General features: G+C 39.7%; 3 protein-coding genes and 3 pseudogenes across 3 annotated transcripts; 5 read left to right on the top strand and 1 right to left on the bottom strand.

Moving 5' to 3' along the window:
- The first annotated feature begins 14220 nt into the window (after window positions 1–14220).
- LOC116131831 lies at window positions 14221–19052 on the top strand (annotated as a pseudogene).
- Window positions 19053–23559: 4507 nt separating this feature from the next.
- On the top strand, window positions 23560–27819 carry LOC116131830 (annotated as a pseudogene).
- A 6532-nt stretch (window positions 27820–34351) lies between these two features.
- On the top strand, window positions 34352–35876 carry LOC116131829 (annotated as a pseudogene).
- A 2308-nt stretch (window positions 35877–38184) lies between these two features.
- LOC116131842 (UDP-glycosyltransferase 76F1-like) lies at window positions 38185–39839 on the top strand. The gene is made up of 2 exons (XM_031417510.1): window positions 38185–38680; window positions 38811–39839. Exons 1-2 carry the CDS (start codon window positions 38185–38187, stop codon window positions 39710–39712), a joined length of 1398 nt encoding a protein of 465 aa, XP_031273370.1. The 3' UTR covers window positions 39713–39839.
- Window positions 39840–43924: 4085 nt separating this feature from the next.
- LOC116131848 (protein usf) lies at window positions 43925–47790 on the bottom strand. Its single transcript, XM_031417515.1, has 5 exons — window positions 47597–47790; window positions 47310–47452; window positions 47057–47186; window positions 45734–45925; window positions 43925–44424 (listed from the first exon to the last, which is right to left on the bottom strand). Exons 1-5 carry the CDS (start codon window positions 47753–47755, stop codon window positions 44218–44220), a joined length of 831 nt encoding a protein of 276 aa, XP_031273375.1. The 5' UTR covers window positions 47756–47790; the 3' UTR covers window positions 43925–44217.
- A 1683-nt stretch (window positions 47791–49473) lies between these two features.
- Window positions 49474–50985, top strand: LOC116131847 (putative pentatricopeptide repeat-containing protein At1g10330). Its single transcript, XM_031417514.1, has one exon. The coding sequence runs from the start codon at window positions 49564–49566 to the stop codon at window positions 50959–50961; it is 1398 nt and encodes a 465-aa protein (XP_031273374.1). The 5' UTR covers window positions 49474–49563; the 3' UTR covers window positions 50962–50985.
- The last annotated feature ends 21104 nt before the right edge of the window (window positions 50986–72089 follow it).

Genomic DNA, 72089 nt, shown 5'->3' with positions numbered 1-72089 from the left:
CTCAATGAGCAAAACGACCTCACTTTGAGAGGTCAAAACGACCTGAATGAGCTAAACGACCTCAACTTGAGAGGTCAAAACGGCTCAATGAGCAAAACGACCTTAACTTGAGAGGTCAAAACGAGCTCAATGAGCAAAACGACCTCAAATTGGGAGGTCAAAACGAGCTCAATGAGCAAAACGACCTCAACTTGGGAGGTCAAAACGAGCTAATGAGCAAAACGACCTCAACTGAGAGGTCAAAACGAGCTCAATGAGCAAAACGACCTCACTTTGAGGGTCAAAACGACCTGAACTTGAGAGGACAAAACGAGCTCAATGAGCAAAACGACCTCAAGAGAGGTCAAAACGAGCTCAAAAAGCAAAACGACCTCAATTTGAGAGGTCAAAACGAGCTCGACCTGAAAAGGTCATGACGAGCTCGACCTGAGAGATCAACGAGCTCGACCTAGGCACAAGAGATCAGCGATCTCAGCGTGTGATCAGCGATCTGAACACACGATTTGAAGCTAAAGATCGCGATCTAAAGCTGAGGATCAGGATGGCATGGGCGTGCGATCTGTGATTGGCACGCAATCGGAGAACTCGATGCGTGGATCGCGATCTGGCCAGCGATTGGAGAATTCTGATGCGCGATCGAAGAATTCTAACGGTGCGATCTACGATCTGGCCACGCGATCGGAGAACTCTGACGCGGGTTTGAGACCTGAGCACGCCATCAAGGAATCGGACGCAGGTTAGAGAATCGGACTGATGGGCCACCAAACTGTTGACGCTTGATTTCGGACGCCAACGACTCGCACGTGGGAAACGGAGAGTGACTCAGGAGACACACGTGTGGATCCATGAGATTTGAATATGGGGCTGAGATTATATATTTTGCAGAAAAATAAATAAAGATTGGCAAAAGGGGTTTTTATAGTGGTCGGATGCAACAAGCGACTCCTACATCCACTGTTATTTTATTTGATCTCTCCCTATTCTATGAATTTGCCGTAAGACATACAAAGATGAAGAAATACAGTGTTTTTTACAGAGAGAAAGAATTGAAGTTAAATCTCAGCCCAGCCTCCAGTCCCCTTCTTCGGGAAGAGAAAGCTTATTTTTCACATTTGCACTCAATGCAATGAGTGTTTTGCAAGCTGCCTTGACACATGGAAGGCTCTCGTCCATTCATTTCTTTGAAATGAGATAAAGTTGGTGAGAATACTTTGGAGATATGGGCTTGGCAGCTGGTACAAAGAGACATTAATTGTGCTGACATAGGCTTGACTTTTGAGGCATAACATACTAAGCTTTAAATATGAGTTTAAATTGACAACATTTATGATGGTAAGCTGTAAGTATGAGTTTAAGTTGATAACATTTAAGCTGTTAAACTTTAAGTATAGCCTCAATGCCACAAATTAATGAGTACTGGTTTTGAATTCTCCTCAAGGTGGTTTAATTTTAATAAATCCTTTAATTCATAACGACAGTATCACTATATTTGGGTCACATATGTGTTACTAATTAGGAAAAATTATTCTTTTGTATTTTATTTAGGGTAATCTTTTTCTAATATAGTACAAACGATAGAAGAGTGCAGTCAAAAGAAATCAGAGAACTCTTCTTCTCAATTTGAAGTCGTTGAGGTAATCTCTTTTTTATTAATTAGTAATATGATTGTAATTTTGTTTATGATATTATTTCTACCTTTTTTAAGTATTATTATATTCTAATTCTAACTCTACTGTGATTTCAATAAATTAGGTTAATAATAACCCAGAAATATAAGTTACAAGAAGTGCAGAAGAGGAATGGGAGCCTAAAGGACTTTGAAGTTGTAATTTGAAAGAGAGACTTGCGTGTTTGTAGTCTGGGCAATGTGTTTGGGCAGTTTGTGCAGCTTGTGTACTTCGCAATGATCCATATTGATACTCTTTTGTTTATACAATTCATTGATTCAATTTGTAACTTGAATTTCATTTCATAATCTAATTTTGGGGTGTATAATGCGTTCAGACTGCGGAAGAGTTGCTGCAACATCCTTTTCTTTCTATTGATGCTTGAGTTTTGGATGTACAGAAAAGAATAGTTTAGCCTGATTCACTTTATTAGTTAATTGATTCTTTTATCCATATTTGATGTATGGTGAATCAAAGATTCATCTGACAATTGGATTTTTATGTGAATGAAATACGGTTAATTCTTTCATCATCCCATGGTTTAGTAAACCATATGTCTCTGTGAATCTCTAAATCTGTGATGATCTTCTTTGTGTTATTTAGTCAAATTTCAAATGGAAGTTCTTTTCAGCTGTTATTTCTTTAGCACAATATTGTTGACTAATGACTATGCACTCTTGGATCATTATTGATTGTTTTACTTTCAAGTTGACCATACAATTCAATCCGAGGAATAAATATTGCAGTATTCAATGTTTATAATGAGAAAGATCAAAGACAAACACACAGAGAGTCAAGCATCCAAAATACTTTTCAGCTCATACAGTATTTTCTATATATCAATGCGGTATTTCTCTGAAACTGAACTGTATGTATAAATCTAACTCAACTCAGGACATACACAGCAAAATATATACGCTCACTATCGATTATGGAAGTACTTAACACTAACGGGCTTTCATAATTGTAACAATTATATCGTTGACAGAACAGTTCTCTAGTCTAATGGTAGATGACCTTTGAATGTAAGGCAAGAAAAGTTGCTGCAGGAGGTGGGGGCAGCACTTGACCATTAGCTGCACAAAGAAAAACATTAACTTCCAACACAGGCAGCAGGAGAATAAGATATAGTTTCATAGACAAAAAAAAAAAATCGAAGGTTTGAAAATTCTGAATTATGAATAAAGAGCTTTCATACGAGTTATGTTGAACCATGCCTCCAAATATAGCTATAATGATAGAAACTACCGTGAAATGCAGGTCTTACCAGGCGCTGCATATGTTGATTAATTTGCTGATATCCATAGGAATGTCAACTGCAGAGAAAAGGGAAGGGATCAACTTCACTGTACATGCTTTAAAGCTTCATTATATTTACATGCAGCAAAAGATGCACAGTATTGATTTCTCACTTGAATACTTGATTGAAAACAATAATAAGAATAATAGCAAGCATCACCTAATTTGTTGCATGTTACGTCAAGAGTGCGCACAGATCTCTCTAGATCAAGAACTTCATCTGGAAATATCTATTCAAGCAAAAGAGTAGATTAAGAATAGAACCAGAAAAGAAAAAAAAAATATAAGCAAGATCCAGATGAGTTATTCTTGATGTGTTTAATCTCTCCATTTGTTTTTTCTCATTCTATTCATGTAAGATATAAATTACAAAAACCCCATCCATCCACCCATGACCCGACCATCTACCTCTTAATTCAAACCCCAAAGGAAGCTATTGGTATAATGCTATAACAGATAAACAAATTATCCCATTCCTACACAAATCAATTGCACTACTTATTTCACAAAACTTTGTACGCAAATGGTGAACCTTACATAAATCACAATGTAGCCTAGACTCTACTTGCTGAAGTTAATGCACCCACAGATAAATGATCCACTTTCCCTTCCTCATTAGTTGATCACTGTGAACAAAATTAATCAGACACCAATCCCATGAAAGACAAATTTTATCTCCATGTAGCAAAAGAATTCATCTGAAATAAAAAAATAAAATAAAAAATAAAAAAACTCACTTATTAACAATATCCATAATAGTTTCTACATAGTATATTAAAGGTACTTTACTTTCGTCCAATTCCATTAACTTAATTCACATTCACTCCTAACACTAACAATTCTACACAAACTTTAAACTTGTTTTCTTAGACACTAAATCATTCGAAACATCTAGTCTATGAAGACTTACGATAAGTTCTTATCCACAATTCTCCTTTCAAATATTTCTTCTGGTGGGGAATTTAGAATCTATACCTAACTTTTTCAAAATTCAATAACTGCATTAATAATATATCTCTGATTAATTTAAAATTTAATTTCAATAAATATAAAATAGATGCTAGACATATAAATATTAAAGAGACTCAACTGCACTCTGTACTACAGGCTTAGATATGGCGGCAATTTTTTGCTGCAATATTGCGTGTAATAAGTTAGGTTTAAACCATTGAAAAAAAATAAAATGAAGTTGAAAAAAAATAAATAAAAACTGACTGTAAAAGAATAGTTCTGAGTATAGTACTTTCTCCATCTCCTTTGCTCGTGCAAAGCACATCCTTTGTAATGGGTGGTCCAAGAATACATCCTTTATTTATGATGCATCAATGCCAAAAACTATTTTATACTTGGATTATACATGACCAATACTTGTTTGCCTCAATGCAAAATCTAACATCACAGTTCAAAACAATAACCTGCCTACCCAAATCGTTACATCCATACCTTACAGGCTATGATGTTGGTTCCTTTATCTTGCCGGCGACCTCGTTTTGGTGGCGTTAGTAATGGATGGCGGCGAAATGTGGTGGTGCGAGCGTCGACTGCGGCTTCAATTGGATTGTGGTGGTTGTCGTTGTGATGGGGTTGGTAAACGATTAGAGGGGAGTTCAAATATGGTGGTGCAAAACATATAAATATTAAAGGGAGGTGATAGCGAGAAAGGTCGGCTTGGCTACGACGGCAAAATTGGATTGCGATGGTGGTGCGTGCGTGGAGTGTGACTGAAGCCGTTTTCTGTGGTGGCTAGGATCATGGTTGTCAAATCAGATATCGTATCGTATCGAAAACTTAATTTTTTGAATCGTGTATCGCTTATCGTATCGTATCGTAGGATACGTCTTTTTCAAAAAAAATTAATAAAATAATCAAAATTTAAAAAAAATTAATATCATTCTCAAGTTTAATTAAAGAATTTTGTGGTATTATTAACTTTAAATTATGGTATTACATAATTAAAATGAATCACAAAATTAAAAATTTATATTATTTTCTCTCAACCGTTCATATCATTTCCAAGATCAATAATATCTCCACTTATATTATTATTATCATGTAAAATGGATAACACGTATTCCTCTTCACTTTCTCCATGCAAAATAGGTAAATTTAGACAAGTTTTAGTGAATCGGGTTGGGTGACCCGGTTTCGACCCGAAATTTTTTTTGGGCCTTTGGCCCAAATTAATAAAGTCGTATCGATCTATATTGATATTTTTAAGGATACGAACGGATACGTATCGTATCATAAGATACATATCAACGTATCGAAAGGTTTAGGATACACTCTCTGATACGTATCGTTGGCGACCTGTATCGAATCGTATCGTATGATACGTATTGGGTATCGTAGGATACTAACAACCATGGCTAGGATATCTAAAATTGGAATTGGTTTGGGAAAATTTTAGGGTTTGCAAATCTGGGGGAAATGAAATTAGGGAGGTAGATTTGAATTTGGTAGGCTCGACTTTTGGTTAAACTCCGTAATTGATTTTTTTTTTTTTTTTGGATGGAGTGACATGGCAATGAGGTGCCACATCACTTGGGATAGAAAGTGGGTAAAGAGAGTCGGTATGTCTAGCATTACTCATATATAAAATAGATATAAAAATTGTAATTACTACTTTATTTAAATTTGAAAAATATGTTTTTCAATGACTATATATACCTTATGTCAATATTATTAAAATGAAACACCGTTAAACATCGATTACTTGTTTAGTAGATAAGTTCTCTTGTGAGTGTATAAGAAAGTTATGGGTTCAAACCCTAGTTAGTAAATGTATGTTTTATACGCAAATTATACGGTCAGACATATAATTGCGTATAAAACGCGAATAAATATATTTCATAAGGGGCTGCCGAATTATCTGCGTATAATTTGCAAATTTTTGAAAACAAAAATATTTTAATTAAACACCCCAAAACGACGTATTATACGGTCAGACATATAATTGCGTATAAAACGCGAATAAATATATTTCATAAGGGGCTGCCGAATTATCTGCGTATAATTTGCAAATTTTTGAAGACAAAAATATTTTAATTGAACACACCAAAACGACGTCGTTTTGGGGTGCGGTTTAACTCAAATTAATCAAAATCTATTTTCTCATTTTCCTCATTTCTTTAACGGAAAATACTAGAGGTACAAAGACTCTTACAGTGATGTGACAACTAGTTTCACATCAATCTTCTCTTTTTTTCACAAACTAATGGTGAGACAACTGTCACATCACTTTGTACAAAGACTCTTTATAGGAGTCTTTGTACATCTAGCATTTTTTATTCTTTGATAGCTCTCTTTGACGTCTTTGGTAGTTCACTCTTCTTCAAATCTTCAATAGTTCGATTCTCTTTAAAGTTGTTTTCTAGTTTTCTTCATCTCTTAAGTTTTGATCTCTTCTTCTCTTCTCTTTAGTCTTTCTTTTTAGCTCTCTTTTTCAAGCTTCAAGTCTAAGAGTAAGACTTCAAGATACACAGTTCTTCACTTCTCATTGAATCTCTTATATTGGTTGATTGCCTCTATTTGTGCTAGTGTCTGAGTAGTAATAAGGGGACTGATAGATTGATGGATTTGTTTGAAACATGTTTGATGAAATGCTTGTGAGAGCTCTTATTTTATCTTTTTTATGATTCTATTTTTGATTATATCTAAGTTGAGAACTCTAAAATTGAACCCTTCTTTGAAGTTTCCATTCGAAGAAAAACCAAATTTTAATCCTCGGTTTTGAGTCGTCAAGGCTGGGCATGAAAAAAGAATAAAAATAACCAAACTTCAAGTCTCTAAACTGTTACAGTTTCTTTAATTTGATATTTAATTAAATAATAGATTCTTTTATCCTAATTAGATGATGCAAAATGTTCTGAGTATGGGGTTCAAAATATAAGGCTGATCCGCATAAGTAAATTGAATGTTAAATTAAAAAACTATCCTATAATTTTGATAATAGGAAATTTTATGTGGGACGCTCATATTATGTATTTGAAATGCTATATTAATTTTAACCAGATGGTCCATGAAAAGTATTAAAACTAAGATTAATATTGTCATATTTTTCAGAACGTATTATTGACAATATATCATATTAAACTCATATATACCCGTACCATATTTTTCCCGCATCCGAATTTTATGGTCAAATATTTACAAACTTATTTTTCACCCTTTGCCGTATCATACCCGTAAAATTCCCGTACCTTTTTTTACCGTACCCGTTTCTTACTCCTCTTGTTTTCCTCTTCAAATCCCACCAAACCCCATCACTGGAGCTGCCCTTAGTCGCCAACAAAGCCCATAGTTTTTCCACATGATTTCCTTTTCCAGTCACGTTTTCTACCAGAAATCACCCCTACTTGCACCAATCGACTCCCCTTCACCTCCTTTTCAAAACTGATCAAAGAACATCTCTGTTGCACTTCTTGATCGACAGCCGACAGTGGCTTGGGTGAATGGCGATGTTTTTGTTAAAAACTAAGGGTGCGTTTGGTTCCCTATTTCTACCCATATTTCCAATCCTATTCCCCAAATATTGTTTGGCACATTATTTGAGAAATATTACTATATTTTTTAATTACTTTAGACCCCTTAAGTTTATTAATTTCATTAAATACCCCTAAAAAGGTTTAAAAATTAACAAAAACACCCCCACCGACCCATATTTGCCAGATTCTGGCAACCATCATCGGTGGTAGCCGGAATCTATCACAACGGCCTACACCATGGCTAGAACTGGCCTGTAATTTACCTTTTCTGGCCAGATATGGCCGTCGTTGATGACCAAAGAGGGACTTCTTTTTCCTTTTTCGGCCATCGACGGCTACATCTAGCCGTAGATCTGGCCAGATCCACGGTGGATCTCCCTTGAGGCAAAAAGGGTGGCTTATGTTTGTGAGGTCTCCACATGAAGAAGAGCATGCTTGTTGAAGTTTATCTACTTGTATTTCACTGATGAAGAGAAAGATCAACAAAGAAAACAGGAAATTTGAAAGAGCTGATGGTTCTTCCCTCTTCATGATTCCTTCTCTCCTGAGATTTGGATAAACAATAGTAATTGGAAGTTTGCCTGCATTATGGTTATGACAAAACTAGATGGACGACTTAAATACTTAGAAATTATCTTTTTCTATACGTTGTGTTTCATGTTAGTCAATGGTTAGAAATTTCTTCCAACAAAGACTTAACTTAAAAATGACCCACAGATCACAGTGGTCAAGACAACCAAATATAAAGTTAACTTTACCAAAAATAAATTTAAAAAAAAAAAAAAAAAGGTAATTGATAATTAATGAAAAGTTATAAATTAAACCATAAACAGTCAGATGTATAAGAAGGTCATGTATCACATATCCATCAAAGCTTACGTAACTTTAAATAGTATAAATCTCCATAATTTTCACATCGCAAATTGACATATTCCTGGTGTTAGATTGTTAGTTATATCCAGGATGAGAAGCTGTAAACTACTGCCAAAATAGTAAGAAACAGAAGTGTTGAAATTAAATAGACCAAATGAAAATCCAATAGCAAACCAAACATCCAACACAGCAGGTAAATCACAAGAATAAACAGATAATAAACTGGAAAATAAAAGACACAATGATTTATAGTGGTTCGGTAATCTTGCAAATTACCTACATCTGCTCTCCAGGGTAATAAGCAGATTTTACTATGAGAATAGAGAACCTTACAGAGATTTACACTCACCCTTTACACAGTGCACAAAACCCCTCTGTAAAACCCAAATCTCCTCACCTCTCATACACCACACGCAATAACCAAATATTAGTGACAAATTTATACAGAAAGTGTAACAGAAAGAATAATCCAACTAAGACCTACCACCACTGTTGATTCCATCAACGCTCTTCAGATTTCCAGTGCATCCAGCAATTCGTAACAAACTTTTTCTCTCTGTTAACCAAGAGAGAAAGCTCGAGAGAAACTGCAAATGAGCAAAACCTAATTCAGATTAGGTTTATTGAAGATTGGATATAACATAATTGCCCCTTAGCTTTTAGCATAATAACTTTGACTACCCAAGTTATATTTTGACTTCCACGTGGGCATAAATTAATTGCCACCTCACAACAAGAAGCCATAAACATTTTACCCAAATATATTTTAAAGTAATTTTGTTACTTTAGTCACAATCACTATAAGGTAGTCAAACTCCACATCTCCTGAAAGAAAAATTAGTTGTGACTACTTGTGAGTGATGAAATTTCTAATCAAATTGTCGTCTATTTTACTAAAAGTCTATAAAGAAGGCCATTGTGGTCCTAAAACTAGATACAAACAACATAACACGTCAGGCCCTATTAAACTTGCTCGCAGCAAGCCAGTTTTGAACGTTACTTAATATTCAATCCTAAAATTTCTAGACTTAACTGAACAGTGAACACAACAACACATATATTGTACGTTTCAAAATTCAAAATATATCCCAAATATATGAGAGATTATCACCTAAAATGAAAAGAAAAATGAAATTAAAATTGCAAGAAACTATAAAAAGACCCAAAAAAAAAAATTAATGTAATAAAATAATCAATCCAGAACTTAATCTGAATTTGGTTTCAGTTGCCATTACAAGGAGAAGAATGAACTTCATTTATACATAAACGTATTTCAAAGACATAATTCCTTTCAAATATTCACTAGTATATCAAATTTGTTGGATAATGCCTCTCATTTTGTTAAGAGGATGAGACGGTTATTCAGCCGTATGGCTAGCGTTTGTTATGTTAGTTATTTGCTAACTAACCTCGCTAAGATCACACAGTTGTGATAACCGTCAAATCTTCCCTTAGGCTCATGTATAAAGAATGTGGTCTGTACCTTCTATAAGTAACAGAAAAACAGAGAGAGACGTGAGAGTTAGGCTTTCAATATTGTAATTCTCAGATTAGTGATTGTATCAGACTTCATTATAGTGGACGAACTAGGGCCTTACAAACCCTGCCTTGGAGTAGGATTCTTGAGTTAAATCCGAACCAAGTAAACAACGTGTGCATTCTTCTTTTCTTTGTTATTCCCCCCTGTCTCTGTTTTGCTGGGTTCTTCTTGATAATCTTGATTGTGTTGAACTCTCTCTTGGAGGATTTCGGGTTTATATCCTCAACAGATTGGTATCAGAGCTCTAGGTTAATTGTTTCCTGAAGAGTAAGAGTTGTTCTACAAAAGGAAGAAGAGATTTCAGAAATGGGTGGTACGAAGGTTGAAGTTGAGAAATATGACGGGAAAATGGATTTTGTCCTTTGGAGACAGAAGATGAAGGCAATTCTTGTGCAACAGAAATGCCATCGTGCCCTCGGTGGAGAGAAGAACATGCCTCCAAGTTTGACTCAAATGGAAAAGGAAGATATGATGGAACTGGCGTACAGTACAATCATCTTGAACCTCTCTGATAACGTGATGAGAAAAGTCAGAAACAAAGACACAGCGGCTAAGGTCTGGCTTAAACTTGAATCTTTATATATGTCCTGATCAGTTCCTGAAATTGCATATATAAAGGAACAACTCTTCAGTTTTAGAATGAACTCTGCAAAATCTTTGGAAGATAATCTTGATTATTTTCAAAAATTGGTAATTGATCTTACTGACAGTGGTGAAGAACTGAGTGATAATACTAAGCCATTCTCGTGTTAAACTCCTTACCTGATTCTTATAAAGATGTCAAGAATGCTATTAAGTATGGCAGAGAAAATGTATCTCTAGATGATGTGATCGCTGCCCTTAGGATAAGAGATCTTGAGATTAAGACTGAAAGAAAGGGGAATGGAGATGGTCTCTATGTTAACGCAAGATCAGAAAAGAAGTATACCAAGAAGGGCAAGAACTGTCACAAAAACAAGCAAGAATCGCAATCTAACAAGAAATTGATCTGTTACTTTTGCAACAAAGAAGGTCATATCAGAAGATTTTGCAAATCAAGGCTCAAGAAACTGAAAGAAAATGGAGACTCAGAGGTCATTGCTGCTGTTGCAGAAAGTGAGCTTGCCACTACTCTAATGGTGTCCTCCATTGATGATCACAAAGAATGGATATTGGATTCAGCCTACACCTACCACATGACACCCAGAAGGGACTGGTTCTACACGTATAAGTCCCTGAATGGAGGTAAAGTGCTTATGGGAAATGACATGACATGTCAAGTTTCTGGTATCGGCTCAATCCAGTTCAGGATGTGGGATGGCAGTTTAAAGACCCTTCAGGAAGTGAGATATGTTCCAGACCTGAAAAGAAATCTGGTCTCCTTGAGTTTGCTCGATGCAAAGGGGTTAACATATGCTTCAGGTGGAGGTACCCTCAAGGTCTTCAAGGATAAAGAGATGGTGATGAAGGGGACTATGAAGCAGGGTCTGTACATTTTACAAGGAACTGTCCTAACTGGGAAAGCTGCCGTGACCACCATAGAACAAGATGAGATGACTACCTGGCATAGGAGAATAGGACATATCAGCTCAAAAGGTCTTCAAGAATTGTGCAAGCAAAGTCTGATTAAAGCAGAGAAAGTAAAAGATCTTGGCTTCTGTGAAAGCTGCACGTTTGGTAAAGCCCACAGACTCAAATTTCCTAATGCATCTTATAAATCCTGTGATGTGCTTGAATATGTCCACTCTGATTTATGGGGTTCACCCCAAATACCTCTGTCTTTATCCGAGAATCAATATTTCATTAGTTTCATTGATGACTTTACTAGAAAAGTCTGGATATTTTTTCTGAAACACAAAAGTGAAGCCCTTAGTAAATTCATTGAATGGAACAACTTAGTTGAAACTGAAACTGGAAAGAAAATTAAGACATTAAGGACTGATAATAGACTAGAATATTGTAATAAGGAATTTGATGACTTGTGTGTAGCTAATGGGATCACTAGACATAAGACTTGCACCTATACCCCTCAGCAAAATGGTATTGCTGAGAGAATGAACAGGACAATATTGGATAAAGTGAGATACATGTTAGTAGACTCTGGCTTGCCGAAAAGATTTTGGGCTGAAGCAGCAAACACTGCCTGTTATCTGATTAATAGGTCACTTAGTTCAGCTATAGGTTTCACAGCCCCTGAAGAAAAATGGTCTAGGAAATCCCCAAGTTATCAGCACCTAAAAATATTTGGTTGCACTGCCTTTGTTCACTCTAAGCAAGGAAAGTTAGATCCAAGAGCAAAAAGGTGCATTTTCTTAAGATATCCTCAAGGTGTCAAAGGGTACAAAGTGTGGATAATCTCTGAAAATAAAACCATAATAAGCAGAGATGTTACCTTCAATGAACTAGTACCGTATAAGACTAACATGCAGGAACCAAAAGAGAATACAACAGCCCTTACTCAGATTGAGGTGGAGTTGACTGAATTCGAAACACCCCTAAGAGAAGATGACCTTGAAAATGGAGGGAATGAAGAGGATACATCAGCAGACGTGAGTGACATTTAGCAACCGAAAGAAGCAGGTGGAGCTGTAGCAGAAGCAATGACATTATGAACTATCAGCTAGCCAGAGATCGAGTAAGAAGGGAAGTGATCAGACCTACCAGATATGCTCAAACCATAGCCCCCCCACATACCTTTGGCCATACAGAGCTGACAGCATATGCTTTGAACGTGGCTGACATCCTTGATATAGAAGAGCCAATAAACTATTTCGAAGCCCGCAAGAGCAAAGACTGGCTACACTTGAAAGTAGCCATGGATGATGAAATGAATTCTCTCACAAAAAATGAGACTTGGATTCTAGTGGAAAAGGAAGAGGATCAGAAACTCATTGGCTGCAAATGGATTTTCAAGAGAAAACCAGAAATTCCAGGGGGAGAGAAAGCCAGATTTAAAGCTAGAGTTGTGGCAAAAGGTTACTCCCAAGTGGAAGGAGTCGATTACCATGATGTGTTCTCACCGGTTGTTAAGCACACTTCAATAAGAATCATCCTTGCCATCACTGCCATAAAGGACCTGGAACTTGAACAACTTGACGTAAAAACTGCCTTCTTACATGGGAATCTGGAGGAGAAAATTCTTATGGCTCAACCAGAAGGCTTCATCAAGAAAGGGGAATAGAACAAGGTGTGTTTGTTGAAGAGGTCCCTCTATGGTCTGAAGCAGTCTCCCCGCCAATGGTACAAAAGGTTTGATGAATTCATGCTCAAACAAAGGTTCAAACGAAGCTACCATGACAGCTGCGTTTACTTCCAAAAGCTAGAGGATAACAACTACATCTATCTCCTACTGTATGTAGACGATATGCTCATTGCCTGTCATGATAAAACAGAGATCCAAGTGTTGAAAGAGAAGCTCAAATCTGAGTTCGAAATGAAGGATATGGGGAGAGCTAACAGGATCCTTGGGATTGATATCAAAAGGGACAGACCAAAGAAGGTCCTAACTCTATCTCAAAAGGGCTACGTTAGAAAAATAATTCAGGCCTTTGATATGGCAGAAGCCAAGCCTGTTACAACTCCATGGGTGCACACTTTAAGCTTGCTGCCAGTGATGAGTTTGCTGCGTCTGAAGAAGATGTGGATATGAAAGATATTCCTTATCAAAGCGCTGTGGGGAGCCTCATGTATGCAATGGTGTGTACCAGAGCTGATACTGCATATGGAGTCAGTTTGGTGAGTCGGTTCATGAGCAAACCAAAGAAGGCTCACTGGGAAGCTACTAAATGGATTCTAAGGTATCTGAAGGGCACCATTGACGTTGGTTTGAAGTACATTGGGTCAGACTACTCCAAGGTTGAAGTAGAAGGATATTGTGACTCAGACTATACAGGTGACTATACAGGTGACTTAACCAAAAGAAGATCCCTAATAGGCTATGTGTTCACGATTGGAGGAAATCTGGTGAGCTGGAAGTCTTCTCTTCAGCGCGTGGTTGCTCTCTCTACCACAGAAGCTGAGTACATAGCCATTACAGAAGCAGTGAAGGAAGCTCTCTGGTTGAAAGGAATAGTCAATGAACTAGGCTTGTAACAGGAGTGTATCTAGGTTCACTGCGATTCTCAAAGTGCCATTCACCTGACCAAAAACAGCATGTATCATGAAAGAACCAAACACATAGACGTCAAGCTGCATTTTATCAGGGACATAATTGAAAAAGGATTGGTGAAAATGAAAAAGATTTCTACGTTAACAAACCCAGCTGACATACTGACGAAAGGAGTTCCAACCAGCAAGCTTCACTCAGCTTTGGAATTCCTAGGAGTTTAGAAAACTTAGTGGTTTTGGAAGGGCATGCAGGGTACCTATTTAGTTCACCATGGAAAATAAGAGTCAAGGTGGAGATTGTTGGAGTATGCCTCTTATTTTGTTAAGAGGATGAGACAGTTATTCAGCTGCATGGCTAGCGTTTGTTACGTTAGTTATTTGCTAACTAACCTGGCTAAGATCACACAGCTGTGATAACCTCCATATCTTCCCTTTAGGCTCATGTATAAAGAAGGTGGACTGTACCTTCTGTATGTAACGAAAAATTAATCAGAGAGAGACGTGAGAGTTGGGCTTTCAATATTGTAATTCTCAGATTAGTGATTGTATCAGACTTCATTATAGTGGACGAACTAGGGCCTTACAAACCCTGCCTTGGAGTAGGATTCTTGAGTTAAATCCGAACCAAGTAAACAACGTGGACTTCCTTTTTTTCTTTGTTTTTCCTCCTATCTCTGTTTTGCTGTGTTCTTCTTGGTAATCTTGATTGTCTTGAACTTTCTCTTGGAGGATTTCTGGTTAATATCCTCAACACACTGCTTAACACAAAATGTGTAGAGCCTTTTCACGATTGCTTAACTAAGTTGTTGTCAGATGTTGAGGAGGAGCCAGTTGCTTGCCTGATCTCAGATGCCATATTTTCCTTCACTCAAGCTGTTGTTGAAAATCTCAAACTCCCCATGATGGTGTTAAGAACCAGTGGTGCTTCCTCCTTTGTTGTTTTTACCGCTTTTCCATTTCTAAGAGAAAGAGGGTATCTCCCCATTCAAGGTGCGTGTTCCATTTTTTTTTTAAATCTTTCTGATCAAGAATCAGTTTTCATCTGCATTTAGTGATCTCATTGATTGTATTGCCAAAACTGGCTCTCATGTGTGCTTGTTCGTTAATTTTCTTTCATCAGATTCTAAATTAGAAGAACCAGTGGTAGAGCTTCCACCTCTCAAGGTAAAAGACCTTCCAACGATCAACTCGCGATCTCCAGAAACAATTTATGAATTAATAAATGGCATGGTTGATGGAGCCAAGGCCTCTTCAGGAGTTATTTGGAATACATTTGAAGATTTTGAGCAATCAGCACTGGCAAATCTTGGCCAACAATTTTCAGTCCCTATGTTTCCAATAGGCCCATTTCACAAGTGCTTTCCAACCTCTTCAAGTAGCTTGTTGACACAAGATCAAAGCTGCATTTCTTGGCTAGAGAAACAATCACCCAAGTCAGTAATTTATGTGAGCTTTGGAAGTCTTGCTGCAATCAAAGAAAATGAATTTTTGGAAATAGCCTGGGGNGACAGAATTATGCAGTTGAAGGAGAAAGTGGATGTTTCTCTAAGGCAAGGAGGTTCTTCATATCAATCACTAGAGAGCTTGATTGGTTACATAGAATCATTCTAGTTTTTTCCAATCTTATCTTCATTGCTTCTCAAATAAGTTATTCAATGTAATAATCAACTTTATGTGATGATGATAACACCTTTAATAAAACTTCAATTTATTGTAAAGTCGTGAGATTGTGTGAGGTTGGATTTGGTTTTTTTGGGTTTGTGCTGAGAAACAAAAAAATCTAAATGGACCCAGGAGGCAGGTGGTGAGCGTGATATTAGTGGAGAGGTATTTTCCAATGTTGGTGTTTACTGTTTAGGAAAAGCCTATTTCCATTGAACCCACATATTAATTTTAATTCTAATTTTGGGGTTCCTATGTCAACCAATGCCTTTGACAAGATCTATGACAGCCCCCTCTCCCTTTTTCCTCTTGTGACTCCCCTTTTTTTCTTTTTTGACCACGCATCTCAATTAGTTCTTTTACCTTGAAGTAAATAATTAAATAAATCTCTTTAATAGCTATCTTATTAGTATATAAAGAGATTCGAACTCAAAAACTCATATTGAACTCTTTTGCTCTTTTACATCATGCCATCAACAGTAGTTTTTTGACTCATTTTTACTTTTTCTAATTCTAATTCCAATGTTTTTTCTGCCCATCAATCGGGTAACCCTTTGCTGGCAGTGATGGTGATTATAATTGCTAATTTGAAACATTGCTCTTGGGAGCGACTTTGAGATAACTTTCAAATAGTATTGGATTTATATTTAGAAAGCCACTTAATTTTTGGTTACGGAATTGAGAATTAATTTTTTTTGTTATATGTAGAATTCAATAATTTGTGTCACAGTAATTTGATCCTTTAATGAAACATTGAAAAGAAAAAATATTGGCTCTCTAGCTGCTGCTGCTGCTTCTTCTTATTCTTCTTATCAAGTTAGCAACTGATGATTACTTTTGCGATGGTCCAGCAAAGAATGTTCGTAATTACTTTTTTTTTTTTTTTTTACTTAGAGCGTTTGGACTAACTTGCGCTACAAATATTTTGATAACAACACCTCGTTTGTTGATAGATAATTTATTAAATAATATTAGGTCCACAATCAAATCTTATGATTTCTCTTACAATTATCTCACCGTTACCGTTCGTTATCGATTAGAATCCGTGGGAATCCTGCCGCTGATGTAATTTATGGCATAATTTCAGCACACTACGGAATCAACTACAGTAAAAAACTTTCTTTGACTTGACTTTCTTGACGGTAGATCTATTTGCATATCCTCTTACAGAGTTGTTCTTTTAGTCTGGCAGATCTGGACCACCTAGAGTTTGTCAATGGACAAATGTTTCTTTTCGTAGCAAATTTTAGGGAGAATAACATTTTCCCACCCAAGGTTTGGCAAAACAACCTTTCCCACCCACCAAGTTTCAAAAGAACACTTTTCTACCCTTTATTAGGTTTTGTTAGTGTTTTCTATTAATATTTGACTGAAACTATAAAAATATCCTTAAATAGTTTATTTCTTAATTAGTTTATTATAAATTAAGATTTAGTTAAGTCAAAGTCTTTATTCGATAATTTATTAGATCAAGTGTAAGGATACTTTTTTTTCTTTATTTATTTAATTAATTAAGAATATTGATTTTCTATGTTAATTAGTAAAAATGAAAAAAATTATAAATTTAGTAGATTATTAAATAATAGTGATGAGATATTGATAGCATTATAAATAAATAAATATTAAGGCTATTTAATTTTAAACAATTCTATAGCATTACTCTTAACTTTTTAGATAGGGTTAACTATTTTTTCTTTTTTGACTTTTTAATATTCGACTTTTTTGTCTAATTAAAAAATTTATAAAATCGAATATTTAAGAATATTTTTATATTTTTAATAAAATATTAACAAAAAATATAATAAAACATAACAAAAGGTGGGAAAGTATCGTTTTGTCAAACCTTGGTTGGGAAAATGTCGTTCTCTCCAAATTTATGAAGATTTCGTCTTTCCTTCTTTGATAACAATAATTTGATATACCCTTATAACATTTTTTAATCTATAAAAATGTGCAATGTACTTCAAATTAAATAATGGGAAAAATGAAATTAATCATTTTTTTTCATGTATATTGAATTATTAATCATGTGAGTATGTGACTGCCTCCTTTGAGTAGATATACCTTATCGTTAATGAAACAATATGTGGGTGGTCTTTAATTTAGCTTAAAAACATGAAAAAGCTTTAATTTTGTATTCCAANGTGTGAGGCATGCATAATACTATAGCTTATGCTAGCCAAAATTCATTGAAAGGCAAATTCTCAAATCATACAGTTGGGTAATCTTTTTAATATAAATCTAGCCCGTACTTAAAAAATACTATAAAAAGGTAATTATAAGAGATCTAGCTGAGGATTGTAATACATAACTATGAGTTGTTATTTGAAATTCTGAAAGTTACTAGTAAGAAAAAGATTTAAAAAAATTTGAAGCTTGTATTCGTCTGTACTGGTTTGTTTCGAGTCTTGAGTTAAGGATTAATGCTGGTTTGGATAATTTCATTGGAATGAGTTCATAAACTATTATTTTGATTTTGATTTTTAATTTAGGTTTACAAATTTTTTACCCCCACATTCACAACCAGAAGCACCAGTTCCAGAGTTTCATCCACTGAGAGTGAAAGGCATTCCTATGATTAGAACACGTATTCTGGAGAAGTTTAACATGATTTTTCAGATCAAGATGTCTTCAAGATTGATATGGAACTCCTTTCAGGACCTAGAACAAGATGCATTGACCGCTTAATAATAATATGTAATTAGAGTTGCTAAGGATGTATGGTTAAGATGTTATTTTGGATTAAAATATGTTTTATGTTAGGTACAACAATAGGTCTGCAATGTATAAACTTTGTTGTATCTTGTTGAATGCATATGAAATATACAAGTACTTCTTCTCTCTTATCTTTTTCCTTCCTTTTTCTCTCCCGTATAACCATCCTTGCATGCTCAAATAACCAACAAATTTTTGGAGATAGCTTGGGGACTAGCCAATAGCGGGGATTCTTTCTTGTGGGTAATTCGACCAGGATTTGTCCGTGGAGCAGAATGGCTTGAAGCCTTGCCAAAAGGGTTCCTAGAAATGCTAGACGGAAGAGGACATATAGTGAAATGGGCCCCCCAACAAGAAGTGCTTGCTCATCCTGTCACAGGAGGGCTCTGGACACACAATGGTTGGAATTCCACAATGGAAAGCATATGTGAAGAGGCAGCCTCTTTTTGGTGATCAATTGGTGAATGCAAGATACGTGAGTCATATTTGGAGAGTTGGGTTGCACTTAGAAAAGAGGCTGGAGAGAGGAGAGATAGAAAGAGCAATTAGAAAAGTAATCCTGGAGGCTGAGGGCCAGGAAATGAGAGACAAAATTATGCAGTTAAGGAGAAAGTGAACGTTTCTCTGAGGCAAGGCGGTTCTTCATATCAATCACTAGAGAGCTTGATTAGATACATAGATTCATTCTAGTTTTCCAATCTTCTCCTCATTGCTTCTCAAATTAAGTTACTGAGTTATTGAATGTAATTGTTAACCTTATGTGATGATGATAAAACCTTAAGAAAAACTTTAATTTATTGTTAAGTCGTCATATTGTGCAAGCGTTTGATTTGGTTTTACTGGGTTTGTGCTGAGAAACAGAAAATCCAAAAGGTGGCAGGAGGGAGGAAAGAAAGAGATATTAGCAAGTGGGTTTGAAGATTTTCAATTTTCACATTTAGTTATGATGTTACAAACAGTGGCGGCCAATCCATGACTTCTACATTTGATGTTTGCTTTTTCAATTTGTAGAGTAATCGACTTTTTCCCACCCAAGGTTTACCTTAATGACACTTTTTCACCCGAAAAGTTTCAAAAGACTACTTTTCCACTCAAAGTTTATATTTTGTTAATACCCAAAATATATTTCACTTTCTCAGTTGATATTTGGCGAGTTACTAAGAGATATGGTAAGAGGGGTTTTGTAGAGTGGAAGCTCATGAATCGAATGGTGGTGATCGATTGAATATTCATCGCTAAAATTAGCTGCAATCTGTTAATACTAGAAGACTGGAGGTCCAAAATCCTAACTTTACAGTGACTAGCAATCAGCAAGAAATTAAGTGTCGGAATGAAAGATATTTTGTAGATAGAAGACTGGAGGTTTAAATAGTAGTGACGGAGAAAATTTTTATTGTCGAAATTAGCTTTGAGTTGTAACATAATATTAAATTTGGGTAAAAAAGTGGTATTTTGAAACATTTTGATGAGAAAGTATTATTAAAGCAAACCTTGGGTGCGAAAAATCGTTTACTCTCAATTTTTATGGGTGTGGTCGAATATGGGTGGTGGGCTTGACATTAACGGATTGGGCTTTTGGTGTAGAGGGATTTTCCTATGGTGGCCATTCAAATTCAACCCACCACTTAATTGAAAATTACCAATTAAATTTAATCTGCATCGGCATGGAGTAATAGTCACTGCCTTTTGTTCTGCTAACTATTGAATTGTTCAATCTTGGCTAACTGATATAGCATGGTCCAGTGATGCAGATTGTACTATTACTCCTTTGGTCCCTGTGACAGAAACTGTAAATTGAAATGGATGAATCTGACATAATTGGCTGCATCGCTCATCAATTCATCCACCATCCTACATTAATTTCTGAAAGAAAGGAATACGCATTCTTCATCAATGGCGTTGAGAGTCCTTCAGTTGGGTTGTCAAATATAAATTGTCATCTCAGACTCATTTTACACGAGCTTAATTTTAACTATCTGTGGAGACATGCATTTAACATCAACTGCCGACCTCGCCAAGTTGGATTTGGAGAGTTATGGTTATTAAATATTAACCCACTCACTTTATTTTAGGTTTTCAATTTCTTCACCTAACTGATTCACAACCAGAAGCACCATTCCAGAGCTCCTCCAGTGAGAGTGAAAGACATTCTTGTGATTAGAACAAGTGACCTGGAGAGTTGATGTTGAACGTCTTGCGGATGAATTCATGGAGCGGGTTGAACGTCAAAAGTCTATATGTAAAGGCCAAAAGTCATAAACAAGCATGTCTCATTCAAATGACTATAACTTTTGATTTGGGAAGAGTTACGGGTACCGTTGGAAAGCTTATTTTGAGCCTGTCGACATGGCTACTTGCTTTAGCTGGTTGGAGATCGTTTTCGAGGTCAAAATCTACTGTTTTGGCTTGTTTCGGGGCTGTTTTAGTTATTTGCACGTTTTTTCCCATTTTATTTCTAGTTTTCTTGTTTTAATTAATGTAGTTTTTGTTTTCTTTTGTTATTAAGAGTCTTATTAGGATTGGTTATCACCTTATATAAACTTATTTTTCGTTTTGGAGACTATTCAATAAATTATTCAGATTTTACTTTAGATTTTAAGGCTTTAAGTTTCTAGATTGAGACTTGTTTATTAACCCTAAAGGTATAGTTGAGTGTTAGCCTTTTGTTATCATGCTAACTTGTTGCATCAAGAGTTTTATCAGTTGTCACTAGACATGGTTAGTCAGACCAAGATCTCTTCAGGATTGTTATGGAACTCCTTTTAGGCCTCAAACTGCAACATGACTTTCACTTTCCCATCCTAGTTTTCCCCGTAGGCCCAAAAAGTACATTCCAAATAGAGATATGATGCAAAACCAAAATAACAAACACACAAACCACAAATAGTATAAAAAAAAAGAAGTACACGAGATTTTACCCTAGTTCACTTAATTAATAAGCTACGTTCATCTGCCTTACTTCTCAATGAATGAATTTGTTCTATGATTGTTATCACTCATTAAAAGATAAAAGTGTTTTTATATACTAGGTTTAAAAAATTAAAACCTAGTATTACAAAGATTCATATTCCTAAGCTCAAACCTAATAAATAATTAATAACTTAAAAGAAATCTTTCGGTGGAACTGGAATACGTTTGCATAGCTCATTAATGTTGAAGTAGTCGACAACTTTAACATCTTCAACTAACTTACTGACACAAAGATCGGAGCTCCAATTCCTGGTTAGACAGACAAGCACCTAAATCAATAATTTATGTAAGCTTTGGAAGTATTGCTGCTATTAATGAGACTGAATTTTTGGAGATAGCTTTGGGATAAGCAAATAGCTGCTTACCATTCTTGTGGGGTGGTACGACCAGGACGAGTCCATGGATTGGAGTAAATCGAACCATTGCCAAAATCGTTCCTGGAAATGCTAAATGGAAGAGGACACGCTGTGAAATGGTCTCCCCAGCAAGAAGTGTGGGCTCATCCTGCCACCGGAGGGTTTTTGGCACGCAGTGGTTGGAATTCAACATTAGAGAGTATATGTGAAGGGGTCCTCATGATTTGCAAGCCTTATTATTGAAACTAAAAGCAAATAAGTTAAAGAAAAACATAAAATAATAACATAACATTCTTGGTTTGTTCCTTTTCAAGGAATTATGTCCAACATTTAAATAGAGCGATTTTATTGAATATAAAAAAAACTACAGAATACAAAGATGAATATTATCAACAGCTCACTCTTCTCTCTATTCTCATACTTTAGGTTTTTTACTATTACAAAAAAACATAATAGAAACCTAACTCTATTTGAACTTACTCAAATCTAACTCGATCTAGGCCCAAATATTGGTAAGCTAATTCTAAACCCAATTAGACATTAGGCTTACCATGAAGGGGATACTGCCCCTCACCCCCGCCCGCTCACCAGCGAGCCGTTGAATGAGTCATATAGACAGACAATCCATCAAAGCTAAGAGAAGTATACACCGTATTCAACACCGATAACCAAATGGGGAATGCAAGATATGTTAGTCATATTTGGAGGGTGTTCCGGTTGCACTTAGCGAAGAGGCCGGAGAGAGAGGAGATAGAAAGAGCTGTCAGAAGAGTAAATCCTGGAGTCTGAGGTTCAGGAAATGAGAAAGAAAATTATGTGCGTAAAGGAGAAAGTAGATCTTTGTATAAGACCAGGAGGTTCCTCCTATCAATTAATAGAGAGCTTGATTAGTTACATAAACACATTTTAGAACGTTTTCAAATCTCTGTTCTTCGATTCTCTAATAAATTATGAATTGTAAAAATTAACTTACTGTAGTACAAGATGGTCGAGACAGAAATTCGAGACAGAAATAAAACTTCAAAGTTCTTTCACCGCTAGTGCCTTCTGCTCTGCATACTATTAAATACGAGTTGTCCAATCTTGGCTAATTGTTAAGCCAAGTGATATTTTGCTGGAACAGTTCATTGTAGCTAAAAGAAGAGCTAAAAGGAGCAGCTAATTGGAGCCGAAAATAGTAGCTGGAAATAATAGCTGATTGAAACTGAAAGAAGTAGGTGATTAGAGCTGAAAACAATGCAGTTAAAGTCAGCTGTTTTAGTTAACTGCATTTTGTGTTTAGTTACAATTGTGTGGTGCTGCTGTAATCCTGATAAAAATCACTGTAACATTGGTGTAATAGTTGATGTAAACCTTTTGTATAAATTGCAGTTTTAAAGTAACGAAAACGTGTGAGTAAACACATAGCTCTTCAGCAATTTTCCTTTGTGTTCAACTTCTTCTTCTTTCCTTTACATCCCAGCTAAAACCAACACTAACTCTTTTTGTCCCTTGTGACAGAATTTGTGCAGTGAAATGGACCAATTTTGCCCGGTTATAAACTATGACATCATTGGCTTCATCACTCTCACTTCATCAACCTTCTGGTTTACTTCATCAATGCATATCATGTGTATTACGTTTAGTGATACAGACAATTTTTCCGTGGTCTCAGGATTATACACGCAACCTTCTGGTTTACCTGAGCATGAAGTATAGCTATCTACCTTCAATTTGTCGTATCTGTAAGTCTGGTTAGCTCTTTACAAAATCAAAAAAATTACTACATTAGGCAAGCTGTTTTATTTGTTAAGAACATTTGTTTCGTACAATCAAATTTATTATTACCTATAACATTTCTCACCGACATTCTCTTACTATTTATTATAGATGCCAGGGACCATCTTTGAAATAAAGTGAGAAACTGAGAAGGAAGTTAGGGAACAAGATTCCATGGAGAACCAAAGAGAGTCTCATATGCAACAAAGGAAGAAACGCCGTGTGGTACTCTTTCCACTGCCTTTGCAAGGTCACATAAACCCCATGCTTCAGCTTGCAAATATTCTCTATGACAAAGGCCTTTCCATAACCGTAATCCACACCAACTTCAACTCTCCAAACACTTGTAACTATCCTCACTTCGATTTCTGCTCAATCCCAGATGGCTTATTGGAAGGTGGAGCCTCTACCTCTGATGTCATAGCTCTTATTGAACTCCTGAATGTTAATTGTGTGGTGCCTTTTCGGGATTGCTTGGCTAAGTTGCTGTCAAATGTTGAGGAAGAGTCTATTGCTTGCTTAATCACAGATACCGTCTACCATTTCACCCAACCTGTAGCTGATAGCCTTAAACTTCCGTGGATAGTGCTACGAACTAGTAGTATCTCTTCCTTTCTTGCTTTTGCAGCCACTTCACTTCTACATGAAAAAGNGCTACACCATTCTGAGATGGTGTGCCAGGCAAGGTGTACTGAGCCACAATACCTTGCTCTTGAAGAAATTTAGCGAATGGACCAAGTGCTTGTCCTGTACCAGTGTATCTACCATAATATTCACCACCTCTATCAGATCTTATGATCTTAATTTGCTTTCCATTTTGTTTCTCTACTTCTGCTTTATATATTTTGAAAGCATCCAACGCTTCATCCTTGTGATAAAGCAAATAGAGATACATATATCGTCAGTAATCATCAATAAAGGTGATGAAATATTTCTGACCACTAGAGCTCATGTCAGGGCAACAAATATATGTGTGTATGATTTCTAAAAGTTCAGAACTCTTCTTGGCACCCTTCTTGGATTTGTTAGTCTGCTTTCCCTTAATGCAGTCTACACAAGTATCAAAATCAGTAAAGTCAAGAGTTTCAAGAACTCCAGCATTTACCAACCTTTTAATCCTATCAATGGAGATGTGTCCTAATCTCCTATGCCACAAAAAGAAGAGTTTTCATACATCAGTAAAGTCAAGAGTTTCAAGAACTCCAGCATTTACCAACCTTTTAATCCTATCAATGGAGATGTGTCCTAATCTCCTATGGCACAAAAAAGAAGAGTTTTCATACATAATAGTACGTTTCATACTAGTGTTATCATGTGAAGTCATTAGACTATTATTAATATTATCACTTAAATGAATTTTAAACAAACCATCAACCAAAGTACCATTTCCAACAATAGATGAGTTCTTAATTAAATTAAAAGAACTACCATAAAAGTTGAAAGAGTATNATAGAATCATTCTAGTTTTTTCCAATCTTCTCTTCATTTCTTCTCAAATAAGTTATCGAATGTTACAATGAACTTTAAAATTATGTTTCTTTGAAGTTTGTTCTAATAACTCATCGTAAGGTTGTGTGAGGGTAGGATTTGTTTCTACTGGGTTTGTGCTGAGAAACAGAAAACCTAATAGGGGGCAAGGAAGAGATTTGAACAAATGGGTTTGAAGTTTTTCAATTGTGATGTAACAAACACTGGTGTGGTGGCCATGGTTTTAATATTTGAAACTTGATGCGTGATTTTTAATTTTCAGTTGTGTTGAATGTTGGCGGTGGGCCCTGGGCGTGACATTAACTGATTGGGCTTTTGGTGGGGAGGGATTTTTCCTATGGACCTATGGTGGTCTTGAGCAAAAGCCCATTACAATCATGTGATTCCCACCAGTTAATTGAAAATCACTAGTCATGTGAATGTACCAATTAAATTTAATCTGCATTGGCATGGGGTTTCAGCTTTTGATCAGAGTAAAAGTAATTTTTCCATCCAAATAATGGCCTAACGACACTTTCTCACCCAAAATTTTTTAAAATAATGGCATAATAATTTCTATTAAATACAATGATATTACGAAAATACTATTTAATATTTGATTTAATTAAATTACCAATTTGCCTCCAATGTTTTAAATCAATGAATAGCTGTTGAGATTTCAAAGCTGTCGTTGCCAACTTTCTATCGGGTTTCTTCACCTTTTCAATTAACCTCACCTCCCTCCACCTTCCACTTCTATTCCCAGCTGATTTGCCCCTTTTTGGCCCTTTTTTCACTTTCCCATGAGTTTTTCCCCTCTCTCACAGCTATGGGAAAAATCCAAATCTAACTGGATTCCGATGCCATTGGACATCACCATCACCACCATTAGCTTCCCCCACTCATCCCTGACAAAACCCATCTATCTCCCAGCCTTGTCCGCGTCCATTTTGGCTGGATCTGAACCACCTCCCCGCCACTTGCATTTCCTTTTTTCTTTCTAAGGTAAACTTGGGTGGGACATGTGTCAACGCCCCCACCTACAATTATTCACACTTCAATTTTAAAATTTTGATTTTTGAAGCAAAATATTAATTGTCCATCTTGCTCTTACCTAGACTAACAGAATTGTGCTGTGGGCAATAAAATTGTATTTTAAAACGTTTTTGATAGACCATTATTTGGGTAAAAAAAAGTCTGTTTATTCTTTTGATTAAAACGTTTTTGATAGACCATTATTTGGGTAAAAAAAAGTCTGTTTATTCTTTTGATTAATCAATTAATATACTTTATAATATAGTTCCCAATCCAAGACATCGGATGCTGCAACCTATTGTTTAGCAGTTTTATATCTGATTAAAATAATTTTTTGCTCTAATCTTGAATCTAGAACACCCACGTGTTCATTTTATTGAAAAATCTAAAAGAAAAACCATTGGCTCTCTAGCTTTCTTCTTCTTGTACTTATCAACTCATGATTCCTTTAGTTTGTGATGCCCCGAGGAAGGAAAAGTTTTTAACTTTTAGTAACACTTTTTCGCATTGGTTACAAGTTATGGCTTAATAAAACAGCATAAACATAATACACACAACTTCAACTCTCCGAACCCTTCAAACTACCCACACTTCGCTTCCATTTTTTCCTGAAAATTATCTGAATCTGAAGCCTCCACAACTGATCTTGCTGTTCTTGTTCAACTGCTTAACACAAAATGTGTAGAGCCTTTCACGATTGCTTAACTAAGTTTGTCAGATGTTGAGGAGGAGCCAGTTGCTTGCCTGATCTCAGATGCCATTTTCCTTCACTAAAGCTGTTGCTGAAAATCTCAAACTCCCCATGATGGTGTTAAGAACGGTGGTGCTTCCTCTTTGTTGTTTTTACCGCTTTTCCATTTCTAAGAGAAAGAGGGTATCTACCCATTCAAGGTGTGTGTTCCATTTTTTTTAAAATCTTTCTTATCAATAATCAGTTTTCATCTGCATTTGTGATCTCATTGATTGTATTGCCAAAACTGGCTCTCATGTGTGCTTGTTCGTTAATGTTTCTTTATCAGATTCTAAATTAGAAGAACCAGTGGTAGAGCTTCCACCTCTCAAGGTAAAAGACCTTCCACGATCAACTCGCGATCCCAGAAACAATTTATGAATTAATAAATGGCATGGTTGATGGAGCCAGGCCTCTTCAGGAGTTATTTGGAATACATTTCAAGATCTTGAGCAATCAGCACTGGCAAATCTTGGCCAACAATTTTCAGTCCCTATGTTTCCATGGCCCATTTCACAAGTGCTTTCCAGCCTCTTCAAGTAGCTTGTTGACACAGATCAAAGCTGCATTTCTTGGCTAGAGAAACAATCACCCAAGTCAGTAATTTATGTGAGCTTTGGAAGTCTTGCTGCAATAAAAGAAAATGAATTTTTGGAAATAGCCTGGGGGCTAGCCAATAGCAAGCAACCATTTTGGGGGGTTGTCGACCCGGATTGACCAATGGTTCGGAGTGGCTTGAGCCATTACCAAGTGGGTTCCTGGAAATGATTGATGGAAGGGGACATATTGTGAAATGGGCTCCACAACAAGAGTGCTGGCCCACCCTGCGTTGGAGCATTTTGGACTCATAATGGGTGGAATTCACATTGGAGAGCATTTGTGAAGGTGTTCCTATGATTTGTATGCCTGTTTCACTGACCAAAGTGTCAATGCAAGATATGTAAGTGATGTTGGAAAGTTGGGGTGCAACTGGAGAATGGTCTTGATAGAGAAAAGATTGAGAGGACAATTAGAAGACTAATGGTGGATAAAGAAGGAGAAGAAATCAGAGGCAGAATTTTGTGCTTAAAGGAGAGGCAAATATTTGCTTGAGGCAGGGTGGTTCTTCAAGTGATCCATCGACAGCTTGGTTAGCCACATTTTATCAATAGAAACATTCACTTTCAACGCTCATTAAGTCATTTAATGCAAATGTTAGCATCTAAAGCGTTATTGATCAAAACTGAGTTACTGTTTCCAATAATGATCTCCTGTATCTACTGCTGATTTTAGTGTAATACATATTGGGGAAGAGGGTTTTTATTGGATTTTTTGTGCTGAAAATTTAACTAACACAATTCATCAAATTCTCGTGACTAACACAATTTGAATTACTTCTCTAAATCAGCAAAGATAATTGTAGTTAATTATTGATCATAAGATTGAATTTTAGTGAAAATAAAAATAATTTAGTTGAGGTGAAGAAATATAAACAGTATGGAGAAAGGAAAGAATTAAAAGCAACCACTAACTACTAGATTGTTGAGAGGGGCCGACAAAGAAAAGGCGTGTATAGTCCAAGATACACAACAAAAAAACCACCATGAACATTTTAATTGACAAATATGTCACCATAAAAAGTGTTAAGTTAGATTAATAATAATAAATTCCACCACTAAACGTGATTCAATTAATTCAGATCTTTTTGGTCACTAGAGAGATTTGATACTTAGTGACTTTGCCACATAATACCCAAAGATATTAAAATATTAATTATGGTGTTACATGTCTATTGAACTTATTTCTTATGTTAAATTTAGGTGGAGATGCATTATTAAAGGTAGGAGCGTCACTTAACTTGAATTAGTGTTAAAACTTGTGGAATTTAAGCAACATCTACATCAATTTTTCTACCCACAACTTGAGAGTAAAAAAAAAAGATTGTAAAAGTGTGAATTTTACAAGTAGTCCATCGCCTTTAGAGATGGCGTGGGCCGGGTCGGGGACCCCATGCCCCGGGCCCGGCCCGTCCCCGTTACCCTCTCGAAGACCATCCCCGCGAGCAGGGATTTTTCTCATGACCATCCCTGGCCTGCGGGGACAAAATCATGACCATCCCCATCCCGATAACCGGGGCTTCGCGGGGAATTTATCCCCCAATGGGGATTTTTGTCCCGTATAATCAAAACTTTCCGTAAAATTAATTATTTTAATGTGAAAACTAGTACGTTGATAAGTATATATTTACAATTTGACTGTTTAATTTCAGTAGTTAATTAACTTAATTTATTAAAATGCAAAATTTAGGTAAGAAAATATAAAGTCTAAAAATTTCTTGTAAAATTTAAATTAAGATTAAAAAAGCAAATTGATAATAATTGAATATGGTGAATAACAATTTCTTGGTAAAATTGGAACATACTCATGGATTTCAAAGCAACAAAATATATTATCATTCAGGCTACATTGCTACAACTATGCGTCTATGCCATTCACAGTTCAAAAAGCTTGTAAACCTATATTTCCAATTCTTAACAACTTGTTAAAGTTAAATGTCATTCAATTTCTGAATAGCTGGAACGATAATCTACTTTCTTAAGTGATTTATTAGATAATCGAACTAAGGATCTTAATACTATTTGAAATTCAAAAGAACTGTAGGAGGGGCCATTGAAACTGGAAAAAGCCAGGTCCATTTACGGAAAGTTAATGTTGGATTGCTGCCGCTGGAGTACTCAGACAACTCCACAAGAATCAAGAATTGATACAATAATTATTCAATCTTAACATAATTTATTAGGTAAATTGCTTATTTTATTCAATTGTATGGAGGCTTAGGTTTAGTTAGCCATGTTAATTAATTAATTTTTCATGAAATTAACATAACTAAATTCAATCTTAACATAATTTACTAGTAATTGGTGAATTAATTCATAAAACACTATCTCCACTACAACTAATAAAATTAGTCCATTTGTGAAATGGACAAATCTCATATTTGATTAAGTTTAACATCATATTTATTGATCAATTAATTAATTACAGGATAATTGAATTGTGTAATTTGTAAGTCGTTAAGAAATTTATATATCTTATATTGGTTTGTAAATTGTATAAATCTAATTAAATTATTTTTGGGCCATTTCTCATGTATTATTATTTTGTGAAATTCGCAAAGTAATAATACATATATTAATATTTACTCTCTCGTTTAAATTATTTTTCTATAAATTTAATACAACCATTAGAAAATATTATAAAAATATATCATAAATTTAGATACATTACTTAAATTATGATTTAAACTTTAACTTTATATACAATTTTGAAAGGAAAAAAAAAAATCTCAAAAAAGCGGGGGGGCCGGGATCGCACTATCCCCTTCCCCCCCATCCCTAGATGCGAGGACATAACTAAGGACCATCTCCGCCCTATCCCCTTTTTTTTGAGGGATTCCTGGCCCTTCGGGATGGATCCCCGCAGGGCCGAGGCAAACGTCCATCTCTAACTGCTTTTCATAGTGCTTTGTAAAAAAAATGCTTTTCAGTTGAAGTGATTTATGTGAAAAACTACCTAAAAAGCATTTTTTTTTTAAAAATAAAAGTATATATAGTAATTCTCAAGTCAGAATTGTGTTTGAATACCATTCGATCTAATAATTAGACGAAATGATATTTTATATATAAAGATCCAATAATGAATATGTATAACCATGATATTTATCATAATGACTAAAAATAATAAATATATATATATATATATAATTAAAATAATATTTTATATATAAAATTCAATGTATGGTCACAACATAATTATATCATAATGGTCAATAATAATTATATTAACAGGCATGCAATGAGAAAATGGAGAATTATATGATGATTAGGTCAAATATTGAAAAAAGTTAGTCAACGTGTTAGATGAGAAGTGAAACACATTTATTCCGTATAATTGGCCTTGTAATTTTATTTGATCGAGAGAGAGAGAATAAATATTTCATCATCAAGATTGCTCAAACTTTTTCCAATTATCAATGAAAATCAAAGACGCCTACAGATTATTTTGAATGATATTGAGGTTGGAAGCAGACGTTGTTAACAAAAAAAACAATACAGTTTGAACAAAAATTGAGATTTCCTGATGACGAAGGCTTGTATACTCAATAACAAATTGACAATTAAATAGTTAGGGAACTCTTGGGGATATCGTAGAAAGCATGTAGTTGTTACGTATAATAATTCAGACTTTAATCTGCATCGGCATGGAGTAATAGTCACAGCCTTTTGTTCTGCTAACTATTGAATTGTTCAATCTTGGCTAACCGATATAGCATGGTCCACTGATGCAGATTGTACTATTACTCCTTTGGTCCCTGTGACAGAAACTGTAAATTGAAAGGATGAATCGGACATCACTCATCAATTCATCCACCATCCTACATTAATTTCTGAAAGAAAGGAATACCATTCTTCATCATGGCGTTGAGAGTCCTTCAGTTGGGTTGTCAAATATAAATTGTCATCTCAGACTCATTTTACACGAGCTTAATTTTAACTATCTGTGGAGACATGCATTTAACACAACTGCCCACCTCGCCGAGTTGGATTTGGAGAGTTATGGTTATTAAATATTAACCCACTCACTTTATTTTAGGTTTCAATTTCTTCACCTAACTGATTCACAACCAGAAGCACCATTCCAGAGCTCCTCCAGTGAGAGTGAAAGACATTCTTGTGTTTAGAGCAAGTGACCTAGAGTGGAGTGGGTTGAACGTTAAAAGTCTATATGTAACCCAAAGGTCATAAACGAGCATTTTCTATTCAAACGCCATAACTTTTGATTTGGGAAGAGTTACGGGGCCGTAAGATACCGTTGGAAAGCTTATTCGAGCCCCGACATGGCAACTTGTTTTAGCTGGTTGGAGATCATTTTCGAGGTCAAAATCTACTGTTTTGACGTGTTTCAAGACTGTTTTAGTTATTTGCACGTTTTTTCCCATTTTATTTCAGGTTTTCTTTTAATTAATTTAGTTTTTGTTCCTTTTGTTATTAAGAGTCTATTGGGGTTGGTTGTCCTTTTATAACTTATTTTAGTTTTAGATTTTCAATAAATTATTCAGATTTTAAGGCTTTAAGTTTTTGGATTGAGACTTGTTTATTAACCCTAAAGGTATAGTTGAGTGTTAGCCTTATGTTATCACGCTAACTTTTTGCATCAAGAGTTTTATCAGTTGTCACTAGACATGGTTATCAGACCAAGATCTCTTGAGGATGTTATGGAACTCCTTTCAGGCCTCAAACTGACACATGACTTTCACTTTCCCATCCTAGTTTTCCCCATAGTCCCAAAAAGTCATTCCAGATAGAGATATGATGCAAAACCAAATAACAAACACACAAATCACAAAATAAAAAAAAAAAGAAGTACACGAGTTTTACCCTAGTTCACCTATTAACAACTACGTCTATCTGCCTCTTTCTTAATGAATGAATTTGCTCTATGATTGTTATCACTCATTAAAAGAGAAAGTGTTTTTTATCTAGTTTAAAAGACTAAAACCTAATATATAAATATTCATATTCCTAAGCCCAAACTCAATAAAAAATTAATAACTTAATAAATCTTTCAATGGAACCAGAATGCATTTGCATGGCTCATTAATGTTGAAATAGTCGACAACTCCAACATCTTCAACTAACTTACTGACACAAGATCGGAGCTCCAATTCCTGGTTGACAGACAAGCACCTAAATCAATAATTTATGTAACTTTGGAAGTATGGCTGCTATTAATGAGACTGAATTTTTGGAGATACTTTGGGATAAGCAAATAGTGGTACGACCAGGACGAGTCCATGGACGGAGTAAATCGAACCATTGCCAAAATCGTTCCTGGAAATGCTAAATGGAAGAGGACATACTGTGAAATGGTCTCCCCAGCAAGAAGTGTGGCCATCCTCCACCGGAGGGTTTTTGGCACGCAGTGGTTGGAATTCAACATTAGAGTATATGTGAAGGGGTCCTCATGATTTGCAACCCTTATTATTGAAACTAAAAGCAAACAAGTTACAAGAAAAACATAAATGATAACATAACATTCTTGGTTTGTTCATTTTTCAAAGAATTACGTCCAACTTTAAATAGAGCGATTTTTAGTATCAGAAAAACTGTAGAAACAAAGTGAATATTATTAACAACTTACTCTTCTCTCTATTCTCACATTAGGTTTTTCACTATTACAAAAAAAAAAAAAACATAATGAAAACCTAACCTTATTTGAGCTTATTCAAATCTAACTCGACCTAGGCCCAAATATTAGTAACTAATTCTAAACCCAATTAGACATTGGGCTTACCGTGCAGGGGACACTACCCCTCATCCCCGCCCGCTTATTGGCGAGCCGTTGAATGAGCGCGTAGACAGACAATCCATCAAGGCTAAGAGAAGTATACATCATATTCAAAACCGATAACCAAATGGGAATGCAAGATATGTTAGTCATATTTGGAGGGTGTTCCGTTGCACTTAGCGAAGAGGCCGGAAGAGAGGAGATAGAAAGAGCTGTCAGAAGAGTAAATCCTGGAGTCTGAGGTTCAGGAAATGAGAAAGAAAATTATGTGCGTAAAGGAGAAAGTGGATCTTTATAAGACCAGGAGTTCCTCCTATCAATTAATAGAGAGCTTGATTAGTTACATAAACACTTTTAGAACGTTTTCAAATCTCTGTTCTTCGATTCTCTAATAAATTATGAATTGTAAAAATTAACTTACTGTAGTAACAGATGGTCGAGACAGAAATAAAACTTCAAAGTTCTTTCACCGCTAGTGCCTTCTGCTCTGCATACTATTGAATACGAGTTGTCCAATCTTGGCTAATTGTTAAGCCAAGTGATATTTTGCTGGAACAGTTCATTGTAGCTAAAAGAAGAGCTAAAAGGAGCAGCTAATTGGAGCCGAAAATAGTAGCTGGAAATAATAGCTGATTGAAACCTGAAAGAAGTAGGTGATTAGAGCTGAAACAATGCAGTTAAAGTCAGCTGTTTTAGTTAACTGCATTTTGTGTTTAGTTACAATTGTGTGGTGCTGCTGTAATCCTGATAAAAATCACTGTAACATTGGTGTAATAGTTGATGTAAACCTTTGTATAATTGCAGTTTTAAAGTAACGAAAACGTGTGAGTAAACACATAGCTCTTCAGCAATTTTCCTTTGTGTTCAACTTCTTCTTCTTTCCTTTACATCCCAGCTAAAACCAACACTAACCTCTTTTGTCCCTTGTGACAGAATTTGTGCAGTGAAATGGACCAATTTTGCCCGGTTATAAACTATGACATCATTGGCTTCATCACTCTCCACTTCTTCAACCTCTGGTTTACTTCATCAATCATATCATGTGTATTACGTTTAGTGATACAGACAATTTTTCCGTGGTCTCGGATTATACACGCAACCTTCTGGTTGACCTGAGCATGAAGTATAGCTATCTACCTTCAATTTGTCGTATCTGTAAGTCTGGTTAGCTCTTTACAAAATCAAAAAAATTACTACATTAGGCAAGCTGTTTTATTTGTTAAGAACATTTGTTTCGTACAATCAAATTATTATTACCATAACATTTCTCACCGACATTCTCTTACTATTTATTAAGATGCCAGGGACCATCCTTGAAATAAAGAGAGAAACGAAAAGGAATTAGGGAACAAGATTCCATGGAGAAGCAAAGAGAGTCTCATATGCAACAAAGGAAGAAACGCCGTGTGGTACTCTTTCCACTGCCTTTGCAAGGTCCATAAACCCATGCTTCAGCTTGCAAATATTCTCTATGACAAAGGCCTTTCCTAACCGTAATCCACACCAACTTCAACTCTCCAAACACTTGTAACTATCCTCACTTCGATTTCTGCTCAATCCCAGATGGCTTTGGAAGGTGGAGCCTCTACTCTGATGTCATAGCTCTTATTGAACTCCTGAATGTTAATTGTGTGGTGCCTTTTCGGGATTGCTTGGCTAAGTTGCTGTCAAATGTTAGGAAGAGTCTATTGCTTGCTTAATCACAGATACCGTCTACCATTTCACCCAACCTGTAGCTGATAGCCTTAAACTTCCGTGGATAGTGCTACGAACTAGTAGTATCTCTTCCTTTCTTGCTTTTGCAGCCACTTCACTTCTACATGAAAAGGTGTTACTTCCCATACAAGGTAAATCTCAGTTTTTTATTCCTCTCATGTGTAGAAGTATTTAAATCAAAATTGAAGCATCGTTAGGACTATATTTGTTTCTATCATTTCCCTCCAATAAATTACTCAAACTTTGATTTTAATTGTTTTTATGATTTACATTTTCTAGTTTTTTTATTCTCTCAGATTCTAGCAGAAGCACCAGTGCAAGAGGTTCCATCATTAAGAATGAAAGACATCCCTATATTGAAACAGATGATGCAGAGAATTTTTATCAATTTTTAGTAAGATCGATGAACAACCAGGCCTCTTCAGGATTGATATGGACTCCTTTCAGGAACTTGAGCAAGATGCACTGACAACATTACAACGTGACTTTCGCATGCAAATATTCCCAATAGGCCCATTTCACAAGTATTTTCCAGCTTCTTCAAGCTTACTATCCCAAGACAAAAGTTCAATTTCCTGTTAGACAAACAAGCACCTAAATCAGTACTTTATGTAAGCTTTGGAAGCATTGCCGCCGTTAATGAGACTGAATTCTTGGAGTAGCTTGGGGGTTAGCCAATAGCGGGTACCATTTTTGTGGGTGGTTCGGCCGGATTAGTCCGCGGATTCGAATGGCTTGAACCATTGCCAAAAGGGTTCCTGGAAATGCTAGATGGAAGGGCACATGTAGTGAAATGGGCTCCCCAACAAGAAGTGCTAGCTCATCCGCTACAGGAGGATTCTGGACACATAATGGTTGGAATTCTACAATGGAGAGTATATGTGAAGGGTACCTATGATTTGCCAGCCTTGTTTGGTGATCAGTTGGTGAATGCAAGATATGTTGTCATGTTTGGAGTTGGGTTGCACTTAGAAAAAGAGCTGGAGAGAGGAGAGATAGAAGGAGCAATTAGAAAAGTAATCCTGGAGGCTGAGGCCAGGAAATGAGAGACAAAATTATGCAGTTAAGGAGAAAGTGGATGTTTCTCTAAGGCAAGGAGGGTCTCAATCAATCACTAAGAGCTTGATTAGTTACATGTTCTTCTTGACTCGTTTCTGCAACTTTTTACCCATGTTTTCTGTAACTTTGTAACAGCTCGTTTCCGACCATTTTTTCGGCATTTAAAGGGGAAACTTAAATGTGGACATATAACCTATATCGGTGACATCCCAAATGACAATTTCGTCCTAAATCGGTGCCGGAAATGGCTTCCAAAAATACCCAAATAATAATTTCTAACCAAAACTTTAAACTAGCATAACTTTGCATCCAGAACTCCGTTTTTGACAAATAATATACCATTGGAAAGCTTTTTCAACAAGGATTCCAATGACACCAAAATAAAAAACAGATTCTATTTATAATAAAAGTTATGCTTGATTTACAGTATGGGTTTTAATGGAAAAAAATCCCAAATTTTATGCAATATTTTTTAGATTTGCAACAAGCAACTTCATGCTAGGCAAATAATGCTCTGATATCAAATGTAAAATTCATTCATATTCCAATATTCATATAAAAGTGATAATACAATCAATTTCAATATAAAATCTCCATGGAATATATGCGGAAGTAAATGACAAACCTCCAGCCATAGCAATTATTGTTTAATCTTCTTGCTCCTTCAAAAATTACAGGATCTTCCACTGACTGCAATTTTAGAGTGATGGTTTTGAAACTAAAATAAAAACTCTGTCACATGGGGACCTGTAAAGTCTCCTTCTTATATGCAGTTGTCTTTCCATTAAAGACAATTGCTCAAGAGACACAACCGTATGACCACATAAGTCCACATCAGCAAGGACCAAAATATAATTATATGAAAAGTGTAGGACCATATTATAAAAAGTCTAACATTTCAAGGCCACATAAATCCAATGCTACAGCTAGCAAACGTTCTCCATTCACAAGGCTTCTCCATAACCATAATACACACCAACTTCAACTCTCCGAACCCTTCAAACTACCCACACTTCGCTTTCCATTTATTCCTGAAAATTTATCTAAATCTGAAGCCTCCACAACTGATCTTGCTGTTCTTGTTCAACTGCTTAACACAAAATGTGTAAAGCTTTTTCACGATTGCTTAACTAAGTTGTTGTCAGATGTTAAGGAAGAGCCAGTTGTGACACAAAATGTGTAGGCTTTTCCGTCAAGCTCGGGCCAACGCAAGGATATAGTTCGATCTAGAATGAGCTCGGTAACAATAATTAATTGACCCAGCATAAGTTCGTCAAGCCGAAGCTTGACCCAATATAAGCTAGTTGCGAACAGTTCAAGGAATCATTCAATCAACCTCCAGATTATTTCAGATCTAGATATTACGGGAATGACTAGATCAACCGCGATCACTGCGTAATCACAACGCTCAATCGTGAGAATATCGGAATTGTTATTCAAATCAATTGTAATCCCCTTAATTTCGCTCTTTTCTTTATACAAATCTTGCATATAAATCCCCTCAAATGCGGAAGAGGGGGTTACGAATTTCACATAGGAACTATATTGTAAACTCTCATAGTAAATACAAAAACAGTGGATGTAGGCTTCAGAGTTATCCTCGTCGAACCACTTTAAAACTCTCATTGTCTTTACTTGATTGCATTTGTTTTACATACATTGCTGATTATTCTTAATCACGCACATATCAGTTCCGATCACGGTAAGGTTGATCGGATTTCGCTGGTTGGTGCATATTTCTCTATCAACAAAAACAGTGCATAAGGACAAGTTCATCAAAGGCCACAACGTCAAAAATAGTCAAAACTTCTCTTGATTGGAATAAGTAATTAAAGTATAATCTTAGGTAAAGTTAGGATTCAATATCATCAGCAACGTTATAAAATGAAGAGTAATACTACACATACATCATTTTCAAACAACATTTTCCATACAACATTATGTGGCAAGATATGATTGGCTAATTTAAAGTTAAAATTAAACTTTCACCTAATTGCATCTTACTACATAATATTGTATGAGAAATATTGTATGGGAATGATGTATGTATAGTATTATTCTAAAATGAAATCTTTTCCAGGTTCCACCCTCATCTACTAGGAAACTATTACCAAACTAATCTTTTAAAATGGCTGTCGGGTCAAAAAATGAACCCAATACCCAATTGACTGCTGTTGGGCCAGAGCCCATAAAACAGTTGGGCTACCTGTTCAATTGCTGTACTGGAAGCTTTAGGCTTAGTTCGTGATCCAAGGGTCACACCGTTCTTGGGCAAACCCAATTTTCTCATATGCACACAAACCAATAGCAACCTTGCGCGTTTCAAAGAATTAATTATCAATTCTGTAGAAAAACTTAGCTAAAAAACAAAGATCAAAGTACTTCCTTTAAGTAAAGAAACAGTTAATAAGTTCTAGCATTCATAAGCAGAAAAAGCTCCATGGAGAACCAAACCAACACAGAGATGCATCAAAGAAAGGGTCGCAGATTGGTTCTGTTTCCTTTTCCATTTCAAGGCCACATAAATCCAATGCTACAGCTAGCAAACATTCTCCATTCACAAGGCTTCTCCATAACCATAATACACACCAACTTCAACTCTCCGAACCCTTCAAACTACCCACACTTCGCTTTCCATTTTATTCCTGAAAATTTATCTGAATCTGAAGCCTCCACAACTGATCTTGCTGTTCTTGTTCAACTGCTTAACACAAAATGTGTAGAGCCTTTTCACGATTGCTTAACTAAGTTGTTGTCAGATGTTGAGGAGGAGCCAGTTGCTTGCCTGATCTCAGATGCCATATTTTCCTTCACTGAAGCTGTTGCTGAAAATCTCAAACTCCCCATGATGGTGTTAAGAACCGGTGGTGCTTCCTCCTTTGTTGTTTTTACCGCTTTTCCATTTCTAAGAGAAAGAGGGTATCTCCCCATTCAAGGTGTGTGTTCCATTTTTTTTAAAATCTTTCTTATCAATAATCAGTTTTCATCTGCATTTAGTGATCTCATTGATTGTATTGCCAAAACTGGCTCTCATGTGTGCTTGTTCGTTAATGTTTCTTTTATCAGATTCTAAATTAGAAGAACCAGTGGTAGAGCTTCCACCTCTCAAGGTAAAAGACCTTCCAACGATCAACTCGCGATCTCCAGAAACAATTTATGAATTAATAAATGGCATGGTTGATGGAGCCAGGGCCTCTTCAGGATTTATTTGGAATACATTTCAAGATCTTGAGCAATCAGCACTGGCAAATCTTGGCCAACAATTTTCAGTCCCTATGTTTCCAATAGGCCCATTTCACAAATGTTTTCCAGCCTCTTCAAGCAGCTTGTTGACACAAGATCAAAGCTGCATTTCTTGGCTAGAGAAACAATCACCCAAGTCAGTAATTTATGTGAGCTTTGGAAGTCTTGCTGCAATAAAAGAAAATGAATTTTTGGAAATAGCCTGGGGGCTAGCCAATAGCAAGCAACCATTTTTGTGGGTGGTTCGACCCGGATTGACCAATGGTTCGGAGTGGCTTGAACCATTACCAAGTGGGTTCCTGGAAATGATTGATGGAAGGGGACATATTGTGAAATGGGCTCCACAACAAGAGGTGCTGGCCCACCCTGCTGTTGGAGCATTTTGGACTCATAATGGGTGGAATTCAACATTGGAGAGCATTTGTGAAGGTGTTCCTATGATTTGTATGCCTTGTTTCACTGACCAAAGTGTCAATGCAAGATATGTAAGTGATGTTTGGAAAGTTGGGGTGCAACTGGAGAATGGTCTTGATAGAGAAAAGATTGAGAGGACAATTAGAAGACTAATGGTGGATAAAGAAGGAGAAGAAATCAGAGGCAGAATTTTGTGCTTAAAGGAGAAGGCAAATATTTGCTTGAGGCAGGGTGGTTCTTCAAGTGAATCCATCGACAGCTTGGTTAGCCACATTTTATCAATAGAAACATTCACTTTCAACGCTCATTAAGTCATTTTAATGCAAATGTTAGCATCTAAAGCGTTATTGATCAAAACTGAGTTACTGTTTTCCAATAATGATCTCCTGTATCTACTGCTGATTTTAGTGTAATACATATTGGGGAAGAGGGTTTTTATTTGGGATTTTTTGTGCTGAAAATTTAAACTAACACAATTCATCAAAATTCTCGTGACTAACACAATTTGAATTACTTCTCTAAATCATGCAAAGATAATTGTAGTTAATTAATTGATCATAAGATTAATGAATTTTAGTGAAAAATAAAAATAATTAGAGTTGGAGGTGAAGAAATATAAACAGTATGGAGAAAGGAAAGAATTAAAAGCAACTACTAACTACTAGATTGTTGAGAGAGGGGAGGGCCGACAAAAGAAAAGGCGTGTATAGTCCAAGATACACAACAAAAAAACCACCATGAACATTTTAATTGACAAGATATGTCACCATAAAAAGTGTTAAAGTTAGATTAATAATAATAAATTCCACCACTAAAACGTGATTCAATTAATTCAGATCTTTTTGGTCACTAGAGAGAGTTGATAATCTTAGTGACTTTGCCATATAAATACCCAAAGATATTAAAATTAATTAATTAATGGTGTTACATGTCTATTGAACTTAATTTCTTATGTTAAAATTAAAGGTGGGGGATGCATTATTAAAGGTAGGAGCGTCACTTAACTTGAATTAGTGTTAAAACTTGTGGAATTTAAGCAACTTCTACATCAATTTTCTACCCACAACTTGAGAGAGTAAAAAAGAATATGTAAAAGTGTGAATTTTACAAGTAGTCCATCGCCTTTAGAGATGGGCGTGGGCCGGGTCGGGGACCCCATGCCCCGGGCCCGGGCCCGTCCCCGTTACCCTCTTCGAAGACCATCCCCGCGAGCAGGGATTTTTCTCATGACCATCCCTGGCCTGCGGGGACAAAATCATGACCATCCCCATCCCGATAACCGGGGCTTCGCGGGGAATTTATCCCCCGAATGGGGATTTTTGTCCCGTATAAATCAAAACTTTCCGTAAAATTAATTATTTTAATTGTGAAAAACTAGTACGTTGATAAGTATTATATTTAACAATTTGACTGTTTAATTTCAGTAGTTAATTAACTTAATTTATTAAAAATGCAAAATTTAAGGTAAGAAAATATAAAGTCTAATAATTTCTTGTAAAATTTAAATTAAGATTTAAAAAGCAAATTGATATGAATAATTGAATATGGTGAATAACAATTTCTTGGTAAAAATTGGAACATACTCATGGATTTCAAAGCAACAAAATATAATTATCATTTATGCTACATTGCTACAACTATGCGTCTATGCCATTCACAGTTCAAAAAGCTTGTAAACCATATATTTCCAATTTCTTAACAACTTGTTAAAGTTAAATGTCATTCAATTTCTGAATAGCTGGAACGATAATCTACTTTCATTAAGTGATTTATTAGATAATCGAAAACTAAGGATCTTAAATACTATTTGAAATTCAAAAGAACTGTAGGGAGGGGCCATTGAACGACTGGAAAAAGCNATACTTGCAGGTTTCGTGGAACATAATATTAATTTTATATATAAGTTATTATAATGCAGCCACAAATCCATGAAACTATATATTTAATTTCTTTTCTGTTTATTATGATCTATATATATATATACACACACACACACTCTTAGCCTACAATTGATATGCATGCCAGGAGTCTGCACTTACGTTTTCCAGAAACATGATGTATGAAAGGCAATTGTATGGGTGCGTAGTCCAAATTTAATGTTCAAGTTTGATCATGATTTGTTAAATATATGTATATATTTGATGGGAAAGGTGTATTATATAATATATTTAAGAATTAATTGGTGAGTCCTTGAGTAATCTATAGCACTGAAATCAAAACACATTGAGTTCCACAAATCGTTATAAATTTGCTCACTGATTTCAGAGAAGATTTTGGATCTCAGCAGACAGATAATGATCATGAAGAAGCAGGCAGAGAAGTAGCCTAGCCTTAGCTTAACACAAAAAGAGATAAATAATCTAAATTAAACTATGTTAGAAGAACCATTAATTAATTGAATTGAAAACCTGGGATTCCCACCTTATTTGGTTCTTTAAGCTCTACTAATTAATGGTGATTAAAATAATAAGGAACAGATTGTCATGCACACACAAAAGTCTACACCAAACACAGACAATTAAAAGCAGCTACTTCTACTTTCTCTTTCTGGTAGCATGTGTTTTTTCTTTGTTTATTATATTTCAACGCAAGCATGCATGTTCATGCATCACTCCATTGCCCTCATCTCATCAGTTTTCTTATACAAACATACAAGGACATCTCCCCTTCTTTTAAATTGTAGACCAATAACTAGTTATCGGTATATACATTAGTATAAAGTATTATAATCTTATAGCATAAAACATTTTCATATATATTTTATGATTCTCATCTGGCAACCTCTCATTAAAATTCACAGAAAATATCATTTGAGTTTAGAGTAGTTTGATCTCATTATTGAGGTTGGATATTGTCATGTTAACGTCTTTGTTTGATAATAACAACTGATGGTACTTGACAACTATATTAAGATTTAAAGCCTAGAAATTGAAATGTGAAACCAAACTGAAGAAGAGAATAATATTATATATAAAATACTGAGTTCACATTCAACAACCAAACCAATGTAACCTAGCGATCCAACGGAGAACTGAAAAGGAGCATGTGAAATTAGTGAAGATAAGTAGAGCGTTGAAAAGCTTGAAGCCGTGCCCATCTGTGGTCCATTTGATTTTGATTTGAATATGTGAGAAGAAGTTGAACCGCAAACTACAAAAGTACTGTAGTCAATCAAGTCATCACGTGTATTAGTTAACCTAACATGCAGTAATTAGTGTTATCTTTATTCGTTAACACTGCCCCTTGATTCAAACACATATTCTTTTTCAAAAGAAAACGCCTGCTCCAGTTGGCTACAATGACCATGATACATGCATGCAGTTTCCAGTTTGCAATGGCGGCTTCATGAATGAAGACCCAACAAAATCAAGTTGGCCAGTTGGGATTTACCACACTTCACGTTTACGTCTTTTCGATGGGCATGCCATTGCATTTGTTGCTTTAATTACGAGTGCTACTAATAATTGATAATAATTACAAACAGCCCCAGTTTTTTGAGATTTTTTTAATTATTTGAGATTTTTTTAATTATCACTTGCTTTCCCTGTAAATACCCCTGAGATTCCCTCAAGTTTTACTTTTACTATGTTTAAGAACCCGGATTAGTCATGATTCAGTAAATCTTCTAGATTCATATGCAATTCAAGAATCAGATGGAGTTTGTGTCTGGGGTTCAAATTAGATTACGAGTGTAGAACTTGATGCATTGCTTAACAGTCAACAAGATTCCATCTCACAGAAGACGACAATCAAAATAGCAATGTACAAGTGCAATTTGAAGAATTACAGAGGGCGCCAATTTCAAACCACAAATGGAAAAGTATTTGCAGTATTCTCGCGTGTAATATGAAAGGGAAAAATGTCCAAGCAGCGTTCCAAAGGATAGAGATACATCCAGAAGAAAGATTTTGACACGCTTTCGATAGACTCTTATGTCATTATAATATAGAATTTCCCCCACACGTCAATTTAACAAATTTGATCTGTAACTTCCAAGCAATTTCTCAACTATGTCACCATGTTGTCTTCATGCATAAAGCTGTAGATTTAGCAATGATCGAAAAGGTTGAATAGAAAGAAATTCTCATTCAAGGCAGGCCGCGAGAGCTGAAAATATGTGAAAGGAGAGGGCCATCCCTACTTGAATCACAATTTTTTAAAACAGGATCCAAGCCCAAACGGCCATTGATGCTGAACCGAAAAAAAGTCGTTGTTAAACAGTCTTCATCAAACATCAAGCAGGCCCGAGACAGTGAAACAAAATCTTCCCCAATGCTCTCCCATTGTCAAATCTCGAAACCTTCCAAAATTTAATACGTGTCCCAAGTCCATAATAGTCAGCTGTACAAGACTTGATTGCAAATTGTAGGTCCACTGAAGGAACATATATCCGTCAAAGTTTGTTTTATCAAAGTCCAAAGATGCCCAAGGCCCTGTTCACACAACTTCTTTTTTAAGTTTTTACTTCAATCAAACCAAAAAACCATCAGCATATAAATACAACCCCATTCTAGAAAACAAGATAAAGCTACGTGCCCACCTAATTGTCCAACCTAAAGAAAAAGATGGGATACCTTTATTTAAACATGAAAGCCACATCATAAATATTTACAAGCAGTCAGCCAAACCCATTTCAGATATTACAGCTAGTGAAATCTCCAAAGTCACCCACACACAACCTTAGGAATAAGGATTTTTTTGGAAAAGAAGGGAAGCATACTTCCCAGCCTTCTAACATGTCTAGGCAATACACCAGGCTAATTTTTAACAAATCATGCAAGCTGAGTATTAGAAATGTATCCAACTAGCAAATTATTTAAGATAAGTAGTGAGTCATCCATGATTGGAAGCGTGACCAAGCCAGCTCGACTGCAGCATCATCCTCATCAGGCATTCCCATACTCTTCCTCCTCTGCACTCCTTCTGGTGACCTATTCATGAAAGCATGTGCATTGCCAGGATAGATGTGAACCTCATATGGAACACCAGAGAGTTTCAGCTTTTCCTCCAAGGCTTTTGCAGCCTGAAACTCAAAAGAAAGAATAATTAGAAATTTCTATAGAGTTTCAACTTCAACGTTGCAGCAGGAACATAGGAAACAAACAGATATTACCCAGGCATCTGGTCACTAAAGTGATAAAAAGAATTCAGTGAAGTGTTTATTTGGGATAATGACAGAACTTAATCAATATAAATCAATTCCTCAGAATGTCATTCTATAGTTCTCTGAATAGTCACTAATTCTCTTAATTTTCTGATGCTCTCGGTTATATTACATTCATTTGTATGGGTGAAAATAGAATAAACCATTACAGACACCACATGATCAAACTTAAAATCAGGTTATCTAGCAAGAAGAAGGTACTTATAGAAAGAACAGTAGAGTTTGAATTAATTTAACATATTGCATGGCAGCCAATCCATGAAGGTCATTAAAGGCTATCTCTGTTGACAACAAAATTCTGAACTAGTAAATAGCTTTAGTTAAAAGTAGCATTACAACTGCAATAGAACCAATTAAACAAATTTAGACTCCTCTATGATACGAAATGGCCTACTACCTTAGTTTAGCAAGGCATCACATTACCACTAGGCATAGGGAAAAAAATTAACGAGAAAGGAGACAGACACAAAGTAAGAGCGGAAAAAGAAAAGCAATCTCTTATTGAATTTTAGTAGCAAGTTCTAAAGTGGCTTTCACATTATAAGGAGTCACTATTTTCTATATTCAAAATCTTCACAAATTCAAGGGTATATTATAGGGCCAAATTTCATGGTTGAAATTAGTCTTTTAATTTCAAGAGATCCAATGTGATCTTTCAAGTTCTATGATAAGTTTGTGATTTTTCTATTTTGAGTGATTTGACCAAATATTAGAAGTTCATCTGACCAAGAAGTTAAACTAATGACTGTGTAACATGAAATTGTAGGACCAAGAGGCTAAATACTGGCTAACATGGTAAAGCCTCTCTACTGTCCATCTCTCCCCCTATCTCTGTTTTTGTGGTAGACAAGGCAAGGATAGAGGGAAAGACAAAGGGGAGAGAAAAAGGAGAAGAGGAGGCAGAGAAAGAGAGAGAAGGATGAAGTAAGGGGAATTTTAGAGCTCCTCAAAAAATAAAATAAACGCCATAACTGATGTTTGCAACAGTGCAGTATCATACCAAACCTCACATAACAAACCATCCATGCACTCCATAAATGCAAACAAATATATAAACTGGTCATGGACATCATTCTTGCAACTTATCCAAGGACATGGAAGTGACTTCAAGATTTAATAAAAGTAAAAAATATTAGTAAAAACTGAGAGTTGAAAAGGAATTCCTTACCGTCACATCTGAAAAGCCAACAAAATTGTCAAGCTCCCCAAAATGAGCCTGAACAGGTGCCTTAGCCTTGGCAGGATCCGCGAGCTCTGATGAAGGAACTCCATAAAACGCAACAACAGCATCAACCTCAGGAATCAAAACCGAACTTGCAATAGAGAGAGCACCTCCCATGCAATATCCAGTCACGCCAACCTATTGTAATGCCACAAGTTTGTTACCAAATGAAAGCAACATAAAAAATTAAATCCAGCATATCTAAAATCTTCAGCTTTATAAACTGAAAAGTAGATTTAGAAAGCATGTCAGTAATTGATCATAAATGCGATGAAACATAAACAAACTCTCAATAAATGCATAGTTTCTATCACCATCAATATATGTGTTCCTTTCATGTAATACTTCTAAGATGCTATGTATCAGATAAAGGAGACATGGCATATATCAAACAAGATTTCGAAGTCAAGGTTTGGGGAATGGACTCTATGACATGAATTCATCCTTTACTGGTCTAGAGAATAGCTTGATGTGCTACTCATTGCAGATATTTTTAGGCTAAACACACCTCATGAGTCATGAAATGATGAAAAGAATAGCCTAAGGGGGAGAATCATACATCCACAGGTATGATGGAAATGAATTTAAAGTTGTCTTAAGATGTGCAACCATTCCCAAGAGAGATAATTAAAGCTAAGGCTTGGGCTGGGAGAAGTGGAGCAGGATCCAAGACTAAAACTGCATCATTAAGGCAGATCTTAGGTAGCTGATATTTTTTAGTTAGGTGGCTAGAAGGAGGGATGCATTTAGCTATATTGTATATGTTTTCTGCATCAACAGGGGAGGTATATATTGCTTTGACCTGTGTGGCAGAGGGAAGCTGACACTAGTTAGAATATGTGTCAAAATAAGGGCAGCTGAAACCATTTTAAGTTATGTGATTGACTAAACCATATAATCTACAAACACAAGCAGAAGCGACTTTGCATAAACAGGTTCAGGAGATGGCTCTACATAATCATAAAGTTATCATAATTCATTCGTAGAACAGAAAATGAGACTAAACAGGTACATTTATGCACCACTCAGGTAATCAAGTCCTTCTAAACCATCATGTTAAAGATGTAAGTGTCAAACTAAACAAAAGTTCCAAGGAATAACACATTCCCTCCCAAATGTTTTGCAGAATAAATCACAGGCACCTACTAATGCATATGAACTCTTAAAATTCTTTTTTAAATGCAATACAGAAATACAAATATTAGGCATGCATCAGGACGCAACCACAAGACATTACACTACTAACAGAAACAAGTGGAGTGTCAGAACCTTCTTAGAACCATTTGCCTTAAGCCAATTAACTGAAGCACCGATATCCTTGACAGCCCCTTGCCAGTCAAGACCGTCCATCAAGTGTTGTGCTTCCGCAACATCCAAACCAACTTTTCCTCTATACAAACTGAAACCAAAATAAAAAGAAAAAAAATTATATTTTAAGAACACCAATGTGGCAACTGATACGGCATTGAAAAAGGGTAAAATTAAAAAAAAAAAAAAAAATGAAAAGATGAGAGATAGTTACTCAGGGATTAGTGCCTTAAATCCAGGATTGAGTTGGGAGATTTTGACAGCATGATTCTTGATCTCATAGTCAACACCCCACCACTCTTGAATCACAACAATCCCAGGACCATCTTCTTTCCCAACCACATATGCATCAAATGTCTATTCCATTCATGTCAAAAAAGATGCTTTATCAGTCATTACTATTACTATAAATGGAAGTTCGAATTTTTGGTTAAAATAATAATAATAATAATCAGAAGTTCAAAGAAGAGAAATGATAGCCATTTGTGAAATGATACTCACAGTATCGTCTCTCTGAATCTGGACTTTCTTGAAGGGAGAAGCTGCAGAATCAGCCATTGACCGGACGGTAAAACGGCAAGTGGAAGGAGAGAGCGTGCGAGCGAGTGAGGGTTTAAAGAGAGGAGTTTTGCTGAAGATTCTGGAAGCCGTTGCTAACATTCTTCGCTGCAATCTGACTCAAAATCGATATTTATATGAGCGTCGGGTAATGATAGATATAGGCTACTCCTACTCGACACAAAAACGTTGTCGCTTCGGCAGCTACCAAGTTTAGGATTATTCTCGCTTTTCTTGGATAAAAATATAGAATAGGTGGGTAGTAACATCAAACAAATGTGTATATACAGTATACAATTAAGTCATTATGCTATCTTTAAGTTGTACAACATTGGAAGTGCGCTTTTTAAGTACATACTCACATTTAAAAGCAAGTTATTTTTAACCCTCATTTAATTGTTCTTTATTTCTTATTGCTAAATTACACATCTTCTATAATTAAAAAAGAATCTCTTTAAACTTTACTTAATATAAAAAATAACCCTCTAAGTTGAATGAGGTTTATTTTCCCTAATTTACACCATTTTTCTCAAATCACGCTTAATTATGTTTTTTCTTTAAACTTTTTTTCTCCCTAATTTTCTAATTTCAACCTTTTTTTTTCTTCAAATTCATTCAGTTATGTTTTCATAATTTAAGTATAATATCTTCATCTAACAAACAAATAATTAAAATAAAACAAAATGTTTCAATGATTATGAACATTTAAGATTATGTTATTAAAATTTAAGTTTAGGGTTTCTATAAGATTCAATGTTAAAAGTTAAAAAAAAAAAAATGTATAAAATAAAGTATGAGTGTATTTAGAAATTATGATATTATTTCGAATAATTTAAGTTAAGATTAAATTTTTCAAAATAAAAAATAAATTTTAAAATAGGGGGGTGGGAGCTAAACATTATTATTTTCCACAAGATTGACATGATAAAGGCTTTATATGTGAAGACGAAGAGGGACGCATTAGATTTTGGGCCAAGTGGACTATTCCTAAACACAGCCCGCAACTAAATTCAGTTTGCACTCATGGATTAGTCCGATCCACAACATTTGACACTTTTTGGTTGAGTAAATGACTTTTTCTCACCCAAGATTTGGTCTAACGACACTTTTTCATCCATCAAGTTTCAAAATGCCACTTTTTCCAACCTATCAATTTTCAAAACGACCATTTTCCCACCCACCGTTATGTTCCATTAGGAAAATCTGTTATATCACATAATATAAACGGTGTAAAGATAGAAATTTCTCTCTTATTCTTCTCTTTTCTTCTTTCTCATTCACTAACCAAGTGTGGAGTGGTAGGGGTTTTGATAAGGGAGGTGAGGGGAGTATTTTGGTGGAGTCGAGGGACGTCGACGACACCAGAAACAGGCCGATTTGGCTTGGATCGGAAGTGCGAAGGGTTGGGTTTTTTCCATGGAAAATGTCTTAATTCCAGCCAAATCTTGGACAATTAGGCTAGAATAAGGCTAAAAGGATGAAGAAGTGAAGATTTTTGTAAGTTTTGGTGAGAAAACTAGCTGAAATTGGTTTGAATCGGCTGGTATCAGCATTTTAGCAATTGAAAGGATTTAGGGTTTTTATATGGGGGCGACGGTGGCATGGTAGCATTTGAGAGGACTTAGGGTTTTTATGTAAGGGATGAAATGACCCCTGAATTATTTTTTGAATTTACTTTTATGTCCTTCTCCAGTTAAACTTAATGGATGAATCTTAACATGTGTGGTAAAGCTGTATTTTAAAACTTTTTAGATGGGAAAGTGTCCTTAGGCCAAACCTTTGGTGGGAAAAAGTCGTTTACTCTTTTGGTTTACTAAATACTAATGAATAATGACCAACTTCTTTGCTTCATAAATGAGTCCAACTTGTATGATTCTTGAAGTTCCAAAGAAATGAAATAGTAAGTTGTTATGCCATATTCCCCTGAATTTTTACTCCAACTTCTCCAATGCTTCATCAAAAACCCAAACCAAATTAAACAAATTCATTCCCTTCTAATTACCACCCCCCCAAACTCCAAAACATTCAAAGCCACTCTTCTCTACAACACTCTAATAAGAGCCTACCTCAACATCAACCAACCTCACAACTCCCTCCTTGTTTTCACTCACATGCTTGCCCACCAAGCCCTCCCCAACTCCTACACCTTCCCTTCATTGATCAAAGCCACAATCGCCTCTTCTTTACCACCCTCTTTATCTTCCCTCACTCTCCACTCCCAAGCCCTTAAACGCGGCGTTTTATCTGACCCATTTGTCAAAACATCCTTGCTAACGTTGTACGGTGAAGCCAATTATGTATGTGATGCACGTTTAATGTTCGAAGAAATTACAAATCCTTGCATTGTTGCTTGTAATGCAATGATTGATGCTTATGCGAAAAATGGCGACATGGGTTCTGCTGTTTTGCTGTTTAAGAGCATGTTAGACAGAGATGTCGTTTCTTGGACTAGTGTTATTAATGGGTTTACGAGGAACGGTTGTTTTGTGGAAGCAATTAGGTTTTTTGAGAATATGATTGTGAATGGAGATTTAGTGAAATCAAATGAGGCTACTTATGTTAGTGTACTTTCATCATGCGCTGGTTTAGTTGGGGGAGTTGGTCTTGGTCTTCATTTAGGGAAGCAAGTTCATGGATATATTGTGAGGAATGAAACTTTATTAAGTGCTTTTATGGGGACGGCGTTGATTGATTTCTACGGAAAGGCGGGTTGTTTGGGCCACTCGAGAAGGGTTTTTAATTTAATGGTGTACAAAGAAGTTTGTACTTGGAATGCAATAATTTATTCCCTAGCAAGTAATGGTAGAGAGAGGAAGGCTTTGGACATGTTTGAAGAGATGAAACAACAAGGGTTTTGTGCTAATGAGGTTACTTTTGTTGCTGTTCTTACAGCTTGTGCACGTGCTAAATTTGTGGAGTTGGGTTTGGAATTGTTTCACTCAATGTCTAGTGTGTTTGGTGTTAAACCAGTAATGGAACACTATGGGTGTGTGATTGATATGTTAGGAAGAGCTGGGCTTTTGAGTGAAGCCACTGAATTTATAAAAAATATGCCTATTCAGGCTGATGCTTCAGTTTTGGGAGCTCTTTTAGGGGCTTGTAAGATTCATGGGGCTGTTGAGTTGGGGCATGAAATCGGGGAAAGGCTGCTTGAATTACAGCCACAACATTGTGGGCGATATGTGGTGTTATCCAACATTCATGCTGGGGTTGAGAGATGGAGTCATGCTGCTGATCTAAGGAAAGCAATGGTAGAGGCTGGAATTCGAAAAATTCCTGCGTATAGCTTGATTGATTCCTTATGCTAGTTTATTCACAATGGATATTAGTTATGCAATCATTTAAAAAGCTGATTTAAAACAATTTGCGAACAGAGAGAAAGCAGACTTATTCAAAATCTGTTATTCATAATTTCTCATCCAAATTAGAGCAATAGTAATACACGTGAAGAGATGCCAATTATTATTATAATTCCTCGTGCAATCTGAATCTTTGCAGATTTTGACCATTAACATTACAAAATTAATTAGACATTACATCACATCAAATGACCAATTTTATATATCCCGTGAGATTTCACAAAAAAACTGTTTGTTTTGTATATACATATAATTTGGATGCAAATCTGAACGGGTCAGGAATGAACTACAAATTGCAACATAAAGTCTTAAAAATTATTATTGCAAATCTGAAGAAGTCTAAGACTAAGTCAACGTAATGGTACAAACTACAAAGTCTGGCGGTTTTTCATTCAACTTTTCCATTTAAATCGGGATTGTTCCGCCAAGCTTTGACGGCAAACTGCTGACAATTACAAATACAAAATGACATCGGTCAAACTAATTCAATACACTTACTGCTAGTTACAGTAAAATAAAATTTAATCTGACATAATATAAGAGAGGAATGAAAAAGAACAAAAGTGCATAAATTTGAAATATTACTTTCAATCTCTTTCCTGCAAAGCTGGTGTGTCTGTTGTTAACGGAAGGTGGTCGTATATGGGTTGAAATTGGTGGACTCTTGGGGTTCTTCAAAAGGATTGGCCTCAACTAGTGAACTTAACAATCTCTTGATAAGGCAGCTAGGATATGATTGGTGGTATATTAATTGCTTAATAACTTTAAATCATTAATTAAAGCCATTTAGCATATGATCGACTTATTATCACAACAGAAATCATATGATTTAGAATATTTAATTGAGAAAATATCGTCCTTGTTCTACAGTGTTATGCCTGGGAAATAAAGGTTGATGTGGAGCCACGTGACGAAACGTGGCCTACTCCCTCAGAATGGTAAGCGCACGTCAAGCCTGTCAAGCACCCTGGAGCTCCACGTGTCTGCTTACCTGCTCCAATCGCGTAAAATCAGCTTGGGAAATGAGTAATGGGACGTAAAGCCTGATTATGTTCTGACATTCACACCAACCCAAGTTTAATGATGATTACACCATTCAGCTGGTATAAAAGAGGAAGACCCCTTCATTAAGGGATTCGATCATTTGACATTAGAACTTTCTCTCTCTCCAAAAAAGGCTTTGTATTACTTTTCAATCATCTGTAAGTCAGTCCCTTTAACGACCTGACCTACCATATTAAACATCAGTGATGTAGGATTTGCTACCTTAGCATCCGAACCACTTTAAAAACTCTCTGCATTCATTCCATTTGATAATTCCTATTCACTGTGTGTCCTTGTCCAATCAACGCTCCACACGTGTCAATTAGTTGGTGCCCAAAATCCACGCATCAACAGTTTGGTGCTAGAAAGGCCTGATTTAGCGTTTACCCTTCATCGGAGAATCTTCGACCTACTGGTCCTACAACAACAAATGCCTGCCAACAGATCTGAGCAAGCTAATCAGCGCGCTGAAGGAGTCCCCTTGACCTAAGGGGATACCCTCTCCAGGGTACTTCCAGTTCCTCAAAATGTCGCGGGGGATATCCCGGTAGCTTCGCAACTCGACCCCGCCATAGAACTACCTGGAGAGGTTTGACAATATCTCCAGACGGTCAACCAGAGATTGGATCGTTTGGACCAAGGCATGTCATCTACAACAGCTGGGGCGGTGCAACCACCAAAGACGCCTGCAGGTCACGTGAAGCGCGCAAAGGGCAGTAGCCCGTGCCGTGAGCACTGCAGCGCGTAGACGTAAGGGAAAGCAGGTGGCAAAAGGTAACCTATAGGCTCCACGGACCAGCGAGCGCAAATCGCGCCCGCGACAGGGTGCCGGCGAAGTTAACTCGAGCAAAGTAAATCCCGAGCTATCCCATGCCACGTTGCAGGCGAACCCAAGCAAAAATGCCAGGCGTGATAATTCTATCCCCGCCAACGAATGATCCCGATCGTTGCGGTGCCCCCACACCTCGCGGGCGGTTCGTACCACCGCGAGGGTCATGAAACGCTTCGCGCAATCATCGCCTTCACATGCCTCTAGCCACGTGTGTCGAGTGCGGCCGAAATGCCGGCCAAGGGAGGAGGAATCTGACCTCCGGACTTCCCTGAACCGTAATCGCAAAGGCCGGACTCGCATGGTGAAAGCAACCCCCAATTGGGCCCGTTACTGCAAATTGAGGACTACACGAGCTCTGGATAGGTTAAGGGAGCAGCAAAACAACAGGCCCAGGTCGCCTCTTGCATCCCCATTCTCTCCCGAAGTGCTAGTTGCTCCACTCCCACCAGGGTTCAGAATGCCCGACATGCGACCATTTGATGGGAACCATGACCCGCAGGATCATTTGTACGAGTTCAACGATCATGGAGCTCTACCAGTTTTCGGACCTTGCAAAATGCTGCTGTTTGGCTGTGACGCTCACTTCTCACGCCAAGCGTTGGTTAAGGTCGCTCCTAACGGGATCAATCAGTTCGTGGCCTCAGATGAGCACGACGTTCTTACGGCATTTCCAAGCTAATCAGAAATTTCGATGCCTTTGAGCTATCCCAGCAACATAAGCAAGAAAGAGACGAATCCCTGCAATCCTACATCGACCGTTTCCATAGGAGCTGAACAAGTGGCTCACGCTCCAGAAGAGTCCATCCGAACACTTATAATGGCTGGAGTTCGTCCGTAAACCGACCTGTGGAAAGAACTGCGGCTAAGGACGATGTTCTCTCACCAGATTTTACAATCTTGCAGAAAAGTATCTCAATAGAAAATTCGTTGGCAGCACTCCGCCGCCGCGATCAAGGCGCTTCGAGCGGTATGTCTGGTCAGGGGAGAGTAGGAGAGCTGACCGCAAAAGAGACATTGATGATCAGCGAAAAGGAAGAAACCCCGCTACGAGCACAAAAAGTCCTATGCTCCTGTTCCTCTCGCACAGGGACAGACCTCATACACTCCACTGAACGTGTCCATATCTGCGATCTTTAACAAATCCAGGAGGCCAGCCTGCTCGGTGCCAACCAATGAAAACTCCTGCTACGGTCAGAACAGCAAAAAATACTGTCGTTACCATCGGGATAACGCATCACACTGATGAATGCCGAGCCCTAAAGCAGGCAATCGAAGAGCTCTTAAAAAGGGGCACTTCAAGGAGTATATTGATGACCCCCCAAAGGAGAGCCAAGGGATCAAAAGAAAAAGCTTCGTGATCGCAGCGGATACAGTAGCGTTAATAAATTTTCGGAGGTCTGCACCTCACGGGGAACACTCGAGGAGCGCAAGAAGGTATGCTCCGAAGCATACACGACCCGATCAGAGTAATGAATACTTCGCAGCGACCACAAAAGCGCTCGAAAAGAGGAGCCGATCACCTTCTGCGAAAAGAAGCACTTGCTTGCACCATCCTCACAGGATCCCTGTGATCACGCCCCTGATAGGATTTCATATGTCTGCAGAATGCTTGTGGACAACGGAAGTGCTGTGAACATCCTGTTCAAGACTGCTTTCGATAGAATGAACTTAGATGAGCCGACCTAACCCCGCCTCGATGCCTCTCTACTTTTTACAGGGGACCACCTGATCCCTAGAGGAACGATCTAGCTACCAGTCCCGCTCGGCGACTACGACGAGGTGACTAGGGTACCGAATTTCTGTCGTGGACTGCCTATCGCCTTTAATGGAATCTGGGCGACCTCTGTTGAGAAGCTTCAAGGCAGTCACTTCCATTTATCACCTCAAGATGAAGTTCCCCACTCCAACAGGGATAGGGGAGGTAAGCGGATCGCAAAGCGCATCTCGCGAATGCTATATAAAGCGGTACATATGTAGATAAAGGAAGGGCATTTCGCAATGTGTGCCTCGCTAGGCTATGGCGATCAGTCGGATCGAACCACACCTTGGACCAGCGGAGGATAACATAGATCCGCAAGTCAAATCCTTCCTAGTGGCCTGGTTGAGGATCTGCCCGAAGTTTCGGTTGATCCAAAGGAGCCAAGCCGAGTATTAAAGATTGGGAGCTGTCCCAACCTTCAGCTGCTTCCGAGCTGATAACTTCTTAAAGGAAACATTGACGTTTTACCTGGTCGCATGCAAATATGGTTGGGATCAGCCCGACATTATTTGCCATTCGTTAACATTACAGTGAGGCCAGACTGGTTCACCAAAAAGAAGAGCATGGATCCAGAGCGGTACGCCACACTAAAATCGAAAGTGAAAAACCTCCTCTGAAATGGTCCATTCGAGACGACTCATCCTACCTGGGTCGCTAACCCGGTCTTGGTAAAGAAGCTGAACGACAAGTGGCGGACCTGCGTCGACTTCAGCGACCTCAACAAGGCTTGCCCGAAAGACAGCTTCCCTCTGCGAGGATCGACCAGCTCGTTGATGCCACCTCAGGGCACGAGCTGCGAGCTTTATGGATACGTATTCGATACAATCAAATCCCGATGTATGGGCTGGATGAGGAGCATACGTCCTTCATTACGGACGCGGGGCTATACTGTTATAAAGTTAGGCCTTTCGGTCTCAAAAATGTGGGCGCGACATATCAGAGGTTGGTCACCGAATGTCTCCGACCAAATCGGAAGACAATGGAAGTATATGTGGACGATATGCTGGTCAAATCCCGGTCGCTTCCGGACACATTGCACGTCTCGCTGAGATGTTTGACATTCTCCGACTTTACAGAATGAAGCTAAACCCTCTCAAGTGTTCGTTCGGAGTGTCATCGGGAAAGTTCCTGGGGTTTATGGTTAATCAGCGGGGCAAAGAAATAACCCCGAGAAGATTCAAGCCCTGCTCGACATGGAAGGCCCGACCAGCAAGAAGCAGGTCATGAGTCTAAACGGGCGGATAGCGCACTTAGTCGCTTCATATCAAGGCTAACCGACCGCTGCTTACATTCTTCAATGTTCTGAAGGTGAACAAGAAATTCGAATGGACTCCCATGCGAACAAGCATTCCAGAGTAAAGAAACACCTAGGGAACCACCTCTCCTCTCTGCCTCTTTCACGAAATCCTGCTTATTTACCTGTCCGTCTCTCAGTTCGCGGTCAGTGCAGCTTTAGTGCGGGAAGAGAAAAGGCGCAGTGGCCAGTCTATTATGCAAGCAAGCGTTATTCGGATGCTGAGATGCGGTATCCAGAAATGGAGCGACTAGCCTTTGCTCTACAGATCCTCCAGAACCCAAAGCCTCAGGTAAGCTGCTTAAATGGCCATGGAATTGAGCCAATTCGCCCTGAAGTCAAGCCTAGATCAACCATAAAAGGGCAAGCTATGCAGACTTCATCTTGGAATTTTCCTATCTCCCGACGAGCAACAGCCTAGCGAAGTCGTGTAAGAAGGTATTCAACATGTCAACCTGGAACCTCTACATCGACGGGTCATCGAACAGGAAAAGAGCCGGTGCGGGTCTTCTCCTTGTGAGCCCTGAAGGGGCTCGAATTCATGGTATTCCCGTTCGGGTTTAAGGCGACCAACAATGAGGCAGAGATGAAGCCCTTCGCTGGTTGCGACTTGCCAAAGAAATGGGTGTAACCGCGATCAGCATTTGCAGCGACTCCATGCTGGTCGTCAACCAGATTCTAAAGGAGTACCAAGCAAAAGATGAAAACATGGTCCGCTGTCTGAAGAGGCTAGACCGCTCGGGGGCGTTTAAGCACTTCGCAATCACTCAGATCCCCAGAGATAGCAATTCTATAGCGGATGCTCTAGCAAAGATAGCCGGTTGTTGGACTCAGAGGCCTTAGACAACATTCCTGTTCGTTGTCGTGATGCTCCAACTATCCTCAACCGAACAGGCCGTTAACATGACTCACCGGATTTCGGATGACTCCCATCTTCCATTACCTCAAATGGACTTTGCCAGATGACAAGGTCGAGGCAAGGGTCCTGCAAGCAAGATCTGCTCGTTAAACACTCATCGGGGACCAGCTGTATAGGAGAGGATTCAGTGCCCCCTCCTCCGATGTGTAATCAGTGAGGAAGCAGACTACATCATGAGGAAAATTCACGAAGGAATCTGCGTAATCACACAGTTGCTCGATCTCTCACGAACAAAGTTTGTTCGTTAGGGATATTATTGGCCCCAGATCCAGGAAGATACGCACAATTTTGTCAAAAAATGTGACAAGTGCCAGCAATTCGCGAACATTCCGCGAGTCCCCTCGCACGAGTTGATAACATGTCTAGCCCCTGGCCATTTCCATGTGGGGGATCACCTTATCGGTCCCATGCCAGTTGGAAGGAGAGGTCAGTATCGTGGTCGCGGTAGATTATTTCACGAAATGGGTGGAACCGAACCGTTGGCCATGATCACGACTAGAAAGCTAAGAGACTTCGTTTTCAAGAACATATGTGTGCCGCTATGGAATTCCCCACCCACCTCATCTCGGACAATGGAAAGCAATTCGACAACGAGGAGTTCAAACAATTCTGCGATGAGCTGGGCATCCATAAAATTCGCCTCAGTCGCTAGACCGCAAGCAAATGGCCAAGTTGAAGCGGTCAACAAAACCATCAAGCACACTCTAAAGGCCAAGCTCGGGGCGGCCAAAGGGAATTGGGCTGACGATCTCCCCGAAGTCTTGGGCGTACAGGACAACTCCAAGAACTTCCACCTCAGAGACCCCTTTTTCGCTAGCCTATGGCTGCGAAGCAATGGTTCCTGTAGAGGTGGGAACGGGATCACTTCGGAGGGACCTGATGATGAGGTTGAAAACGAAGCACTTATGAGGGCAAGTTTGGATCTCGTTGAAGAGCATCGCAGCAAGGCTTCGCTAAGGACAGTAACCACCAGCAGCGAGCAAAGAGGTTTTTCAATTCAAAGGTCAGCGAAGAGACTTCCAGGTCGGGGACCTTGTGCTAAAGGAAGTTCTCCTCAGGACCAAAGAGCCGAGTGCGGGGTACTAGGCCTAACTGGAAGGACCGTACCGGGTCGACAAGGTGATCAGACCGGGGACTTACCATCTCAAAAGATTGAACGGTTTCGAAGTACCCCGAGCTTGGAATGCCGAACACCTCCGGCCATACTATCAGTATCCCGAACTCAACTCTCAATTAGTTTTTTGTTAGTTTCCTCTTTGATGTACGAGTATTATTTTGTTCGCTGGAAATAGTTCGCATGTGTTCTGTTCCGGGTAAGAATTCGCATATAATAGTATGTAAAGCTGAATTGTAAATTGAACTTATTATGAAAAACGAACTGTAATTGAAAACAAAATGTTCTTCATTATTTACAAGCAAAATTTAAGACTCATTTCAATGAGCCAAAGCTCATTACACTACGCTTAGTCGGTGGGGGGATCCTTCGAAGCAACACCCAAACCCTCTGCCTGGTCGGACCCCTGGCGCTGTTGCTGCTGCTTCGTCGTCTTCCTTTGCCAAGAGCCACAAAGTCTCTTGCCAACCCGTGGGAGTCGACACGTCGAATTCGGGTTCTTTGGCCGCAGCGTGTAATAGCCCCGATCGCCCATCGGGCCTTTTCCTCGTCTCCTCTGACTGAACCCGCATTTCTCAGTCAGTGAAGCGATCTTTTCCCGACTCTCCCTGGAGTTCGGCCTCAAAGCTCGCTTCTCCTGTTCGGAGGTCTTTCTTTCCTGTTCAGCCTTCTGATCCCATATAGAGGTCGTCTGACTCCTGGTCCTTCTCTCCGACCTCCTTGGAGAGCCTAGCGGTTGTCCTTTGAAGTTCCTTCACTTCCTCTGCACGTCGCTCAAGCTTCGCCTTTTGGAAGTCCACATTTTCGCAAAGCACACCCTTTGGAACAGGTATCTGTTCGTCGCTTCGAATGCTTGTAGTCTTTCAGCTTCGTGGACTCCAGGCTTTTCTTGAGCTTCGCGACCTCCTCTAGCTCGCTGGACTCCTTCGCGGCCCCTAGCCGAGTCTTCTCCATAGACTCCTCATCGCAAGCAAAGCCTGCGAGCAAGGAATGGTTAGAAATGAACTAAATGAAATTTTAAGAGCAGCTCGTTTACCTTGCTTAGATGCTGGAACGACGTGGTCACCAGGTCGTCGCCCGTATCAGCGAACTCATCATACGATTCTGATGTCCACACTTGAGCAGAGAATAACAATCGGCTGTAGTACTCGACACTCCCCAACAAGTCTAGCACTAGGGCGTCCTTCGCCTTATCGGTAGTAATCGCCTCACCTGCAGTTCCTTGCCCGACCTCCTGAGTCCTGTCGCGACCTCAAGGGCTCCTCCTCGGATTCAGTCTCAAACTCGTCGGCCTGAACCTGTTTCCTCTTCTCAACCTTTACCGGAGCCTTCCGCTTTGGGAGATGTCGGTGGTGCCTGAGCGACCTGTTCCGCCCTGGTCGCTCTTTGCACAGTTGGGGCTGTGAAGGCCGGCAGTTCGCGTCGGTTGTGTCGAAACAGGACGAGCAGCTTCGACTGCTCTCTCACTCCTCGATCGAGGGAAGACGAACGGTGCTCGGCGAGGCTGCCCGGACTCCTTCGGAGGCATAGTTTCTGCATGAAAATGCTTTAGTAACAAAAATATTTCGCGACCCAAAGGAAATCGATGTAACTTACCTTCTCTGGGGCTCTAAAGACGCGCTCTACTGATAAAACCGTACTTCTGCAAGTTCGCGGTAGTCACGAGCTTCCTCGGTCCCACTTCCCTGGGAAGAACTCCAAAAGATACAAGCCGTCCGAGTCGTCGAGCAATGTCTTTGACTGGTCGTTCTATTAACTGCAAAAGAAGAAAACAGGTCGTTAACATAAAGCTTGCGAACAGATAATATACCTAACGAGGAAGAACCTACTTGGTATCTGAAAGTGGCAGTGGCCGTCATAGCAGAAAAAGAAGAATTTCGTCTCGTAAGCCCCGCGTTGCTGGGATAGCTATGTATCCCCTCGGCAATGGTAGGTCGCCGGAACAAGTAATAAGAATCCTTGTCCCTACTCTTTTTAAGATAATAGGCGACGCCGAGCTCTACCGCCGTTGGCTCGCCCAAGCCGCTTTCGCAGCATGTGATGTACATCGCGACGGCGATGACATATGTGTTTGGTGTGAGCTGCATCGGTGCGATTCCGAAGTGATCCAGGACCGACCTGATGAAAGGATGGAAGGGAATCATCCCTTCACCCTTGAAGATCTCTTCGGAGATCGCAGCGAGGCCCTTAGCAGGATGTCGCGACGACCGGGTGTGGTCGAGGAACACTTCTGCGTGGACGTTGTACTGTTTCTTAATCCTATTAAACTCTTCTCGAGTGAGAACCGAGAAGACTTCAAGGGACGCGTCCGCAGGAACTTCCCGCGAGGACGAGCTGGTTCCTTCCTCGGGTCTGGATGTTGACGGTTCTATTCCAAAGTCTGCAACACCGACAGACACGGTCATTTTAGTCTTCGTGTTTTGTCCCGTGTGACGGCATGAGACAAAATCCTTAAACCCTAACAGTAACCCGAGCCGCCACCCACGACTCAAGTCCGGCAACAATGGCGCTTCTCTGGTGGAATGCCAGGGGACCCAACGCTGTTGCCCACCAACCAAACAAACAAACAAAAAAAAAGGGAGAAAAAGGATCTTACCTTCTAAGATGCGTAACTAAGGCCGAATCTTGTTTCAGACGTCTGAGAAGCGCCGATCGAAAAAGAATAGCCTCTGGTTTGCAAAAGCTTATCACTCGAAGCAAAAGGAATTTTAGTGGCCTCATCTGAAAAATGTCGAGTTTTTATATGGACTACGAATCGACGGTTGCTACCTCTCGGAACCGAAATGACAGCTTTCTCTCTCTCCCCGCATTTAATGCGCCCCACGTCTCATTAAATGCCGTGATAAGGGTTGTCGTTTCAAATGCGTCGTGCAGATAAAGCTGTCAAAACGACGTCGAGTCAGCACACCATACATTTAATGCACCTGACACACTACAGCACGAGCAGAGCGCCCGACAGCATGGATGCAGGATCATTGAATCTCTCCAAGGTACAGAAAAGAGTGCCTGACGAATCCAGGTCGCTAGATTGATGGTTGTCAGGTCGTTTGGGCAAGGATTGCCCGAGGTCGTGTTCGCAAAAGGTCCTGTCCTGAGCTTCTTCCATTCAGGTCGAAACAACCAAAAACCTCCAATCACGGCATGACTTAGTTTCCAAGGTTCGATCCTCAAACCTTAAAAACTAGGGGACTTCTGTTATACCCGGGAAATAAAGGGTTGATGTGGAGCCACGTGACGAAACGTGGCTTGCTCCCGTCAGAATGGTAAGCGCACGTCAGGACTGCCAAGCACCCTGGAGCTTCCACGTGTCCGCTTACCTGCTCCAAATCGCGTAAAATCAGCTTGGGAAATGGGTAATGGGACGTAAAGCCTGATTATGTTCTGACATTCACACCAACCCAAGGATTTAATGATGATTACACGCATTCAGCTTGGTATAAGAAGAGGAAGACCCCTTCATTAAGGGGATTCGATCATTTGACATTAGAACTTTCTCTCTCTCCAAAAAAGGCTTTGTATTTACTTTTCAATCATCTGTAAGTCAGTCCGCTTTAACGACCTGACCTACCATATTAATACAAATCAGTGGATGTAGGATTTGCTACCTTAGCATCCGAACCACTTTAAAAACTCTCATTGCATTCATTCCATATTGATAATTCCTATTCACGTGTGTTCCTTGTCCAATCAACGCTACACACGTGTCAATTAGTTGGTGCCCAAAATCCACGCATCAACAGTTTGGTGCTAGAAGGAGGGCCTGATTTAGCGTTTACCCTTCATCAGGAGAATCTTCGACCTACTGGTCCTACAACAACAAATGGCCTGCCAATCAGATCTTGAGCAAGCTAATCAGCGCGCTGAAGGAGTCCCCTTGACCTAAGGGGATACCCTCTCCAGGGTACTTCCAGTTCCTCAAAATGTCGCGGGGGATATCCCGGTAGCTTCGCAACTCGACCCCGCCATTAGAAGCTACCTGGAGAGGTTTGACAATACTCTCCAGACGGTCAACCAGAGATTGGATCGTTTGGACCAAGGCATGTCATCTACAACAGCTGGGGCGGTGCAACCACCAAAGACGCCTGCAGGTCACGTGAAAGCGCGGCAAAGGGCAGTAGCCCGTGCCGTGAGCACTGCAGCGCGTAGACGTAAGGGAAAGCAGGTGGCAAAAGGTAAGCCTATAGGCTCCCAAGGACCAGCGAGCGCAAATCGCGCCCCGAGCAGGGTGCCGGCGAAGTTGAGACTCGACGAAAAAGTAAATCCCGAGCTATCCCATGCCACGTTGCAGGCGAACCCAAGCAAAAATGCCAGGCGTGATAATTCATATCACCGCCAACAGAATGATCCCGATCGTTATGCAGGTGGCCCCCACACCTCGCGGGGCGGTTCGTACCACCGCGAGGGTCATGAAAACGCTTCGCGCAATCCATCGCCTTCACATGCCTCTAGCCAGCGTGTGTCGAGTGCGGCCGAAAATGCCGGCCAAGGCGAGGAGGAATCTGACCTCCGGACTTCCCTGAACCGTAATCGCAAAGGCCGGACTCGCATGGATGAAAGCAACCCCCAATTGGGCCCGTTACTGCAAATTGAGGAGCTACAGCGAGCTCTGGATAGGTTAAGGGAGCAGCAAAACGAACAGGCCCAGGTCGCCTCTGCATCCCCATTCTCTCCCGAAGTGCTAGTTGCTCCACTCCCACCAGGGTTCAGAATGCCCGACATGCGACCATTTGATGGGAACCATGACCCGCAGGATCATTTGTACGAGTTCAACGATCTGATGGAGCTCTACCAGGTTTCGGACCTTGCAAAATGCTGCTGTTTGGCTGTGACGCTCACTTCTCACGCCAAGCGTTGGTTAAGGTCGCTCCTAACGGGATCAATCAGTTCGTGGCCTCAGATGAGCACGACGTTCTTACGGCATTTCCAAGCTAATCAGAAATTTTCGATGCCTTTGAGCTATCCCAGCAACATAAGGCAAGAAAGAGACGAATCCCTGCAATCCTACATCGACCGTTTCCATAGGGAGCTGAACAAGGTGGCTCACGCTCCAGAAGAGTCCATCCGAACACTTATAATGGCTGGAGTTCGTCCGTAAACCGACCTGTGGAAAGAACTGCAGGCTAAGGACGATGTTTCTCTCACCAGATTTTACAATCTTGCAGAAAAGTATCTCCAAATAGAAAATTCGTTGGCAGCACTCCGCCGCCGCGATCAAGGCGCTTCGAGCGGTATGTCTGGTCAGGGAGAGAGTAGGAGAGCTGACCGCAAAAGAGACATTGATGATCAGCGAAAAGGGAAGAAACCCCGCTACGAGCACAAAAAGTCCTATGCTCCTGTTCCTCGTCGCGACAGGGACAGACCTCAATACACTCCACTGAACGTGTCCATATCTGCGATCTTTAACAAATCCAAGGAGGCCAGCCTGCTCGGTGAGCCAGAACCAATGAAAACTCCTGCTACGGTCAGAAACAGCAAAAAATACTGTCGTTACCATCGGGATAACGGGCATCACACTGATGAATGCCGAGCCCTAAAGCAGGCAATCGAAGAGCTCATTAAAAAGGGGCACTTCAAGGAGTATATTGATGACTCCCCAAAGGAGAGCCAAGGGGATCAAAAGAAAAAGCTTCGTGATCGCAGCGGATACAGTAGCGTTAATAAAATTTTCGGAGGTCTGCACCTCACGGGGAACACTCGAGGAGCGCAAGAAAGGTATGCTCGCGAAGCATATCACGACCCGATCAGAGTAATGAATACTTCGCAGCGACCACAAAAGGCTCGAAAAGAGGAGCCGATCACCTTCTGCGAAAAGGAAGCAGCTTGCTTGCACCATCCTCACGAGGATGCCCTGGTGATCACGCCCCTGATAGGATGTCATAATGTCTGCAGAATGCTTGTGGACAACGGAAGTGCTGTGAACATCCTGTTCAAGACTGCTTTCGATAGAATGAACTTAGATGAGGCCGACCTAAAGCCCGCCTCGATGCCTCTCTACGGTTTTACAGGGGACCACCTGATCCCTAGAGGAACGATCTAGCTACCAGTCACGCTCGGCGACTACGACGAGGTGACTAGGGTTACCGAATTTCTGGTCGTGGACTGCCTATCGCCTTTAATGGAATCTTGGGGCGACCTCTGTTGAGAAGCTTCAAGGCAGTCACTTCCATTTATCACCTCAAGATGAAGTTCCCCACTCCAACAGGGATAGGGGAGGTAAGCGGATCGCAAAGCGCATCTCGCGAATGCTATATAAAAGCGGTACATATGGTAGATAAAGGAAGGGCATTTCGCAATGTGTGCCTCGCTAGGCTATGGCGATCAGTCGGATCGAACCACAGCCTGGACCAGCGGAGGATAACATAGATCCGCGAGTCCAAGAAATCCTTCCTAGTGGCCTGGTTGAGGATCTGACCGAAGTTTCGGTTGATCCAAAGGAGCCAAGCCGAGTATTAAAGATTGGGAGCTGTCCCAACCTTCAGCTCGCTTCCGAGCTGATAGACTTCTTAAAGGAAAACATTGACGTGTTTACCTGGTCGCATGCAAATATGGTTGGGATCAGCCCGGACATTATTTGCCATTCGTTAAACATTAACAGTGAGGCCAGACTGGTTCACCAGAAAAGAAGAGCGATGGATCCAGAGCGGTACGCCACACTAAAATCGAAAGTGAAAAACCTCCTCTGAAATGGGTCCATTCGAGAGGCACTCTATCCTACCTGGGTCGCTAACCCGGTCTTGGTAAAGAAGCTGAACGACAAGTGGCGGACCTGCGTCGACTTCAGCGACCTCAACAAGGCTTGCCCGAAAGACAGCTTCCCTCTGCCGAGGATCGACCAGCTCGTTGATGCCACCTCAGGGCACGAGCTGCTGAGCTTTATGGATACGTATTCGGGATACAATCAAATCCCGATGTATGGGCTGGATGAGGAGCATACGTCCTTCATTACGGACCGGGGGCTATACTGTTATAAAGTTATGCCTTTCGGTCTCAAAAATGTGGGCGCGACATATCAGAGGTTGGTCAACCGAATGTTCTCCGACCAAATCGGGAAGACAATGGAAGTATATGTGGACGATATGCTGGTCAAATCCCAGGTCGCTTCCGGACACATTGCACGTCTCGCTGAGATGTTTGACATTCTCCGACTTTACAGAATGAAGCTAAACCCTCTCAAGTGTTCGTTCGGAGTGTCATCGGGAAAGTTCCTGGGGTTTATGGTTAATCAGCGGGGCAAAGAAATAAACCCCGAGAAGATTCAAGCCCTGCTCGACATGGAGAGCCCGACCAGCAAGAAGCAGGTCATGAGTCTAAACGGGCGGATAGCGGCACTTAGTCGCTTCATATCAAGGCTAACCGACCGCTGCTTACCATTCTTCAATGTTCTGAAGGTGAACAAGAAATTCGAATGGACTCCCGAATGCGAACAAGCATTCCAGAGTATAAAAGAACACCTAGGGAAGCCACCTCTCCTCTCTAAGCCTCTTTCACAGGAAATCCTGCTTATTTACCTGTCCGTCTCTCAGTTCGCGGTCAGTGCAGCTTTAGTGCGGGAAGAGGAAAAGGCGCAGTGGCCAGTCTATTATGCAAGCAAGCGTTTATCGGATGCTGAGATGCGGTATCCAGAAATGGAGCGACTAGCCTTTGCTCTACAGATCCTCCAGAAACCAGAAGCCTCAGGTAAGCTGCTTAAATGGGCCATGGAATTGAGCCAATTCGACCTGAAGTACAAGCCTAGATCAACCATAAAAGGGCAAGCTATTGCAGACTTCATCTTGGAATTTTCCTATCTCCCGAGCGAGCAACAGCCTAGCGAAGTCGTGTAAGAAGGTATTCAGAACATGTCAACCTGGAACCTCTACATCGACGGGTCATCGAACAGGAAAAGAGCCGGTGCGGGTCTTCTCCTTGTGAGCCCTGAAGGGGCTCGAATTCATGGTATTCTCCGGTTCGGGTTTAAGGCGACCAACAATGAGGCAGAGTATGAAGCCCTGCTCGCTGGGTTGCGACTTGCCAAAGAAATGGGTGTAACCGCGATCAGCATTTGCAGCGACTCCATGCTGGTCGTCAACCAGATTCTAAAGGAGTACCAAGCAAAAGATGAAAACATGGTCCGCTGTCTGAAGGAGGCTAGGACCGCTCTGGGGGCGTTTAAGCACTTCGCAATCACTCAGATCCCCAGAGATAGCAATTCTATAGCGGATGCTCTAGCAAAGATAGCCTCGTTGTTGGACTCAGAGGCCTTAGACAACATTCCTGTTCGTTTCGTGGATGCTCCAACTATCAGCTCAACCGAACAGGCCGTTAACATGACTCAACCGGATTTCTGGATGACTCCCATCTTCCAGTACCTCAAAGATGGGACTTTGCCAGATGACAAGGTCGAGGCAAGGGTCCTGCAAGCAAGATCTGCTCGTTACACACTCATCGGGGACCAGCTGTATAGGAGAGGATTCAGTGCCCCTCTCCTCCGATGTGTAATCAGTGAGGAAGCAGACTACATCATGAGGAAAATTCACGAAGGAATCTGCGGTAATCACACAGTTGCTCGATCTCTCACGAACAAAGTTGTTCGTTAGGGATATTATTGGCCCCAGATCCAGGAAGATACGCACAATTTTGTCAAAAAATGTGACAAGTGCCAGCAATTCGCGAACATTCCGCGAGTCCCCTCGCACGAGTTGATAACAATGTCTAGCCCCTGGCCATTTTCCATGTGGGGGATCGACCTTATCGGTCCCATGCCAGTTGGAAAGGGAGAGGTCAAGTATGACGTGGTCGCGGTAGATTATTTCACGAAATGGGTGGAAGCCGAACCGTTGGCCATGATCACGACTAGAAAGCTAAGAGACTTCGTTTTCAAGAACATAGTGTGCCGCTATGGAATTCCCCACACCCTCATCTCGGACAATGGAAAGCAATTCGACAACGAGGAGTTCAAACAATTCTGCGATGAGCTGGGCATCCATAAAAAATTCGCCTCAGTCGCTAGACCGCAAGCAAATGGCCAAGTTGAAGCAGTCAACAAAACCATCAAGCACACTCTAAAGGCCAAGCTCGGGGCGGCCAAAGGGAATTGGGCTGACGATCTCCCCGAAGTCTTATGGGCGTACAGGACAACTCCAAGAACTTCCACCTCAGAGACCCCTTTTTCGCTAGCCTATGGCTGCGAAGCAATGGTTCCTGTAGAGGTGGGAACTGGATCACTTCGGAGGGACCTGTATGATGAGGTTGAAAACGAAGCACTTATGAGGGCAAGTTTGGATCTCGTTGAAGAGCATCGCAGCAAGGCTTCGCTAAGGACAGTAACCTACCAGCAGCGAGCAAAGAGGTTTTTCAATTCAAAGGTCAAGCGAAGAGACTTCCAGGTCGGGGACCTTGTGCTAAAGGAAGTTCTCCTCAGGACCAAAGAGCCGAGTGCGGGGGTACTAGGGCCTAACTGGGAAGGACCGTACCGGGTCGACAAGGTGATCAGACCGGGGACTTACCATCTCAAAAGATTGAACGGTTTCGAAGTACCCCGAGCTTGGAATGCCGAACACCTCCGGCCATACTATCAGTAATCCCGAACTCAACTCTCAATTAGTTTTTTGTTAGTTTCCTCTTTGATGTACGAGTATTATTTTGTTCGCTGGAAATAGTTCGCATGTGTTCTGTTCGCGTGTAAGAATTCGCATATAATAGTATGTAAAGCTGAATTGTAAATTGAACTTATGTATGAAAAAACGAACTGTAATTGAAAACAAAATGTATCTTCATTTATTTACAAGCAAAAGTTAAGACTCAATTTCAATGGAGCCAAAGCTCATTACACTACGCTTAGTCGGTGGGGGGATCCTTCGAAGCAACACCCAAACCCTCTGCCTGGTCGGACCCCCTGGCGGCTGTTGCTGCTGCTTCGTCGTCTTCCTTTGCCAAGAGCCACAAAGTCTCTTGCCAACCCGGTGGGAGGTCGGACACGTCGAGATTCGGGTTCTTTGGCCGCAGCGTGTAAATAGCCCCGATCGCCCAGTCGACGGCCTTTTCCTCCGTCTCCTCTGACTGAACCCGCATTTCTTCAGTCAGTGAAGCGATCTTTTCCCGACTCTCCTGGAGTTCGGCCTCAAGAGCTCGCTTCTCCTGTTCGGAGGTCTTTCTTTCCTGTTCAGCCTTCTGATCCCATATAGAGGTCGTCTGGATCTCCTGGTCCTTCTCTCCGACCTCCTTGGAGAGCCTAGCGGTTGTCCTTTGAAGTTCCTTCACTTCCTCTGCACGTCGCTCAAGCTTCGCCTTTTGGAAGTCCACAGTTCGCAAAGCAGCATCCTTTTGGAACAGGTATCTGTTCGTCGCTTCGAATGCTTGTAGTCTTTCAGCTTCGATGGACTCCAGGCTTTTCTTGAGCTTCGCGACCTCCTCTAGCTCGCTGGACTCCTTCGCGGCCCCTAGCCGAGTCTTCTCCATAGACATCCTCATCGCAAGCAAAGCCTGCGAGCAAGGAATGGTTAGAAATGAACTAAATGAAATTTTAAGAGCAGCTCGTTTACCTTGCTTAGATGCTGGAACGACGTGGTCATCAGGTCGTCGCCCGTATCAGCGAACTCATCATACGATTCTGATAGTCCACACTTGAGCAGAGAATAGACAATCGGCTGTAGGTACTCGGACAGGCTCCCCAACAAGTCTAGCACTAGGGCGTCCTTCGCCTTATCGGTAGTAATCGCCTCACCTGCAGGTTCCTTGCCCGACCTCCTTGAGTCCTGTCGCGACCTCAAGGGCTCCTCCTCGGATTCAGTCTCAAACTCGTCGGCCTGAACCTGTTTCCTCTTCTTCAACCTTTAGGCCGGAGCCTTCCGCTTTGGGAGAGTCGGTGGTGCCTGAGCGACCTGTTCCGCCCTGGTCGCTCTTTGCACAGGTTGGGGCTGTGAAGGCGCGGCAGTTCGCGTCGGTTGTGTCGAAACAGGACGAGCAGCTTCGACTGCTCTCTCACTCCTCGATCGAGGGAAGACGAACGGTGCTCGGCGAGGCTGCCCGGACTCCTTCGGAGGCATAGTTTCTGCATGAAAATGCGTTAGTAAACAAAAATATTTCGCGACCACAAAGGAAATCGATGTAACTTACCTTCTTCTAGGGGCTCTAAAGACGCGTTGCTACTGATAAAACCGTACTTTTGCAAGTTTGCGGTAGTCACGAGCTTCCTCGTGTCCCAACTTTCTTCGGGAAGAACTCCAAAAGATACAAGCCTGTCCGAGTCGTCGAGCAAGTCTTGACTGGTCGTTCTATTAACTGCAAAAGAAGAAAACAGGTCGTTAACATAAAGCTTGCGAACAGATAATATACCTAACGAGGAAGAACCTACTTGGTATCTGAAAGTGGCAGTGGCCGTCATAGCAGAAAAAGAAGAATTTCGTCTCGTAAGCCCCGCGTTGCTGGGATAGCTATGTATCCCCTCGGCAATGGTAGGTCGCCGGAACAAGTAATAAGAATCCTTGTCCCTACTCTTTTTAAGATAATAGGCGACGCCGAGCTCTACCGCCGTTGGCTCGCCCAAGCCGCTTTCGCAGCATGTGATGTACATCGCGACGGCGATGACATATGTGTTTGGTGTGAGCTGCATCGGTGCGATTCCGAAGTGATCCAGGACCGACCTGATGAAAGGATGGAAGGGAATCATCCCTTCACCCTTGAAGATCTCTTCGGAGATCGCAGCGAGGCCCTTAGCAGGATGTCGCGACGACCGGGTGTGGTCGAGGAACACTTCTGCGTGGACGTTGTACTGTTTCTTAATCCTATTAAACTCTTCTCGAGTGAGAACCGAGAAGACTTCAAGGGACGCGTCCGCAGGAACTTCCCGCGAGGACGAGCTGGTTCCTTCCTCGGGTCTGGATGTTGACGGTTCTATTCCAAAGTCTGCAACACCGACAGACACGGTCATTTTAGTCTTCGTGTTTTGTCCCGTGTGACGGCATGAGACAAAATCCTTAAACCCTAACAGTAACCCGAGCCGCCACCCACGACTCAAGTCCGGCAACAATGGCGCTTCTCTGGTGGAATGCCAGGGGACCCAACGCTGTTGCCCACCAACCAAACAAACAAACAAAAAAAAAGGGAGAAAAAGGATCTTACCTTCTAAGATGCGTAACTAAGGCCGAATCTTGTTTCAGACGTCTGAGAAGCGCCGATCGAAAAAGAATAGCCTCTGGTTTGCAAAAGCTTATCACTCGAAGCAAAAGGAATTTTAGTGGCCTCATCTGAAAAATGTCGAGTTTTTATATGGACTACGAATCGACGGTTGCTACCTCTCGGAACCGAAATGACAGCTTTCTCTCTCTCCCCGCATTTAATGCGCCCCACGTCTCATTAAATGCCGTGATAAGGGTTGTCGTTTCAAATGCGTCGTGCAGATAAAGCTGTCAAAACGACGTCGAGTCAGCACACCATACATTTAATGCACCTGACACACTACAGCACGAGCAGAGCGCCCGACAGCATGGATGCAGGATCATTGAATCTCTCCAAGGTACAGAAAAGAGTGCCTGACGAATCCAGGTCGCTAGATTGATGGTTGTCAGGTCGTTTGGGCAAGGATTGCCCGAGGTCGTGTTCGCAAAAGGTCCTGTCCTGAGCTTCTTCCATTCAGGTCGAAACAACCAAAAACCTCCAATCACGGCATGACTTAGTTTCCAAGGTTCGATCCTCAAACCTTAAAAACTAGGGGACTTCTGTTATACCCGGGAAATAAAGGGTTGATGTGGAGCCACGTGACGAAACGTGGCTTGCTCCCGTCAGAATGGTAAGCGCACGTCAGGACTGCCAAGCACCCTGGAGCTTCCACGTGTCCGCTTACCTACTCCAAATCGCGTAAAATCAGCTTGGGAAATGGGTAATGGGACGTAAAGCCTGATTATGTTCTGACATTCACACCAACCCAAGGATTTAATGATGATTACACGCATTCAGCTTGGTATAAGAAGAGGAAGACCCCTTCATTAAGGGGATTCGATCATTTGACATTAGAACTTTCTCTCTCTCCAAAAAAGGCTTTGTATTTACTTTTCAATCATCTGTTAGTCAGTCCGCTTTAGTGACCTGACCCACCATATTAATACAAATCAGTGGATATAGGATTTGCTACCTTAGCATCCGAATCACTTTAAAAACTCTCATTGCATTCATTCCATATTGATAATTCATATTCACGTGTGTTTCTTGTCTAATCAACGCTACACATGTGTCAATTAGTTGGTGCCCAAAATCCACGCATCAACATACAGATAGCATTAGTTGGCCATGTATGTCATTTTCTCCTGTCCATGAAGCGTGCATAAGGGTCCAAATAAATGATTAATATTATATATAACATGTAAGTCTTTGGGGAGACCCTCTGTTGAGAAGCTAAGGCACACTTCCATTTATCACCTCAGATGAAGTTCCCCACTCCAACAGGGATAGGGGAGGTAAGCGGATCGCAAAGCGCATCTCCGAATGCTATATAAAGCGGGTACATATGGCAGAAAGGAAGGGCATTCGCATGTGTGCCTCGCAGGCTATGGCGATCAGTGGATGAACCCAGCCGGACCAGCGGAGGATAACATAGATCCGGAGTCCAGAAATCCTCCTAGTGGCCTGGTTGGGACTGCCGAAGTTTGGTTGATCCAAAGAGCAAGCGAGTAGTATAAAGATTGGGAGCTGTCCCAACTCAGCTCGCTTCCGAGCTGATAGACTTTAAAGGAAAACATTGACGTGTTTCCTGTCGCATGCAATATGGTTGGGACAGCCCGACATTATTTGCCATTCTTAAACATTAGCAGTGAGGCCAGACGGTTCACCAGAAAAGAAGAGGATGGGTCCAGAGCAGACTACGCCCACTAAAATCGAAGTGAAAACCTCCTCGAAATGGGTCTCGAGAGGCACTCTACCACCTGGGTCGCTAACCGGTCTGGTAAAGAAGCAAGGACAGTGGGGGACCTGCGTGACTTCAGGACTCAAAAGGCTTGCCCGAAAGACAGCTTCCTCTGCCGAGGATCGACCACTCGTTGATGCCCCCTCAGGGCACGAGGCTGAGCTTTAGGTACGTATCGGGATACAATCAAATCCGATGTATGGGCGTGAGGGCATACGTCCTTCATTACGACCGGGGGC

The sequence above is a fragment of the Pistacia vera genome, unplaced genomic scaffold, assembly GCF_008641045.1.
Source record: "Pistacia vera cultivar Batoury unplaced genomic scaffold, PisVer_v2 Contig244, whole genome shotgun sequence".
NCBI lineage: Eukaryota > Viridiplantae > Streptophyta > Magnoliopsida > Sapindales > Anacardiaceae > Pistacia > Pistacia vera.
Note: the sequence above shows the minus strand (reverse complement) of the source record. Positions and strands in the feature narration are given on the sequence as shown.

Bases quoted from the DNA above. Each gene is read 5' to 3' on its own strand.
- LOC116131842 (XM_031417510.1), top strand. From the start codon at position 38,185: ATGGAGAACCAAACCAACACAGAGATGCATCAAAGAAAGGGTCGCAGA. The intron at 38,681-38,810 runs GTGTGTGTTCCA...TTCTTTTATCAG, and splicing joins AGGGTATCTCCCCATTCAAG to ATTCTAAATTAGAAGAACCA.
- LOC116131847 (XM_031417514.1), top strand. From the start codon at position 49,564: ATGCCATATTCCCCTGAATTTTTACTCCAACTTCTCCAATGCTTCATC.
- LOC116131848 (XM_031417515.1), bottom strand. From the start codon at position 47,755: ATGTTAGCAACGGCTTCCAGAATCTTCAGCAAAACTCCTCTCTTTAAA. The intron at 45,926-47,056 runs GTTCTGACACTC...GCATTACAATAG, and splicing joins AGGCAAATGGTTCTAAGAAG to GTTGGCGTGACTGGATATTG. The intron at 44,425-45,733 runs GTAAGGAATTCC...TTTGAGTTTCAG, and splicing joins TTGGCTTTTCAGATGTGACG to GCTGCAAAAGCCTTGGAGGA.